This window comes from Carassius auratus, unplaced genomic scaffold (assembly GCF_003368295.1).
Source record: "Carassius auratus strain Wakin unplaced genomic scaffold, ASM336829v1 scaf_tig00012847, whole genome shotgun sequence".
Lineage (NCBI taxonomy): Eukaryota > Metazoa > Chordata > Actinopteri > Cypriniformes > Cyprinidae > Carassius > Carassius auratus.
The window spans coordinates 144,387-208,293 of NW_020524335.1; the positions used below are offsets into that span (position 1 = coordinate 144,387).

The window sequence follows — 63,907 nt, forward strand, 5'->3', positions numbered from 1 at the left end:
AACTTCCTGTTGGGCGGAGCCTATGATATGCAATACAAAAGTTGTTTGGATTGATGAGATTTATATGTGTACCGAGTTTCATACGTCTACGAGCAAGAATGTATGATATATGGCCCTCCATATTCCAGGGGGCGCTGTAGAGCCCCTGTGCCACGCCCGTGTATCAGTCTCTGCCCGGCCCTAATGGCCGCAGGTTCCAATCTGTGTGCCAATTTTCAAGACTTTTTAAGCACGTTAAGGGCCCCAAAAGCCCCCGAGACGTTGGAAAAAAATAATAATAATAATAATAATAATAATAATAATAATAATAAAAAATAATCCTAAGGAAAACAATAGGCCTCTCGCCCTTTGGGCTTGAGCCCTAACAAGGTATAGGCTACAGTTGTAAGGTGTTAGGAACTTATTTATACTGATTGGTCTTTGATGATTGTGTCATTGCAATTAATAAATTAAATTTAAATTGAATACATTATTTTTGTTTGATTTTGACAGCTCTTTGGAGTATTATTTTATTGGGGTAATATATAAATATATAGCCTTAACCAACATTTAATCTATAGTCTATAGTAACTGTTAAATCCAAAATATAAATGTATTAATCTATATTTTTGGATCAAAGGAATGCCAATTCTCCCTAAATTCTAAATTCCTTTTATTCTAAAAGTTCTGAAAAACACATAATGAAGGTTTAATCCAGATCAAAGCCAAGAAGTGATCCGATTTCAGAATCCTTCCCCCACTTCTTTGGAACAAATTATGTTCTTCTTTTAAAGCCAAATTTTGAAGGCGCTTAGTATTTCTGCCAACATCGATTTAAAACTAGAAAAATATGACATCATTAAAAAAAAAATGTAATTGTAATTCTCACAAACTCACAAAAAATAAATATTTAAATGTTCCATTTAGAAAGTTAAGTTATATTAATGTGAGTGTACATAATAAAAAGGAAAAGCAAAGGCCCATGTCAAATTACTATGTAGGAAAGAATATTTCAAATTTAGCCTGGGTTTCAGATTATGACTCAATTTCCAAAGAATGCAACTGAGCATTTACTTTCGAATCAGAAAATAATCTGTATAATCATATCTTTTTATATTCTATGATGTGGAATAAAAAGCATAGAACATGTTAATTATTAAACAACCTGCAGAGGGCATACTTCCCACATTTATGCGCTTAGAACAATGTTAACAGTGTAAAACAGCATGCAACTTGCCATTGGTACCTCAGCAATATTCCGCTATTTCATAAAAAAAAAATTAGATGGTCTGTCCATTTCCAGTTTTGCCCTCTGGTTTCCTACATTCAGTGTTGCCTATTTGAGATAAATTTTAAATTCGTATTGGCTATCTATCTAACTTCACATAGATGCAGTGTAATATTCTTAAAAATGTTCTTATCCTCTTGTCAAAATGTTGTCATACGATATGAGATTAAGTATCATGGGAGATGGATATGGAATCTATGGTGAGACTATCTGACCTGCACATGTATTGGTCATATAACATAATACTGATAAGGACATGCCTTTCTTCAAGGCACAGGGTGAATGACCCTGTCACTATAAGACATATGGCTGACCCATACAGCTAATAGAAGGTCGAGAACAGGCATGTGCCTGTAATACATGTATGCTCTTATATAGTGACATATTGGATTAGTGGACCTGTTAGACAGGAGTTATGAGGGGCTTTTTTCTGCATGAACAACCAGAAGTTCCCTCTGGACTGGTTAGTTGGCCTTCAATTCTGTCCTGTCTCTTAAATATAGGGTCAGCATAAATAGGGTCAGCTTTCAGAATGGTAAAAAAAAAAAAGCATTAAATTGTATATGGTGTGTATATGGTGTATGTTGTGGTATAAACGTGTTGCAAGGACATTATAGAGACCCTTCTCACGTATATTAAGGATAATGCATTTAGGTGTGAGCCAGGCATGCATTAAAATTTTTGGGCCCATTTTTTTACTTGCAGACAATTTCTGGAGATCACCTAACAAAAACCTGACATTTGAGGCAAATCTGTGCTCATTTATGTCTGAGAGAAGGGCCGATGAGAGAGCAATGAGAGAGCGAGAGACAAGGCAAGGGCAATTTCAGGGGCAGGAGTCTTACATCACTTCTCATGAATGTTTTAGGAAATTGTTCTCTTATTAAAAACAAATTCATAATACTCAAAACAGTTGTGCAGTGTGAAAGGAACAGCGATCCAACAACTTTGAAAATCGTATAGTGTAGACCAGGCATAAATTGCGTTGTTTTTCTAATGATGTAAATTATACCTAGTAACCTATTAACTTAACATTACAAAATATTACACTAATTTTATTTATATATAAATATATATGAATATACAGTCAAGTGCACACATAGACCCACCGGTCTCGAAGTCCCATGGAGGAGATGGAGGGATATAAAACCGGAGCGACGACAGTGACGGACGAGAGAGGACCAGGCCTGGGCTTTATTTTGTGTTTGGTTTTTAATTGTGCGCGTCAGTCGTCCGTGAGGGGCTGGCGCGCTGTTTTGTCTTTATTTTGTCGTTATTAAATCTGATTTGATTGTCTGCCGGTTCCTGCCTCCTTCTTCCCGATGATTATGAAGGTTTAATTGTTACAGTGGTGCCGAAACCCGGGAGAAGGAGGGACGCGCTGCTGAAGATCCCTCACAGCTGTGGTGAATCCGCGTTGCCATCGAGCAGGCGAGGGACTGTGCCGCCATGAACGCTTGAGGCGGTGGGCTGGAGTGAGATGCCGGGGATGGAGCGAGCTCGCTGCCGGTCGACCGAGATGTGGAGTAGCGGCTGCCGTCCGTGTGGGAGCGGAGGAGTCGGCGCCGTTCACCAGGGGGCCGGAGCCTGCTGCTTCATGAAGGAATCACGAGGAGCAGGGAACGGGGGACTCCTGTCGGCTGCCCAAAACCGGAGGAGTGTCGTGCCGTCCGCCGAGGGCCGTCCAGTGCCACAGCTAGGCACCGTGGAGGAGATCACCCAGCTGGTGGAGGGCCGAGCAGCAGTGCGTCTGGGAACCGGAATTTATTTATTTTTGCTCCTCTCTCGCCTCTCTTGTCTCTGTCGCTCCTCCTTCCATCTCCTTTTCTCTCGACTCCTCTGTCCTACCCCCAGGTTCCCGCAGGTCACCCTGAGCGGTCCCCCCGGGGGGAGGGGGGTAGAGCGTGGTCTCGTGGACAAGAGACTATAAGGAAAAAACCATAATAACTATAAGAAAACATTGCTCTTTGTTTTTTTTGAGCAAAATTGGCTCAACCAATTGTATAAGTTTGGGGCACGACTATCTGTTTGTCCAACCAATGTCTCCACCTACCCTCAAAAATATTATAAATATCAAGTTTTATGCATACCATATTTTCCAGGGCAACAAAAAAAATGCCAAGTTAACTTTATATTCAGTATTCCCTTGTGTCCATGTTTTTTTGCTTATCTCATAACTTCGATGATAGCTGGAACAGGCTTTTATTTTATTAGCTTTGTTCTCATGTTTTTGTTTCATAGATAATATTTGCAATCCAATGAAATATTCATGATATCTCGTTCCTTTAAATGGTGCTCCAGCATAGCTAATGTCAAAAACATAATTTGCCTCCTTTGATAAATATTAGATCTAGTCTTGTGCTGATTATATCATGCAAATTTGCATAGCCCCCTCACCGCAGGCTACATTGTCCAAACGGTCAGATAAGGTGCGTTGCATCAAGCCACAGTGTTTGGATAGTTTATCTCGCACTGGTCTCTGGCTGAGAGCACGGTGAGCCAAAAATCAGACAGATAGTCCACAGGTGTGGCTGTGCATATGGAGTCAAAACTCATCCCACCTTGCAGACAGCCATCTGGTTGGCACAGAAAGATCTGCTTCAAATTTAATGGTCATTAAGCTTATCCAGTTGTCTATCCCTCTATCCTTCCAATCCTTGTGAAAACCACTGTCCTTGTTAAAGTGAGAGTTTCAACTCTTTTACAGTTGGCTGTTAATAATTAATTTGCAATTAATTCAGCTGTGGTTTAATGGAGTTGTCAAACCATGTTAAGTGTCTATTTTTGGAAACTAGACCACCAGGTAGTGTGTGTGTACCTACAGAGTGCAGAACAGTCATGATTATGAAAAATGTATGAGGATAAAAGATACTTTCATGCTTTTTGCCCCCCTGTGTGTTTACTTATCCCACGGGAGATCTCTGTTTCTTTTCTTTGCAGACCACTTAAAGTTGTCGATTTTCCTTTTATCTCCCATGTGAATACCACTCTTTCTTCTCCCGTTTGTCATGTAAGAGCAGCAATACAGTGTGTGCAGATTCATTCAGACAGGACAACCCTGAAATATGTGCTATTGTCTCTATAAGCTAAAGGCTGACTATAAATTGAAATAACATACATTGCGAATTTAAATGAAGGGACATGAGCTTGCTCTCTCGCTCTCAGACAGAAGAGCACTTGTGTTGTCGACATGTAGACCTTCTCTCTCAAACTTACGAGTGCAAGGAAGTAAGTAAGTTTGTAGACATGTAAAAATAGTTTCCATGCAAATTTGGAGTGTTCTTCAAAAAATGCAGGGAATAAAATGAAGACGTGTCTGTAATAATTGTGCATTTATAAGTAAGTCATCCATTGTCATTTTTTCCTTTATGATTATAGAAGGGTTTGACTCCTTAAAAAGAGCATGAGTTGATGTGGCTTAAAAAAAATAAAAAATAAATAAATAAATATGCATAATGCATAATGTTAAGAACTTTAGCGTTTTGATTTATAATGACATAATGACTGGTAAGGATGAGGATTTCAAGTTAAATAACTTGCAGATGCTATAGCTATTCCAAATGCCCTTTTCGGCAAACATGAAGTGAGATCACATGATCACAAGGGTGCTGACAGCTGAGTTAAATTACAGATTTTTGAGGTGGCTGAAATGTAAATGGGAGATTAAAGAAACCACTAAGTATGGTCTGACAACACCTATGCTTGATACCATTACTTTAAAAATGAATGAAATATAATGGCAGAATATGCTTTAGTGCTGTTCTTTATTCAAAAACAAAATTGGATATTTTGAGGACTGTTGGGAACCAAACAACATTGGAGCCCATTAACTTCTATTGTGTACAGTACAATAAAACAAAAAAGCTGACAGGTTTCTTAAAATATCTCCTTTTATGTGCCAAACAGAAGCATGAAAGTCCAGTTTTGGACATTCTACAGTTTTGGAAGGTGAGTAAATGATGATAGAATTTGATTTATTTGCACGGAGTATCCCTTTAACTTTGAGCACATTCAAACTTTGTATACCATCATATAAAATACCTTTTCTGATTTGATACCTGGGCAAATATAGTTTAGCATTTCTATTTATGTCCCATGTGTATCATTTTTGTCAAATCACACTTTTGAGTAATTGCAAATGTACATACTATAAATAACTTTTCTGTATTTCTGGTTGTCACTGAAATAGTATGCTGTCATGTGGAACATTTAAGAGGAGCTTTAGGAGATTTTCTCCAGATGTACTGTGTGTAATATCAAAACTTGTCTAGTCTGTTAACAGTGTTCATAAGATGTTGCCATGTGCTGAAGTCTTGAAGCAAAATCACGGTCAGAATCGAGACTCTTTTGATTTCTTCCAGTTGCTTCTCGGAGGAGTTTTGCATCAAAGTTAACCCTGCCACATGTTTCCTTCTCATTTTCTGGCTTCTCTTAGTAAAGTCTATCTAAAAATAGCCAGCGGCACAGCTAAAAAAAAAATCAGAAATGTCACATTTCATAGATGAAAGACAAAAGATTGTATTTATTTATATGCATGGCAATACTTGTTTATTTCCACAATGTTGCTATTTTCCACTTTCAGTCCATCTGATGCAGTGGAGATCTGGCAGTTTTCTGCCTTTTGGCATGTTAGCTGCTGATGCTAAGACACCTGATGGACAAGCAGCCTCCACCTGAGCCCTTAGGGGACACTTGACCACATTACATTTCCACCCCAGGATCTGGCACGGCTACCAGCTGAGCTTGGGAAAACTAATGCATCTGCATTTCCGTTTACACCTCCAACCAACATTTTGACAAGTGAATGAACAAGAGATTATGTGTTGTTACACACACGATCCATACTTCACAAAGCAACTCAATATCCCATTTTACTACAATTACAGTTCAAGGCTATTATTCTACAAGTGTAAGCACTATGATAAAGGAATTTACTTCATTTAACTTATATAGCGGACTGAATTGCTGAAGACCCTTATTATAAGTAAAAGTACAGCACAACACTAACTTCAGCTGAGTTTATTTTCTCAGATGCTGTAAGGGTTGAAAAATCAACAGTACTGACATTTAAGCAAAACTTGAGAACAGATTCATTTAATAAAAGTCAGTCAGACATTCCAGGTATATCTCAGTACTACAGACTCACACAGTCCATAGATTTCTTTACTCTTTTTTGAAGTTTTCACCATTGATTATGCTACTTTCCCGTTTAATTCTGTGAAGCTGCTTCAAAGCACTCTTAAAAGAAAGTTTGAAGATTTATTTAAATGCTAATGACACAGTTTTCTCTAGTATTTTTATTATAGTGGAATTGTGATATAATGTCTTTTAAATCGCATGCCATGTAGCTTTGTCACAATGTAACTTTATTTCTTAAACTTTTTCTAATTATTACTTTTGTTTTTGCTCCTACACAGTAAAATCAGCAGTGTCAATTTAACACTTAAAGTGTTAATTTTAACACTACTAAAGATCATATATGGTCCCAATCTCTCCAGAGTTAAAAGTACACTGTTTGTAGTGTTGAATTTACAGTGTTAAAATGGCACCTTATAGTGCTGAAAAATAACACTGAGAGTGTAGATTGTTACACTTACTATTGTTATTAAAGTTTTACACTGGGGTCATTTAACACCTTACAATTTTACACTGGGGTCATTTTACACCTTAAAATTTTACACTATGGGTCATTTAACACCTTTTAATGTTGTTGTTATTCATATGGATTAGTCAAAGTGTTATCAAGAAAGTATTCCTTTTAGTGCAAAATTTATTTTTACTTTGTTCTATCGTGTCAATGTACATTATCAAATCTAAAATCAAGAGTCTTCAGACAGATATAACAACTAATTTTTATTTAAAATCTGGGCAAAGTGGCTACTTTAAAACAACATTCAACAGTTCAGTCAAATTCATGAGGGGTTGCACAGAAATACAAAATGGATAAAACAAACTCATTAACTTCACAGAGACATGAACAAGTGACAGCTAAATTTGAATAAGATTACAGTAGGGTACAACAAAACAAAAGAAATTATCAGACCCATAGGACATCTGCACATCAAAAGGTTTGTAATAAGTGAGTTCACTGACAGTAAACACTTTCAGAGATGCGCTGGGTCTGTGATCAATTCTGTAGGCAAAAAGATGTTCATCAAAACAAACAGTTTTGAGCTGCGATGTAACCAGTAACACGCATTCATTTCTGACAATAATATCCCTGATTTTATAAAACACTGGCAAATCAAGGTCTACCTGACCACAAATAACTAAGGTAGAACGATATTCAGTTCCATTATACTTCACCCATTTCACTGAGAGAACATTTGTTTCTGTAGGAATGTTCAACTTAGATGCAATCTGAACACTTTCATTCAAGTCACTGACACACACATTCTTTCCTGGTCCAAGTACAATTCTGTCATGGTTAAAGGCTTCCCAGTTATATGCCATGAAATTCTGATGTTTTTTGGCAAGCGTCTTAGTTATATTCTTGAAACATTTTGGTTGAGTCTTGAAGAAATTGTGTTTGGACTCGTATCGCATTGACCACATGTGAACAATAGGCCCAATATTCCGTATACACCGAGGGTAGTGACACATTAAATGATGTTTAGGCAGCAGATTCTTTCCTGGGAATAAGCACTTGAACAGCCTGTGATGCTCAGTAATTAAGTGTTTCAAATAAACAGTAAGTCCTTCAGTTAAAATGGGAGAAAATACAATGTTCACTATTTGTAGTAAAAGTAGTAGTAATTGCCAGTATTTATCGTCTTGGGGCACAATGTCACCAAATATCAGCGGCACATTTCGAAGTAGACACCAACACTGTATTGCATTTATGCCCAAATCATTGCTCTCGTCATCCAGTTTTAAAGAAGGAGGCCGATTTCTCCTCTCCATGTACCCATAATTAAATGAATTTAATCTGCCATCCAACTCTTTCGCTGTCAAAAAATTAGCTTGAACATACTTTAAAACAAGTTTTAATTCAAACTGAGCAACTCCCTCTAAAATATCATGCATTATGTCTACAGAAAAGTTGTCTGATATATTAAAGTACTGCAGAGTGTTTAACAGACATGTACGTTTCACACCACAAACATGTTGTAGTGTTGGGTCTGATTGTAGAGCTTCACAGTGTCGTACGTGTGTTTCTTTGGTGCGGAAAGTTAAATTTGGCTCATCTTCACAGAACACAGTTTGATAATCTTCCCTTTCAGTGAGACAAAACCTACAATTATTCCGAGCTCTAAAAGATTCAACAAATCCAAAAAGGCCATGTAAACCAAGATTATCTCCCGTTACTTGGACAATGCTTCCACGCACAAAACCAGCAGGTCCTTGTATACCCTTGTTTTCAAGGACTTTTATGTCATTGACAATAGGTTCCAATATTGCATCAAATCCATATGTTTTGATGTCTTGGGCATGGAAAAGTGCACATAAATGTATGTTTGTTAGAGATGAATTAAATTGTGGTGGGAAATTTCTCAAAGTAAAATATATACCGCCTAATTTGTGAATTCCCTTTTTTGAGCCCAAAGGATTGGCAGTTTCGAATTCATCATAATACAATTGAATCTGAAGTGCATTTTTTTCAGTCGAAAACAGGGGATGACTTTTTATGTACAGTCCATCTTCAATATCAGAGTAAATACCGTTTTTATTAGGTAAACCTGACTTGAACCTGCATGTGGTGTTTGGGTGCTTTAAAATGTTCTGTAATGTTTGGAGTATTGGAACATAGGCAAACTTGTCAGTCACTGCAACTTGCTCATAAGTTCCAGTAGTCCTGTTTTTTCTGTTGTCAAATCTGACCCCAATTACTTTCTCCACAGGCTGGACAATTCCCCATTTTTTAGTAAAATATGATTTTCGTTTAGATATGGAATTAAGCATGGTGAAAGGGTTTTCAATTTCATGAAATGACTGCTCAATTGAACTTTTAATGTCCGTGTTTTCTGAAAATAAGCATTTTATAGCGGTCTCTTTTACTTGATCCTGGATGTCTTGAACTACTTCCTCCATAGACATAACAAAAGTATCAACAGTAGTCTGACTAACACCTGCAGCTTGCAATTGTGCTATTGCTGATGCACACAAATCGGTAGTGTTTTTGCTGGGAACTGGCAAAGAACTGTCCTTTGAACATGTAGCCACATCAGTATTACTTGGTAGCCCAACTTCATTATGAACAACAGCATCATCCTCTACACATAACAAAACTTCACCTGCTTCATGAACTCTTTTTAAGTGTTTGCGAAAACCTGAAAAAGTTGCAAATTCTAAACAGCAACCTGCTTCACCACATTTCAGTCTAAGTGATTTGCCAGGCAAGAGCCCATGAATTAACTTTAGATGTCGAACAAGAACATTTGTGTTTTTCAGACAACAAAAACAAACAAAACAAATCATTTTTCCCAGCAATCAAATCTAACGCAGGAATCTAGCTCTGAGTTCAGCAACTCTTGGGCACTCTTTGACTTTGCCAATGTCAATCTGAAAAACTGTTGTTTGTACAAAGGTGTACATGTTGTGCAGGACTTTGCTGTAAGATGCACCAAACACAAAGTGCGCTTTGAAAAGTTCATCAAAGGCACTGAGACCACTCACTGATTTGCACGGTATGGCTTTCTTGTCGAGAATGATGTAGTATACATGAATGCTGTTCTTCTTTGGACCCATGGCAAGCAGGTATGGCTGTGTGCTTTCTTCAATTGAGTCCAGGTGCTCTTGTATGTTAGTACCGGCCTAAAGATAAAAAAAATAAATAAAAAAATAATAATAATTAAATCAGCTCTCCAATTGACTCTCTCTACATTAATTTTTCACAATACAATTAGCCCAACAGACACTGATTTTCGGCAGACTACAGGAAATGACAGTAAAGACCAAATTTACCTTTTTGAAGATGACGAGGTGTTTTTCTGCTTGAGATGCGGACATCTTTCCAGGTCTCTTTCTGCCTTGTGGTGAAGGTGGGATCAAATGAAGTAAAAGAAGAATAGAAGCAATGTCACTGTTCCATCCTGAAAAAATAAAATAAATGACATCAGAAAAAAAATACATGGAGAAGTCTAAACAATCTTATACTGAACTCTGACAGTCTAACCTGCATCCCCTATTTCATTCTCCTTCACAGTCATTTCGGCACAGTCAATCAAGTCCTGAAGAGCTTGGGAGGAGTTAAGACTTTTGCTTTGCTGAATAACTTTGTGCATGAATGTAGTTGGCCACCTTTCTAAAAGCTTAGAAGTCGTCTTTTCACCAAAGAGCAAAACAAAATCCTGTTCAATCTGCAAAAACATCATAAACATTCATTAATACAAACACAATAAAAATGTTTCAAACAACTTTACAGCTCAAATAACGTGTTTTAACAGAAGAATTCATAAAGCTCAAAAATGTGTGACTATGCACATACATTGTAGTTTTATATTTCTTTGTAAATGGTAATGAACTAAATTCCACAAATGTTGTCAATTGAGCTGAACTTGCATTATACCTATAATATTTGTTTTACCCCAACCCAATGACCGGGTTAAAGAAATTCTCTTATCACCACATAGACATGTTCTCTCACCAGGCCTTGAACATCCAAGAAGCGTGGAAATTCCGTCAACACATCAGTGCTTCTGTTTGGGTCTTGAATCATCTTGCGACGGTACTGAAATGTCTCCTTCATTTTGATCTTGATGGTGTCCACTTCTGAGGTGTGTTTCATTAGAGAAACTGCTTCTCTACACTGTTCTTCAGTGAGAATAACATCTGTGCTGGATGCAGCCTCTCTTTCCGAAGTTGGGCCACCACTGAAAGACTGTGAGGAACGTCTACAGTTCTCTGATGATGCACTGTTCCTCTGAATGTTCTTTATTTTCCAAGTCAGGTAACCTTGTCCACTTTGAGGGTCATAATAATGTTCCTTTAAAAACAAACACATCTGAATAAATACAAAGGTGACCAACTACCCCATAACAATATTTTAACAAAAATTATTTGCACTTACATATCCATTCTTTGTGTAGGGATCACGAAGATATGGAAACAGGGCAACGATTCCTTGGGCATACATTTCCCTAATATTTCTGGGTGGAGATGTGCTGTCAAAATAAAACAATAAAATTTAAGTATGTCTGCAAGTATGTCTGTTAATTAGTTACCCTAGTATTCTGCTGTGGTATTGAGAATTGAGAAATCTTTAAATAAATCAGTCATATAAAGTTTTGGTCAACTGGCCCACTCATAATCGTGTTAAATAATATTGAGATTACAATATTGGCCAAAATAATTGTGATGATTTTTGCCATAATCAAGCCGCCCTAGTTAATGTTCAGTTTCTTACACAGACTGATTTTTTAACTTCATAAGACCTCAGTGTATCATCATGAGCCATGGGTATTAATTTAGTGTAACCTGATATGATTTTTTTGACTCTCAAAGGAATGCTAAGCATTGACTTGCATTATCTAAACCTCCAAGGACCACAGTATCTGCTAAAAATATTCTTTATTGTTTTTCTATAAAAAAAAAAAACCACCTACATCTTGGCATGAATATAAGGATGTAGGGCTGTTTTTTTTTTGTTTGTTTTTTTTTACTTATCGAATTTAAAAAATCTGCATTTGAATTTTAGGTGTGCGTCAGGCAGCCTTATCAGTGGTGCACGCGATGCGACGATGAAGTGTCATTGCATTTTAATGCTTTTGTTAGCCTATCCAGTTGAACCCACTAGATGCGGTGCTGCTACGTTGTTCATTCAAAATATTGCGGAAAAAGAGAACAATCGATGCTGGGAAGATGTTGTGTATGTCAAAACTGAAGCCGTTCACACAAAACATTTATCGCATTTTCTAGAGGGACATATATCAATGTTGCACTCGCCTCTCACACAAGATAGCCGCATGTAAAGCTATGTCAAATATATGCAAGTTCAACTTTTAAAAAACATGTCTCAAGACTATATAGCAGTTTTCCCCACCCCACTGCATATCAAGTTTTTACACGAAGAAAGTATTCTTTTTGATTGGTTTTTGGTCCTTTGTATTAAACTATACATACATGCATGATGCTGTTTTGTTTCTAATTGTTTAAGCAAGTTTAATAATTATATATGGTATTATATATGGTTTATAAACATTATTTTAAACATTATGCAATTTTTTCAAAGATAGTCCTTTTATTTTATTATGCTTTGAAGAAATGATATGCATAATATTTTGCTCGATGCGCCTTCTTATGGCCTCAGGAGAGAAGCCAAAAGCTTTTTCTCCCATAACTGAAATTATGCCTTTTAAATTCTAACATAATCAGAATATTGATAATATTTAAGTAAAAAATTTTAATTTAGTTTTTCAGCCATTTTGACAGCTCAATAAGGATGAGTAAATTCACTTTCATTTGGTGTAAACTTTCACTTCAATTGATCAAATGTAGTAATTTGAATTATTGTTTTATTGCTCTAAATGTGACTTGGATTACTCAAGGGTTAGCTCACCCAAAAATTAAAATTCTATCATTAATTACTCACCTTCATGCCATTCCAAACCCGTAAGACCATTGTTTATCTTCGAAACAAAAAGTAAGATATTTTTTATGAATTCCAAGAGCTTTCTGACCCTGCATAGACAGCAAGGGTCCTACCACAGTCAAGGCCCAGAAATGTAGTAAAGATATTGTTAAAATGGTCCATGTAACATCAGTGGTTTAACCGTAATTTTATGAAGCTATGAAATATTTTTGTTCACAAAGAAAACAAAAATAATGACTTTATTTATGCTTTAATGAAAACAAGGATATAATCAAAGAAAAAAATGGATTGGGATAACCTCCAAAACCAAAGGCGATACCTTTTTAAAAGCTCATTATCGTCAAATGTTTCTAAAATGTTTACGTTCTGAGGCAGACTGCTGCCAAAAGCCATATTAGGATAGTTTGTGGCTTGGTCTTAGTGACTTAGGAGTCCTCTTCACTGCTCCTAAGATTTCACAGATTTAGGAGCTAGTTTTAATGATAAAATGCTTTGTGAAATACTCTTAGAGCAAAAATTTAGGAGTCCTAAATTTAGGACTGACACACACATTCTTTTTAAGATTTTCTTCTAAATTGGTGAGTTATGAGCTACATTAAGCCTTAAGATGTTTTGTGAATATGGGCCCAGATCTTCTAAAATTGTCATTTGTGTTCTGTGGGAGAATCTTTTGGGACGGCATCAGATTACCTGTGTTTTTCAGTCATATCTGCAGTAAGAATCTTGATCATCTTTCTCCTGGTGCTGTCAGTCAAGCTTTTGGTTTTGTTGTATTCCCTGATGATTGCGTCTCCACCAGGTTTAGTCTGCAGGATTTTTTGGACCAACTGCAAAGTGTTACGTAATACAATTATTGACAAACCATATCCCTCTCAAGAACCATTCTGAAATAATCCATGTGACTCCAGTGGTTCAACCTTAATTTTTATGAGGTGACAGGAATGTATTTTGTGTGCAAAAACAAACAAATGACTTTATTAAATTTCTTCACTCCTAAATCAATCCGTAAACAGTGTGCATCCAGGATGGGGTTCTTCTGTCCTTCAGGTTCTGTCCTGCTTTAGGCTCTTTTAAATAGATGTTAGTTTACCATTTCAACGTGGACTTTTTACAGATTGATGAAGAAATTGTTGAATGAAGTCATTATTTTTGTTTTTTTAGCTCAAAAAAATAAAAATAAAAATCCCATAACCATAAATTTAAGGTTGAACCACTGGAGACACATTAATTATTTCAAGGATGTTTTTACTATATTTCTAGGCCTTGAACATTGCAGCTGCATCAGTTGTCAATAGAGGGAAAGATTTCCTTACTAATATATTAATTTGTGTTCCAAAACTGAATGAGAGTCTTACGTGTTAGGAACAACACGAGGGTGAGTAATTTATAACAGAATTTTCATTTTTGGATGAACTAACCCTTTAATACCCTGCAGGTGATGTGTTCTTTAAAGCAGCAAAACATTCACCATGAAATCAAAAGCAGTCACAAAAGACATATATAATTGACAAGATTTAAACAGCAATGTGTCTTGGCTTACTAGTTGTGACTATCATCCAAGTCATGTTGATGCCAGGTGTGAAAAGGGCCAGAGATTGTGTAGTCAGTAGTCACATAGTTACATTTCTTGTTTTTCATAGTCAGGTTTAAAATTTGTACTGTAGAATAATATACAATGCAAAAATCACAGACTCACAATTCTGGCTTCGTCTTCAACCCTCTGTTGCTTTCTTGAAGGACTTCCATCACTTAGAAGACTGGTGTCATCAGATTCATAGTTTGCATTCTGCAATGAGCTTTCTTCACTTGTCACAGAAGGGACCTGGGCCAAATCTATTGAAAAATAATTTTCATCAAATGACTGTTAAAATAAAGCTCTTTCTGATTCTGAAAACAACCACAAAACCTTGTGCAAAATTTAGGTGATAGCCCTGCTGTCTTGCCGCCGTTATGACAAAATTACATACACAATATTAAGTGCGAAGGACATGCAGAGCACAAAGGGCATTATACAATTCACACGTTAGTATTGGAAGACTGAAAAGTGTTTTTATATACGCTCTATTTTAAGTTTTTATTTAATTTATTTGGTGACATAAGGCAACCCGCCTGCATGGTTATGACAAATTTTTATTCCGTTTAACAAGTCCTCACCTCAATACATCGGCTGCATTTTTTTTATGGTGGAATTAGGAGCCGTTTCTCAATATGCATTCTTGTCTGTACTTGCATTCTTGTGGACTTGTGAAATGTCATCAGTTGTTGCCCAAGTACTGTTATAATTCAAAGTTCACATCTAGCCAAGTACAGTTCAAATCCCCGGATGTGTTATTGTTCTTGGGATGTTTCCCCTTTTATCAAGGATGCATCAAAATGTGACTTGTGTGAACTTGAGGGAGCAGGTAACCCACAATGCATTTTGCAATAACCAGCGAGCGTTAATGGCAGAGGACAAAACCCGCATAATTTTCAAAATATTACTATTATTGTTTCATGAAATGTACATTTAAGGGTTTTTCAGGCGGGAACGTAGGCTAGTTGTTTTAAAACTCAAATCTGCAGTTTATTTATAAAGATGGTGCATATTTGAAAATTTGCTTCGCCTATTTCCAGGTGATCACCGGGCACTCAGTGCTCATATATACCGCCGAGTGCAGTCTCACCTCAGCTTGTCCTTCTGACATTTGCCACTAGCTTGGATGTGTCTGTAGTAGTTAAACATGAAATATCATTTGTTTTAGCTGTATCTAACAGACAATCTTCATAAATCTATTATTTGTTCCTGGTCATATCGTTTGGGCGGAACACAAATTTTAGTTTATATTAACTTTTATATTACAGCGCTGATGTAGCATACATTTGCCTGAATTGTTTGCTTTTGTTTTTATTTCCTATTATATAAGCCTCTTATATTTCATACTTATACTTTTATACATATTTAATGGCTATTATTTTTTCATTAAAACTGACATAACCAAAAGAGGCAGCGTAGTCATACATTAATACATACAGTAAAGATAATCAGAGTGTATATATATATATATATATATATATATATATATGCAAATATTGCCTGAACCCCATATTAACGTTTTTTGTATTTGTGTGTGTATTTTATATTTTATATGTGGTTGTGTTTTATATTTCATTTTGTTATAAGTATACATACAGTGAGTGAAGATAATCAAAATATATCTGCCTTACCTGAACTACATTTTTGTGGCTATTATTGTTTAAATGAAAACGAAGAAGCAGTGGTGTTTGATATCATATTTCATCTTATTGTAAATACAGTAAGGATAACCGGAGTAGCTAAGGCGAGCTGAGTGACGTTATCAAGTAGGCCTACGCAGCTGTTCCTTTTACAGACCTTGCGTCCTCCCGTTCTTAGGAGTTTGCACTCCCGAGTCGATCTTGCCAAGTCCGAACTTTGCGTTCTTGGTATTGAGAAACGGCCAGGGTGTGACTCGATAAATGAATAAACCGTCGCATTAACGCGTTTTCAGTAATGTACATTCATTAGCAAAAGGAGTTTCACACTTATTGGTTTAGCAATAAAAACGGGTTTAAACGTAACTTGTCGTTTGATATTCGCCAATTTAGGGACGTTTCTAAAATTACACACAACGTTTCTAACTTAAATAGCCTTTGAAGATAACGACTTAAACTCATAAAAACAACTTTAAAACTGTTCATATAGGTGTCCAATTTGATGCGCATCTTTTAGATTTTTAATATTTAGAAAAAAATATGGTCAAATCGTGTGTAAAGGGCCATTTGTTTTAATACTGAAAGGGCTCAAACAACATTATTTAAAGCTCAATAGCATTTACAGTCACACACACACACACACACACACACACAAAGATAAATTACCGTGTGACGAGTTTTCGAATCGAAGAATAAAAACGCCTAAATTTGGCTGCTTTATAACCTCCTCGAAAACATCCTCATCAACTTCTGTGTAAGACGAATCGTAGAGCCTGGTATCTGCGCGTTTGGAGGCGGGAATTCCGAATTTCACAAAGGCTGTGAACAAACCAAAACGAGTTTCAGTTTAAAATTAAAAATTCTTAAAGTCAATGGCAGCTACAAACACAACTAAAAATAAATTTTACAAGTAAATTAACAAGTTAACGTTACCTTCATCCAGAAAATCAGAGAGTTTCAGGTCGGCGCCAGAAACTTTAAACAAACTTTTGTTCATGGTTGAACTTCACTTTAATGAGCATCCTTAATCCTAAAAGAAACATCAGCAGAACAGTTATTTCTAAACGTATTCGAGATAATGTGTATTTTTTATTTAAATAATGTTAACACAAGAAAAGCGCAGAAACAGACTTACCTTCTCCGTCGCGTGCAGACAAAATGGCGTAATTGCCCCACAAGGCAGTCGTTGAGGGTGGAGTCAAGACAATTTGGCGCGTCTTTTTGCACTTTTAGTGTAAAAATAAAATCACATAATGTTGCACCCTACAACTACAAAGACAGGGTGTACTCATCAACACTGTAGATTGTTAATTCAACTTTTTGGGAGTTATTAACATTTAACACTGCATTTTTTACACTGGTAATTTTACTGTGTAGGCAGGAAAGGGCTTCCAAATGGAGTACCGCTGTCATACACTGTCAGAAAACATTATGCATCAGGTACTATTTAAAACTAAAATGTTCTCTCTTTATTTGTCAAGAATGTTTAAACCCATTTGCTTCCCTTAAAGACAGGTGATCATGCATTGTAAGTGGCTTCCAGTGTGTCAAAATGGACAAAAAGTTTGTGCAGTTCGGCTGGAACATGTTTGAAGAGTCACACTGTTTTTTCCTTCTGTCAGTATGCCTCATCACCTGGCCTGCTCTAAAATAGCACTATGGTATTTTTTAGTTTCTGAAAAGCTGCCATGTGCACAAAGTGATTTAGACAATTTAGAGAGTTCCTTTTGAGCAGACAGAAAATGAGAGGAGGCAGCAGATCTTTAAAGCTGCATGAGACAAAAAAAAGACTGATTTTTATTTTATTTTTTCAAATATTGTAGTATATATTTAGTTTTGCACATGCTGTATATGTGCAAAAGACATGTTTAAAATATGTCTGCAATCAAAGAACTAGAAGCTGTGTGTAGTTTATAGCATTGATTTAACACGCATATTATTATTAGTCTACTTCAGCTGAAACACCAGGGTTCTGCTATTTAATTCTCTCATGAATGGGAAATCCAGTATGTTTTTAGCCTGGATTATGGGTTACAGTAGGGGTAAGACATGTGGAATTGTCTCCTTACAAGTGGAAAGTGTAATTTGCACTGTCAGGTGAACAAAACTCAACTAGATTCTTTTTTTACTAATTAAATTCAAATCAAGTCTTAAAATGAACTTTCCACTTTCATCTTTTAACTGATTTAAAGTGTCAAATGAAACATTTTCTGTTCTTTGCTACTCAAGGTATATCCTCTGTGACCACTTGATTGAATCTTTTTAATATATTAAGAAAATATATTAAATATTATTTGACTCTCACTTTCATCTCTGTTCTAGTCTTTTCTCTTCAGGGTGTATCGCTTATGCTTTATTTTTAATCTTTAAGGCTTTTGTAAATCACTTTGGATAACAGCGTATAATAGAAGGAAATAAATGTAAATATGCACATACTTACATTTTCAACAGCCATCAATTTAATGCATCCTTGCTGAAGAAAAGTATTAACATAACAACAACAACAAATGTTCTGACTCCAACCTTGAAATACAGTGTGTGTTCATATATGAATATACAAAATTATTATAAAACCCACATTGTCCCCAATGAGAAAAAAAAAGCTTATAAACAAATAAATAATCTAGAAAGGTCTGTGTAAAGGTAGGTTTAGGATTAGGGGATAGAAAATGTCATTTGCTTTGTATTAAATCAAATTAAATGAAAAACAAACATCGTATAGAGGACATGGATGGATTTGGTAATAGACGGCTGACAAAAAAGGAAAAATCTGTATTCGTAATAACATCATACCTGAAGGACAAGCAAGGCTGAAGTGTCTAGAAGGACAAGCAAACTTGTCTGTCGGACCTACTCATCTCAGAATGACTGGAATGCAGGAGGGCTTGTAAAGAAAGAGCATTTAAATCGCAGCAGGACAATAATGACAAAGACGGTGGGAAAGACAGACAGAAGCAGGAGTAATAGAAGTAGAGAGAACAAACAGGACAGGACAGGACAGTGAAGTGAAAATCCGACATGGTGAGAAAGGACTCTGGATGGAGAGAGAGAGGGAGAATAAAAACATGAGAGAATGAGGAGGAGGAGGCAGGGTAAATCTGTACAGCATTAGGTATCAGAATCTTGTTCTGTGGTCTGAGAGCAGAAGGCAGATGACATCAAACAGATGAGACGCTCAGCACATCTGCTCTACAAACTGGACAAACATCATTTGTGAATTTGCATTTATGTATGTACTTATTCAGGATTGCTTTTTCGTGCTCTTCTCAGCCAACACTACAAAAACTCCAAACTTTCTGCAACCCGGATTAAATCCAAAAGCAACGCCTGTTGATATAAAAGATTCTGAAGAAGCATCTTCATGGACTTCCTGCTCAAAATCAGCAGACTACATCTCCAGAGACGGAAAAGGTCAGATACACAGCTCCAGTCATTTGAATCTATTTTAATCAGCAGTGCTCAGTTCCCAGCATCCGTCTCATTTCATCATGATTATTCCCCAAGGTTGGGGAACTAGGTTGGTCGTGATGGAGCGGGTGGAGGCTATGGACGGGTGGTTTGATTGAAGATGAAGGGTTAGTCAATTGCCAAAAACTCAATTTTTTTTGACTGATACACACTTTCAATACTTTATCAGCTTCTGTTTCACATGTTACAACTTTAGGCATAGGTAAACAAGACCCACTTGAGATTTATTCAAGATTTATAGCGTAAGACACCACCTCACGCATTCGCACGCCAATCCATGAGCGCAGGGAGTCGCCACCACTCAGCTCCCCACCTGCTCTCGCACCTTTCCTCAGTCAAGAGATCACATTTGCAACTCTCCAGCTGTCTCTCGTCGGCGTCACAAGCCGACAAAGCTACTAACAGCTGTTTCTCCTCTTTTTTGGATACTTGTCTCTCTATTTCTCTCTAATTCCTTCCATCTTTTTCCTCACCGTGTCACTGACACCGTATTCAGTTTGACCCTCTTTGCCAGCAAAAGTGAGAGAGAGCGAGAGGGAGAGAAATGCCATCACCACAGCAGGGTCTTCAGCTGCCACACAAGTAGACTCACACAAGTGTTGAGAGAACGAGAGAGAGAGCTAGAAAAGGCCAAAAGGAGGTGAGAGGAAGCAAATGCGAGAAGAGGAAACAAGAGGAGGCGGAGACGCACAGCTGAAGAATGTACAGCTTGGGGTCGGGCTCGGATGCATCTAGCCGGCACAGGTAAGGAAACTCTTTTTCATTCAATCTGCTGTTGACAGCAAACATACAGCTTCGCTCGACCTTTGTGCATGTGGCCATGGAGAGTGGCTTTCCGTCTCTGGGTCTTGCATGTGTGATGGGGGAAAATGCCTGCGGGGCTAAAGCTGCTGTAGTTAACAGGTGGAGCGCCGCTTTCTCTCGTGGCTGCTTGCTCACGGAGTGCATAAACAGTCCTCGAAAGCGTAACCGGCAGAGTGAATGGGATTCTGGAGACCTGGATGCTTTCTGATACACATACCAGCACTGGGACTTTCTTGGCAATGGGAATGTCAGATGTACATATATCAGCTCACAGTCTGTGCGAGTGACGCTGGACTAATTGACACACATTTGCAACAAGAGAAAGACAAATTGGGTTAAAAAAAACACTTGTTTTTAATCCTAACATCTTTTATTTTGTAGTAAAAAGCTAGCAAGGGTGGTTAGAAGGCTTTTTAAACTCAGTAATCAATCTTGAATATTACAGACATATATACAAATTGGAGACAGGAATTTGCCAAGGTCAAAGAAGGGAAATTGATTTTCTTATGCTCTTGATGTTTTCCTTATGATTTATTTCCCTCACAAATGGAATGTGACACATGTGAATGTGTCCTGTTTGAGTTTGACAGACAAAATTAGGTTTGCCTGTGACGTATGTGCAGTATGTGCATATTTATTTATTCATACATTTTGTCATAAATAGATTAGAAGTGATAGAAAGTGAGAGATAGTGTCAAAGTACAGTATGTCCATTCATAAACATCTTGAGTCATGTATCACTCAAGTGTCATCTCCGATAATCCTGTTATAGGTATGCTGTTGTTGATGTGTGGTTTTGTCTAGAGAAAATGAGAGCCTACTTAAAGGGTCTAACATGTTATTTGGATTTATTTATTACAGACACTCCGGCCCTTCTTAGCATTCATAAGACAGAGCCATTGATTGTTGCTGAAATGCTCATCTGTTAATGTCCAATCGCAACTGTTTGGAGTGTGACTAATACATCACTATTAACATCCGATTCTGTATGCGCCGCATCACAGGATACAAATGCTGGCAATGGTGAAACTACCATCTGTATTTCAATGTCATAATCTGTTTTTGTTTTATAGCAGACTCACTGAAACCTGTATGATTATGGCTGAACTGGCGAGATCACAGAGGGTTTTGAAAAGCCAGCTGATATGCAGTACATGCAGATTTGGGGAACACTAATGTGTGCTTTGACCATGACATGCTGAGCTCTTTCACTTTGGAGCACTATTAAAAAAAAAGTATACAGCACGCTGTGGGTTTGTGTGGAATACTAGAGAAGGATGTGATCTGTTTTTAAAAGAGTTGCTCTATGGCCACACTGACCATGAGTCATCACTGTAAACGAATAATATATGGAGTTTCAGTATACCTGTGTAGTTTAGAGAGTGCTTTGTGTGTGTGTGTGCGTGCGTGTGTGTCTAGGGTCCATTGAGTTTGTTTGATTAGCCATTGCTCAGTGGTTAAAGCAGCTGGTAACATCTGGACGTTTGGGATTCTGTCGTAATCTTTGCGGCCGGATCTTAAAAGGGAAACTTACCATGGTCCTGCTCTTCTCCTGTATGATTGATGGCTCGTGTCCCACATTACAGAAAGGAGACAGATCGCTCATCGAAAGCCACTAGGAATTAGCTTTGTTAACATCATTCATGTAAGAATGTGTTTGCGATTGTTGCTATAAATAACAGCGAAAGTGTAACTCCAAATGTAATTCAGCTTTAAACTTGGTAACACTCTCGCTTGTGGCGGGGTTTTAACTCAAAGACACATACGTCGACGGAGCGTGCAAGATGTTAATTCAGTGCTAATATAACACACCATCTGGATGCTGTGTATGACAATCTGTGTATGTTTTACAGCTCTTTGTTTGTCATTTTTGATGGTCGCAGATGTCAGTCTAACCACAAATGCAACCAATTCAGCAAATGTCTAGTTTGTTGGAGCGAAGCCCAATCTACAAGCATTTCAAGCTGTGCAGAACGGGACGTAACCCTATATACACTGCTTTACCAGATGAGACCAGTTTTTTTTTTCTTTCAGTTATTTTAATAATTTCAGATGATTGTTTTGTGGTGAGAAAAAGTTACTGTAACTATTATTATTTCTGTCCAACCAAAAAAGTTTTGATGCATTAGAAATGGTTTTCTCTTTCAAATATACCCATTCTTCTTATGGATGTCTGTTTATTTGACTGCTAGTTAAATTACAGTTTATTTTATGATCTAAACTCAATTGCGGATGTGAAGGTTGTAGTTGGATATGTAAAATGTATTAAAAGCCATTGTGCTTAAATCAGCTTCACCTATCAGATGCCGTGTGGACAGCTGGCACCCACAGCTGGTGTTTTAGTTTGAAAATATTTCTATCTGCGATTATCTACATGGAAGGTGCAGATTAAATTTTGCAACAAGTCGTTTTTATGTGTAATGCTGTGAATCCAGGCAAGTGCCTGTTTTTTCCTGATATTGATAAACTCTTTTATTTACATTCTTTTGTTTGGTTTGAAATAAGAACCCATGCTCTAGGTGTGTGATGTGATTGTCCATAGGATCTATGGTCAAACACATATCAAAGTGTCCATTTTTAAAGAGATCTGAGGACTTGAAAAGGACATGAGAAGAACACATCTACAGCAGATCTAACAGCCTGAAAGCTGGAGTGTGAATATATTATCGTGCAGCAACCTGACTGTGTGTTTGTGTGTGTGTGTGTGTGTAAATGGAGTGTTCCATTTGCTGACATCAAAGCAAGGCTGCAGGTGTCTCACTGCTGTTCACAGCATCACGTGCAGTACACCAATGAACACACACTCTGTAGACATCAAATATAAGGGTGTTTCTTCATCTATCGGCACTTGTGTCCCAGGGGCACATTGCTATTAAAAGTAATATTTGTATTTATAATTTTGTAATTTATAATCTAAAATTTATAATGTATTTATTTATTTATATATTGTCGTCTCAATATTTCTCTATGTTTACACCACAGAATGATAACTAATGAAAGTATGCAAAGTCTGTCTTAAGACACTCCACAAGACCAGAAGTACCTACTTGAAGAAACACCCCTATATATATATATATATATATATATATATATATATATATATATATATATATATATATATATATATATATATATATATATATATTATGAAAGGTGCTCTTTTTTCACTCCTCTGTGTCACATTCCCTAGAAACGGGCACAGCTGTTGCTATGTTAACTCCACTGCTCGGCTAGGTGTGAGGATTGTGTTGAGTTACAAGCATACAAATATGCTCATTGATGCTTTACCAGTATTGAGTGGAGTTTGAACAGTCTCTTTTTAATGAGGATTTAAAAAAAATACAGACAGAGAGAGAGAGCGAGAGAGAGGGGAAAAAAGAGAAAGGACCGAGACCATGACAGCTCTCTCTGAGCGTCTGGGTTCCTCATTGCAAGTCTTTTGTTTGGTTTTGTTGCTTTACCAACTGTAATGCATATCTCATGTCTTACTTTACCATCTGTCTTCCACTTGTGCAGAAAGTACTTCCACATTGGGTAAGGAGTGTTACTTATAAAGTCTATAGGAAAACAATGCAGTACAAACCATCAGACTGAACAAACAAATTCACATGCATTCTTACAGTATTATATCCTTAATGTAGTAATTAGGTTTATTAGAAGCCAGGTGTATTTTAAGGAACATGATAGCCATCACAATGTGAGTGTTGTATTTATCATGCACAGTAATTACAGTTCATGGCCCAACAGCTAGCTCTGATAGTTTAATAGGCTGCGGTAGTCGTAAGATGCAGGCATGGATGGATGAGCCTAACCTTTAAGATTCCAATTCAAGTGCATCTCATCAGATTCTGATTTAGTCTGCTGTTGAAAAGAAAGTCCTCTCTCTGTTTGACGAGCCAGTTTTATATGTCTCTACTGTTATACACTTGGTAGCCTTATGGTTAAAGTTTAGCTCTGGCTGTAGCTGGGACCCAGAAACCAGAGAGTTATTGAGATCTCTATCATGCTCTATTACTATGGATACCAGTAATGCACTTGACCTGAGGTGCTCCAAGGGGCCTGTGTTTGAAATTACTAGACTTTAAGGTCTATATGGACACTTGTAAGATCTAGACAAGCAACATATGCAGTAGACTTGTGCACTATGTGGTTCACAAAATGTCAGTGGTGTGAATTGGAATTATTAAACAAGCATACATCAGTTGTTGATTTTTTCTCACTGAAGGTGAGCTTTCGATGACCCACACCATCTGCAAGTTGAGAGATCAGGGACCAGCCCATGTGAAGTGTTTAGAGCTGAGTTTAGACATGGTTTCCTGCTGGATTCATTGTAAACCTCCCACTCAGCCTGCTAATGGCCTGTTGTGTCACAAAGGCACATGCATACTGTGACCAGAACACACGCAATCTGAGATTATGAGTGACAGAAATAGACATTTAGAGCATGTGTATGGTTTTTAAACACAGGATTACTATGCATTAAACACATTTGTACATCTGATTATGTACAATTTCATATTTACATTGTGTATACATGAATTTTCTTCAGTAAGATAAATTAAAATGGAATAAATTAATTTTTTATTTTTAAAATCAGGGCTGAAAATCCTCAAAAATCTCAGTTTATTTGTAATTAATGTGTTTATTTATTTATTTTTTTACGAACTAAAATATAGTTTTATTTGTGTAACTTTTGTGTTTGGAATTTTTGTGTGGATGAGACTTGAGGCATATTAAATATGTATATGAATAACACTAGACTGAGGTAGATTTCTGTAGCAGATCTTTTTATTTGTCACTCAGGCTTCTCTCTTGCTCACAGCAATGCAATACTGTGTCCTATTTTCATCTCCTCACATCTGAACACACAGAATCAATATTGCTAAATAATCACTGCTGCTTGACACTCATTTGCAAGTCTCCCCTGATAAAAATGTAAAAAATTATGTAAATGTACACTACGGTTTAAAAGTTTGGGCCTGATGAGTTTATTTAATGTTTTTGAAAGCAGTCTCTAAAGCTCAAGGCAGCATTTATTTGATCAAAAATAAAATAAAAACAGTAATACTGTGAAATATTTTTACAGTTTTCCGCTTGAATATATTTTAACATATAATTTATAGCTATCTGTGATGGCAAAGTAATTACAAGATTTTCTGCAGCCATTACTCAATTCTGATTTCCCTCACTGATTTAGTGATCAAAACACCTTTCTTATTATCATCAATTTTGCTGCTTTATAGTTTTTTGAGGAAACAGTTTTGAAATTTTTTCAGATTCTTTTAATTGTTGAAAGCTATGCAAATTCTGTATATACTAAACTGTATAAAATGTATTGAATCTCAATCACATATCAGCGTTAATCTGACGGTAATTAAAAAATAAAAGATACATCGAAATAACATTCCTAACACTTTATCGACTTGTTTGTAAGCTACTTTATGGTTTTTACTGACCAATGGCAGTGAACTTTTTTGGAAAACCTGTAAATTATACACACTTAACAGAGAAGACAAATCTGACATTCTCCAAACTGGCAAACATGTAACAATTCTGAAATGTTCTTTCTCTCTCTCTCTCTCAGGCTCTAGGAGGCTGAAATGGCCACTCCTCGAGGGTTTTGTGGTCCCTCTCTTCAGCCCATACTCTTCTTTCATCTATTACTCAATGTAGTGCCTCCCTGCCAGGGACGTCCATTCTTCGGCCCTCCTTCAGTCAACGTGGCTGTGGTTTTCAGTGGTTTGGCCCACCACAGTGAGATCAAGGGCCGTCTGAGTCCAGAAAACTTCCTAGACATGCCCCTGGAAGTGAACCCCATCACGGTGCTGGTGAATGACACTAACCCCAGGGCTTTACTCACACGTCTCTGTCAGACTATGGCAGCAGAGAACCTCCACGGAGTGGTGTTCGAAGATGATGTGGACTCAGAAGCTGTGGCACAAATCCTAGACTTTATCTCTTCTCAGACGTCCATCCCCATCATAGGCATCAGTGGAGGTTCTGCAGTAGTCATCACACATAAAGTAAGTGTTTGAAAGGAGGTAGTGGTAGATATTGGGGATCTATCAGCTGAAAGGAAGCTGGTTTAACAAGCAGTGGGAATTTTCTGAGATCACAATTCACTGCACACTTATGTTTCTACAAAATAATTTTCCTTGCATCTAGGTAGAACCTTTGGATCAATTAAAAACATATTTTAATTACATTTATTCAATATTTTTTATATTTAACTATTTTCAGAAAATATTATTTACTGGGTCACATTCATGAAACACAAACAGATCAAATGATTCAAAAAGCCTTCATAAAGATGATGCATTTATAAAATGACCATTGATCATTAAATGCATCTGAAAATTATGTGATTGTGAATTGCAAAACGTTGTTCAAGGTTGATTTTCTTTGGAACAAACAATCTATGTAAATCATTCATAAAAGCTTTTGTTTATAAGTTTTGGAAATTTTGTGCAGAAACAAAATTGATGATATACACCGAAATGTGCAGAAAAATATATTTGAAATAATATATATTCACACAATCCACACTCCAAAATCGAAGGATTTACAAAATGTTTTTGTTACACAGAAAATAATTTGTCAAAACCTTTTGTCCATAAATGACACATATAGTCAAATGCAGTAATTGTGCATACAAAACATTTTACAAATGATTTAAAGAGAAATTGGCTTGTTTCATGCATGAGGTTTAATGTGTGTGCCAGAATAACAAATTAAGGTTCACATATACAACAAATATTTTAGAGTTATTATAATACAGCATCAAAATCCCCTGAGCTTTACTCAGATATACAATTAAAAAGACAAACCATATATACATCAAAGCATGAAAGAAAAAATATTATATGTATTTCAGATATCAAATCGAGATTTATTCTTGGAGAACGCTGTTGTCACAGCTCTTATTAGACACAGCAAGTCAAAAATAACTGCTGTGAGGACAAGAACCAAAGCATGTTCATGTGGTTTGTGTGTGTATTTTGCAGCCAGCCCCCTGCGATGATTTACTATTGAAGAGCTGCATGGAAAATTGATTTTGTAGGGTGTGAAAATCAATAGTTGTTATGATGTGTATAACCAGAAACCAAAAGTTGTGTCCGATTTTCCTCTGATTACTCAGGTGTGGAAACTTCTGAATAACATCAAGAAATAATATAAAATTACAGCTGATAAATACCCATTTTTCAGTTAAGCGCGTATAAGAAATTTTCCATGACAGTAATTTTACATTCAGGGTGTAGTGAAGGCATTTTGTGTACTTTTATGTCTGGTGGTAGCTTAAACTGTGAATGAAATAAAAACAGTCTTATCTGTTATTGGGAAGGAACAAACACAAAGCAGTCGAACAATCAAACAAATGTCATGGTTTTCACTTTTGAGAAACTTTCATTATTTAATCTCTAGTAGAAAATAGCCATAAAAGTTTGCAACAGCATGAGGTTGAGAAAATGATGACAGAATGTTCATTTTTGGCTTAATTTATCCTTTAATTTGAACAATTATTACTAAAGGCATGTGCAGTTATGTTGAGTTTTTACTATTAGAGCACGCTGTGTGGATTTTGCAGCATCTGATATGGGAAATCTACAATGTTCAAAATATACGCTTTTTAGACAGTAAAACAATCATTACTCATGCAGACTTGCTAAAGATGGATATCTTTAAATGAGAAACACAAGAGCCCTTGTTTTAATGGGACAGATGAGTATCTTCAATACCAGCTGTAGAGTGGAGGACTCCTTCCTGTCCAGCTGTCATTTTTCGAATGCCTTTCAGACTTGCACGACGTGCAGAAAAATGTTGATAAGGTGGTGGTGGTGGGGGGGGGGGTGGAACAGAAAGCCAAAAATATGCATTTGTCTCCAATGCCAGATCATTGTTTAGGAACTGGATTAAAATGCAGCATTCTGGCAGGGATTAATTTTTCGAGACTTTAACCATAGAGCGTGAAATATAAAGATCCTGAATAATTTGCCAAATCTTGTGACCGTGTTCTTATATTTAATAGATCTCTTGCTTCATTCATATTTATTGTTTCAAATTCTCATTTATCTAATAGAGTTATGATATTTTCGACAAAAAAAAAAGAATAGAAAATGTATCAATACTGACTTTAATGTCAGTTATATCAAATCAATTAAGCTGCCACAAGCTGTGAACCATATTTCATGGCTCTCTGAACAACCACACTTTCAGATTATAAAACAGGCATTTAATCTCCTTTGAGATATCATATCATATAAATTTGATGCTATTATACAATTCCTTTGTATAGGCATGTGGTGGGTGGAGTCAGAGACATGTGACAGCCTGTTCTACTTTATTCGAATCTGGACATTTTACAGCAAGATAAACCAATGTATAATGCACATGTAAATCCCATGCAATTGAATAAGCCGTTCCTGATTATTTTTTCTAGCATGAGGAATTGGACTGGAGGTCACAAACATCTGGTATGGGATTTCTCATGAAATCCCAGTAGCATGAAAGACATGTCAATGGCCAAATGCCTTGCAAATAAATAAAGTCCTTTCAGGACAGAGCTTCCCTTTTTGATGAGTGCTCAGCTTCAGACATTAGCCTGAACATAGCCTGGAATTTAATTTAATAGCATTAAATATTATTTTTATTTATTTTAATATTATTGAATGATATCTCTCTCAGGATTTCACCGAAAAATGAACACAAGAGTAGATATTCTGAAGTAAATTTTGAAGAATGTTGCTAGCCAAAAGGTTTTAGTTTGGTTTGGTTGGACTTTCGTTGTATGGATAAAAAATACCGTCACCCTGTATGTGACAGTAAGTGTACAAAAAAGTGTATATGTAAAACCTATTACCAAAATCCTGAAGGTAATGGTCTTGTCAATTGGTTTGTGAGTCCTAATCACAAGAGACCTTGTTCTGGGTTAAAGAAAGAAATCTGTCGGAAAAGGAGGACCCGGTGAGTCCCAGAGCACCTGACTTTCACAAGCCCTCTCTCTCTCCAAGAGGTAGCCTACTTCAACCACAGAAGTTATTTAAAGGACACCGGATCAGTCTGTCAGGAAAGAGGAAAGCTCTAGTCAGAGAGGAGTCTTGGGAGAATGTCTCTTGGCTCCTGACACCCCCAAGCCTCCACACCTATTTTTCTCTATTTGAACTTAATTGGATACCTCCTCCTCCGGTACCTTTGAGTCGTCTCATGCTGTGCGGTGGAAGTAAATGCGGTTGGCAGTGTAGGGCATTAGGACACTTGCTAATTTAAAGTTTAATAAGTGCAAGTGAAATTACAAGAGCACTTAATAGTACTCACTGTTTTTTTCATGCACAATTGTGACTTGATATTGACACTAAGTTTAATGATTCACACATTTTATATATAAATATATATAAAGAGAGAGAGCTTTTTTTTTCAAAGAGTGCATCATACCTGCATGGATAAACTAGTATTTGGTGTCAAGTGTAAAGTGGGATTACAGAAAGAGGAATAATGGTTGAAAGTCATGCAATAAATCAAGTCTACTCCGCGTGGCTGTGGTACAGATAAGATCAATAATCTAGTGAATTGTCTTTGTGTTGTAAATCCAATTCTCGTATCTCATACTTTGGAACACATTCAAGGTTAATGTTGCTCAGTAATGCATGTTATTTCAATGGTATGAGAAAGTCATGTACCATGATTAAGTTACTATGGATCTCCTGTATATGTTCAGCAACCTGTAAAACTGAAATGCTGAAAATTGTAAGGCTGTGTGAGATATGGTTGATATTAAAACATACATAGACTACCTTTAAATATTTTGGGGTCGGTAGGATTTTTTAAAAATGGTTTTGAAAGAAGATTTATGGTCACCAAGGCTGTATTTATTCAAAAACAACAAAAACAGTAAAATATGATAAATATTATTACAATAATAAAATAAATACTTTGATCAATGGAAAGTTTAAAATAAACACATAATTTTTTTTTACGGAAATCTTTTGTAACATTAATTGTCTTTACTGTCACTTTTGATTATTTCATTTTTTTTTATTATTATTTCTATGGAAATAAAAAAATTACTGACCCCAAACTTTTCACCAGTGGAGTACATAAATAAGTATGTATTAAAATTTGTCCAACTCTATAATATACACACTGTAATTTCCTACATTTCAAGGTCACTGCTTAGTCCTATATAACGTTTTCCTAACAGGAGTAGAAGGGCAGTTTTTTTAAGCATATTTCAGAATTTAATTGTATTCTGAAGCACAGTATAACTTAAATGAGATATTTGGGGGAAAAAAAGAGAACACTTAGAGATACCTCCAAATTACTGGTGTTAATCTGGCACCTGGTGCTAATTTCACCAATTATATGATGAACCCTGTTTAACTAAAAACTTTCCTCTAATTCTCACTGAGATTGCAAAAGGATGACTCTTTCGGAAATTGCAAGAGAAGCTGGTTACTCCACATCTATGATTTCTAGAATATTGTGGCTTTATAATGACACTAGTTCATTCAAGTCCTCCACAAGGACTGGTCGTATGGATCTCTCTCGGTGCGTTCAAGAAAGTCAGACTGAAAGTGCACCGAACATTGAAATGAAATAATGACATGGCCGGCTCTGATTTAAACCCAACCGAAAATCTCTGGAAAATCCTTTGCAACAATGTAATGGCTAAAACCCCCACTACAGTTACCGTACTATGGTAGCGATTGGAAGAAGAGTGGACCCAGATCACACCAGCGTAGTCTGGGAACTAGCAATGTTCTGCGGCTGCAGATGTGCTGAAGTCATTCAAAGCAAAGGGGCTCTACAATTTCGAATAATTTCTGACTGCTGTAACCCTCGAAATGTTTAGTTGCAATCTTCTATCATGCTACAGTGGTTACTGTACTTTTATTTTAATTTCTAATTAAACCAGAGTAGATGAAATCTACCGTATCTTCTCTCTTGATTCTACAGGCTGAAGGCTCTACCTTTCTCCAGATGGGAGCTTCTATAGAGCAGCAGATAAATGCAATGTTCAAAGTGATGGAGGAGTACAACTGGGGTAGTTTTGTAGTGATCACCAGCTTGTATCCTGGCTACGAGAACTTTGTGGACTACATCCGCTCCTTCACGGACACCAGTTACTTCCTGTGGGAGCTTCAGGACGTGCTGAGCTTCGAGATGTCCGTGGGGGCCAATGACATCCGCACACGTAGACTACTACAGCAGGTGAACTCGCAAGTGTATCTAGTGTACTCTTCCCATGAGGAGGCACAGTACTTGTTCAGAATGGCCTCTGATGTAGGGCTTCTAGGCCCCGGATACATCTGGATCATCCCCAGCCTGGCTGTGGGGAACCCTGAAGTGTCCCCTCCTGACAGTTTCCCAGTGGGCGTCATTAGTATTATCACAGACCGCTGGAGGAAAACACTACGCCAGAGGGTTCGAGAAGGAGTCTCAGTCATAGTAAAAGGGGTGCACAGTTTCCACAAGTACAGAGGATTCATTCCCGAGGGTCACAGTGACTGCAATAGTCCGGTCAAATCGTACACCAACAATTCTCTCTTCAGGTAAGACTTTTACAGATTGCTAAGTAAAGGTACACTCCAAAAAATGCTGGGTTGTTTCAACCCAACTTTGGGTCAAATATGGACTATCCCAGCTGTTGGGTTACATTTTTTAATTATATTTTTAACCCAAAAGTTATTAACCCATATTTTATTTCCAAGGTTGAGTTGAAACATAGTTGTATTTTTGAAAAACATCTTTAGATTTGTCTTCCCTTGTGAAAGTACAGTAAAAAAATTTGTATACTTTTTAAAAACTTATTATGGAAAGAACATCTTTATAAATAATTTCAGAATTACTTTGAAATCGCCCATGGTTAAGTGTACTGCTGAGTAAAGGTATGGACAAGCATTTATGGTAAACGAAAATACACTTTAATGTCTTTTTTTTTTTCCTATTGAAAATGTATTCAATGTTGTTTTCTGGTCATTTTTACCCAGAATGGATTTTCTTTTCCATGAAAATGCAAATGTTACCACATTGGTCTAAAACTTACTGCTCACAGAGGATAACCCCCCCCCCCCCAAAAAAAAAAAGTTTATCTTTTTTATTTATTTCTGACATAATAAATGAATCAAAGATTTGGTGAAATGTGGCATAATGAGAGATAATTTTTGACTGGGAACACCAAATGAGGTAAAGGATAAGGTTTCAGAACCGCACAAGGGCTATAAATATATTTATAACAATCAAGTTGAAGTTTAGTCCACACGACTAAAGAAATGTATATCTTTAAAGCATTTCAAAAGATTATTAAAACATAATGATATAAAATGTACTTTAAAGTTAAACTTTTAATTTGACATAACTACTGTTCAGTTAAAAAAAAATTTTTTTACTTAGATGCAGTGCTATAAGTGGGCCGGTAGGCACCGGTACTCAGTACCGTCACTTCCAAATATAGCTCTTGAGCATACCGCCACCTCTCCGTGTGCCCAGAACGTGCTTTTAGCGTACCGGTACTCTCATTTGGACATCTGTTTTAATAGAGGCTTTAATCCTTTGCCTGCGCTGCCGCTTTTCAGAGCACCCTTCACAATGCACGCTTCCTAAATCGTCCCACTGAGAGCAGAGACTACATTACCCATATACCCTTGAGTTTTACAAGTGAAAAGCGCATGTGTAGCTTTTGCCGCTGTCAGTGTCAACAACTCAACGTGGCCGTGAAAGCACACACTCGGCTAGGTAAAAATACAAATACAGTGAACAACACTTATATGCTCTCCTGGCTTCAGACTCTGAGTACTAAAAGAACATGGCCAGAATCAGATGACTCGCTGGCTGACACCCCACCAAGCCTGAATGATATCGCTGCAGGTCAGACGCAAGCTAATGAAGTAATGCAATAGCTCTTTTTAAGGGTATTTTTTCAAAATCCTTTTGCACATTTTATTTATGTTCAGTAGCTCTTTCTATCTCAAGCAAACCCACAAACTAATAAAAGGATTTATTATGTTTTATAAGTTTTTTTTGTTTTTTTTTTGTCAAATGTGAACACATTTAATTCAACAGAAAAGTGGAACAAATCTTCAAAATCCTAAAAAATAATTATTCACGCAGCATACTGTAGTTTGCCTATAGAGATTCATAAACATCTTTCCAGACAAAACAATGCGTTCTTGCACTTTTTCTTGTGGTCTTCTTCTGTTGTAATGAGACTGGGAGATTCTCCAGATTTCCTTGTTAAATCTGCCGTTCACCCGGGAGTCACCTTTCTCATTAAATAGTGTTCCAATTGCCTCTCCAAGCTTTCTGTGATCAAGCGTATCAGAGACACATGAGTGACTGGGTCTTCCATCCAGAATGTTCCCAGGCTTCAGTGCTGTTCAGGTGTCTGCACATCTCTCTAGCATAAAAAGAAACGTCTGTCAGAAGACCGTTTAGAAATCTTTAAAGAACTGGCTTTGAGACAGGACACGGACCTTCTTTTCAAACATGGTGACTGGTTGGGCAGTATCAAAGGATTCATCAGTTGGCAAGAAAAAAATATTGTCTTAGAAAAGGGTTTTATCAGTAGAATGGTCTGAAGTGAAATGGTACAATGGGTAGAGGAATAAATTAAAATTACATCTACTCACCTTCATGTTATTTCATGTATCTTCACATGGTTCTTGTCAATAATGTGAAAACCAACAATGAAAAAAGGGACGTAAAAGTAAGATGTTAACTTAAGTCAGTGAGAACTAAATCATTGAATGAATCCTTTTCAATGAATTTTGTGTATAAATCGCACTGATTTGTTCTCAAATCAAAATTCAGCTAACTGACTTGATAAAATCTCATGTGTCAAATTAAAAGTTCAGAAGAAGGGCAGATTATCAGTAAATAATTTAAAATTTCTGTCTGTTTATCATGCTGTGTCAGATCATACGGCTTCAGAAATATTGGAATACTTAATACAAATAGTTGGACTACTTTTGTGTTTTTTTCATTTTTTATTATTATTTATCATTGTCATATTTTCAAACATAGTTTATACATTTTTATATTGCAAATTTTAATACAGCGGAGCGTTTACTAAAGTGCTGTACAAAATCAACACAGTTTAAAACACATCTACACCATAACAGACAAACACGAATAAAAAAACAATACTTCAACACTGCTGGGATGCTAAGGAAAGAAGATGAGATTTTAGGTGATTCTTAAAAACATTTAGGGTTGGAACATGTCTAATATGAGGCGGAAGCCTATTACAATGCTTTGGAGAAACAACTTCAAAGGCCTGATCGCCCCTTTTGCTTATACCTAGTCTTCTGTACAATTAACGTAGATTGATCAGAAGATCTTTAAAAAACTTAAACTTAAAATCAATCCTAAATTTGACTGGCAACCAGCCCATTGAAGACAGAATAGGAGATATATGCTCTCGCTTACGAGTCCCTGAAAAGAGCCTCACAGCCACATTCTGAACTAATTGCAATCTGTTTAAAGCAAATTAGCAGAAACCCACATACAAGAATTGCAATAATCAAGTCTCACCGTGATAAACGCATGAATTGCCTCATCAAGATGACTAAAAGAGAGAAACGACTTATCCTTTAACAACAGTTGTAAGGGAAAGAAACTTGATTTAACAACTTAGCTAATCTGTTTATCAAAATTCACATCATTATCAAACAAAAGTTTTTGACAACAGGTATGACAGTGTCATACCTAAATTTAATAGATCGGGAAGTGCAGGGTCCCCAAAACAGACAAGCTCTGTTTTACTCTCATAAAAAAAAAAAAAAAAATTAAACAATTCATAATAGAATTAAGGGCATTTCTGTCATTTTTCTTATAGGGATATAAATTTGGGTGTCATCAGCATAAAAATGGAAAGCAATTCAATATTTATGAAACATTGACCCTATAGGTAAAATATATAATGAAATTAAAATAGGGCAGAGAATAGACCTTTGAGGAACACCACCTGTCAGTGGAACAGAGGATAAAAAAAGTCTGACCAATGTTGACTAAAAAAAAAAAAAAACAATCAGGGGCAGAACCCTGAATGCCAACCACCTCCTCAAGGTGAGAGATAAGAATCCCATGATTTATTGTGTTGAATGCTGCACTAAGGTCTGAAAGCATAAGAACCACAGACTGTCCTGAGTCCCTTGATAATAAAATATTGTTTAGTACGCTTAAAAGCACAGACTCGATACTATGGTAAGCCTTAAAACATGATTGAAAAAACCTCATAAACAGCATTCTGATCCAAAGAGCTCTGCAATTGAGTTAGAACAATCTTCTCTAAGATCTTAGACAAAAAAAGGAAGTTTTGAAATAAGTCTATAATTGGACAACACGGCTTTATCCAAATTTGGCTTTTTTTTTAAAAAAGAGGCTGCACAACAGCACACCAGAAACAAGGCTATCATTAATAATATACAAAATACTATTACCAATAATATCAAATACTGTCTTAAAGTGCCTCAATGGAAAAATATCCAACAGACAGTTAGTAGGTTTCATCTAAACTCTAAAATCTCATGGTGAACTTTGCACTGTCATTAAATGAAAATGATCTGTGTGAAGTGATTTTTTTTCTCCAGAAATTGTTACTCAAATTTTTAATTATATGAGGGTGAATAAACGGTGACAATGTTTTCATTATGGTAGGAATATTGCTGTTAAAGTAATTAACATTCATATTTAGAGCATATTTGTCCAGTATAAAACACTGAGATTGAATGTTTATGAGCTTTGTTGTTTACAAAGTAGCTAAATCTCATTGATGATGGATAATATGGATATAGAGCTGTCTATATGAACTTCTGTCAAGATTTATTTGTTGATAGTTGTTAGTCATGTCAGGATTTCTGTATAATGCCAGCTGCTGCTGCATTTGCATCAGTAAAATTGAATGACAATGTTAAATCCTGTTCTATTCCACCCGTAGTTAGTCCTATAAGTGAACAATTTGTTTAGGAAAAATGTTCAGGTCTATGAGACAAAGAGGATTAAAGGGAGAGAATAAATACTGTAAATGTATTAGTATCTGTACACTCTGGTTTATTTTCATTTGACTTAGTGAAAGAAAAAAAATAGAGGATGTTTTTGGAATGTCCTCCTTGCTGTGCCTGATAGCCTTCTGTTTCATTTCGGAGATGGATAAAATCCAGGCAATTGTACAATCACTTATAATCAAATCTACTTTTTTTGGTCTACTAATTTAAAGCTGCTACATTTGTTCTACAGACATATGCTAAATGTGTCATGGGAGCATAAGGACCTCTCCTTCAATGCTGATGGCTATCTCACTAAACCTTCCATGGTGATCATTGCTTTGGATCGAGAGAGACATTGGGACAAGGTAAGTCTTGCAAGATATAACGCTAAAAGTAGTTATGTTGAAACATTTCAGAGGTCACCACACAAAGCTAGTAGAGGGAAAACAGCTGGAGATATAGTCTTCGTTATTGCAGCCCCTAAAGTGTTTTATCTTTTATCTTCCTTATGTGGTTGAAAGTCATATCTATCTATTTCTGGAACATATATTAAAATAACACTACAATATAACGATTCTGTAATTACAATTAACTACATTGTACTGAAGTGGCACTTGGTGATAGAGCATAGCACTAGTGATGCCAAGATTATGGATTTGTTTGCTAGGAAATACACAACTTTTTGGGAATGCACAACTGTTTTCAACATTTTTAGTATGCTAGCATTTTTTTATTTATTTTTTTTGCTGCTTATGGTGTTTGTGAAATCGAAGATAATTTTTTTTTTTCAGGATTCTTGGATGAATAGACATTTCAAAAGCACAGCATTTATTTGAAATATAAATATTTTGGAACATTATACAGTAGATGACCTTACTGTCACTTTTGATAAATTTAATGAAAAAAAAATGAAAAAAAGAATCTTGTTGTATAAATGTGAAAATCTCTTATCAATAAAAGCTAAACGTTAACATATGTTGGACCGTTTCAATAACTTTTAGCTTTTATTGATCACAGATTTTCACATTAATACAACAAGAATCGTAAAAGCCAACTTCACAGGCTCTTTCAATGCTAGAGATTTATTACCATACACACCAGGTCATGATGCAATTACACTTGGCTCTCTGAAATAGTCCTTTCTTACTCACATGGCCAGCACTCCAGCACTTTGGCCTCTGTGATAGGGACATGTGTAGGCCGTCTGGCAATGTGTGAACACCACCTGACTACAAAAAGAGATTAGGGGAATAAATAGAGATCAAACTGACATCCAAATTTACATCCGGTCATCACATCCTCCTCTAGGTGGATTAGAGGATATGGATATTAGAGGATGTGTGTTGTCGTCTAAAATGCGCACATATTCTCGCACATATGACTTGTTAATGACAAGAAGATGGAGACACATTTTAAGCAAAGAAAAATTGTAACCTCGTTTTGAAAATAGGTTTTAAAAAGTTATGAACCTGTAAAACCTGTTTCTGTAAATTTCTGTGGCTTTTCCTTTTGCACCAATATTATAAGTAACATTTCCACAATCCGGTTGTAATATTGTATTTAAATGAATTAATTAAAATAGATAAATGTCACTGTTTTCAGCACAAACAAACCCTTTTTTTCTATTTAAATTAGACTCATTGTGCCTTGTTCACAAAAAATCATTGTTTTTTGCACAAGCTGAGTTAACATTGCACTATTAGCCGACATACTATATGTGGAAATTTAATTTAAAAGAGTACATTTTCTATTGAACATGACATGACTGTATGCAATTCATCAAATGACAAGCAAATGATGGAGAAAACTGTTATAACTGGGCAATATCCAGCCACGTTTTGTCGACAAGTGAATTTTGAATCAGTCTTCTGGATCGCAGTGGTGGAGCGATACTGTGCAGTTCCAGCATAGTGTGCCAGAGTCTGCTCTATTCAGTGTGAAATACAAATAGCATTCAGTATAGATTTTGCAGGTGTGTTTGCTAATTTGCATAATTAATTTAGTAAATTAAGCACTAAAACATTGCAGACAGCATGTGCACATAAACTATGCAATTAGTGAGAGTAATTTGTTCTGCTGTTAAGAAGTGTGCAACAAGTATAGTTTCTTCTAAGATTTTTTACATTATTTTTTTTAAAGTATTGATAGATTTATTTTATTTTAAAGTGTTTAGTTTTAACTCCCTCCTCTGGCCTTCGCGGCTCACCTGACCCCCCTCTGTGTGACATAACAGTTTATCTATATCTGGTCACATTGCTCTGTGGCCCCTCTCACGCTCCCATTGACACTCTCTGCACCACCTCACTTTCTCATGCTGTGCACACTCTGTTCATGTTTTGTGCTGAAGTCATTAGTGAGATGAATCATTGCTTCCCTCTTTTAAAGTACTGGCATACTGACAGCACCGAGACTGTGTTTCTCTGCTGGTACCATGTTAGTATCTCAAAGAAAGACAAAGCCCATGACGCAGAAGGAAATGTGAGAACATTGGTATCACTTAACTATCACATGCTTTGCAGACGCAGGCTGAAACAATATGAAGCTTATTTGTTGTCCAAATGTCAACAAAAACAATGTCATCTTCTGAGAATTCTGCCTAATTTGCCTTGCTTCTGACAAACATGTAGCACTTAATGAGATGCTCTGCCTTTGACAACAACAACCAAGCATACAGGAAGTGTTATTATCCTATTTTCTACTTGTATTAAAAGGTAATACGGTAATTTTGCTGTTTAATTTCACACAATTAAATGGGTAGTTGCACTTTATATTTGCACTAAATGATTTTTACTTCCTATTTTGCAAGTTACTGAGCAGTAAAAGCTAGTAGTCCATATATCTGAAAAGTAAATAAATAAAGTAAATAAAGTTCTCCAACTTATATAAGACAAGTAAATAATCAGAACAAAGACACAAAGGACAAGGAATAGAACAAATAAATACAACTGAATACAGCAAACCTAACAGTCTGTCTAACAGCATTCATGTAAGAAATATTACAGAAATTAAAGGAATCAAATTTAAAATACACTGCATGAATAAAATATACATTAATTTTTTTATTCAAGCTTAATGTACTTTGTGTGTTCGCGTTCCAGGATTCAATTCACTTTCATGGTTTATTGGGCTTTTGATAACTCATTTTAATATCATCCACATCACACTCTTTGCTTTCTGATTCATCCATGTTTCTTTATTGCTGTGATGTGTTAAGAACTTTACAAAGTCCTGTCGGTTGAGTATATTTACATATGGTTATAAATAGCGCACATTTGGCTACAGTCTCTATGATTGGTTTGAAAAGTAGATATAGTGGATTTCTTGATGATTCAAAATTGCCCATCCCTACTCTCTATAACCCTTTCTGAAGAGACCTGAAATCTATTTTTGGTTGCAATTCACTAGTTAAGAATCACTGCAATAGACAAAATGCTGCTGTAGTTTAAATACATGACGACTTCGTTTAATATTTGGACAGACATTGGCTTTTGAAAAACTCTTCTGAAGCATGCTAGGCAGCTGTAAAACGCAATAGGCTATTCCAAATAACAGATATCTGACCAAAATCTGGTTTGCACTTCATAACAAGAATAGAAAACCCTGCTTTTACAGCCATTATATTCTGCTGCATCACTATACTTTTCACTTTCCCCACACAGCCTATTTCAGTCGCTGGTCTGAAATTTAGTGGTCGCTGCTCACTAAACAGCCAGAAATAACTGCTGGGCTTTGTCTCGATTCAACAATTTCAGAACACCTTCATTTAATGTGCAAATCAGATGTTCTTTAGTGCTCTTGTCATCATTGCTAATGTTCAGATGTGATGTGCCACCAGGCTGTCACACCTGGAGTCCTGAGATTGAATCTATTTGTTCTGCTGAAGTTTATGAATGATTCTTCAATAAATCCCTGTTACCGAGGCTTATCACGCTCACTTCCCCTCACAGCTAATACCATAACCAAACATGGATTACAATTCCCAATCCGAAAAGCATCCACTGCATTTGGGAAAGGCTGTCAAACAGCTGCTGCACAATTATTGGCAACACTTTCCCGAGCTTTCCTGTCTTTTGTGGTAAATGCAATGTGGATATGCAACAGTGGACTCTTTTTAGAGTACAAATAGAGGAGCTGCGGTCACACATTCAAGAAGTAGTCAGGTAATAACAACACCAGTTAATTGACTGCAGCTTTTAAATTTTAGGTGTGTATGTTCTTCTCTCATGTACCTTTAAAACAGGGTCCCATGGATGGACAGTATTTGTACTTCTCCCCCTTGGTATTTGGGTGTGACGCATGGATTCTTGGGAAATTTTAGCAGAAGCAGCTCTGAAGCTAACTCTCCATAGTCTTTTTTATGCTGAGCTAGACCAATGGGTTGAGTTCTCTCTGGATAATAGGGCTTTTCCACAGTCTACAAACAGCTATGTTAAGATTCCCCGTGAGCCTCTGAGCCCTGGTAGATTTACGGCTTTGTGCAATACCTTCATTACTGGAGTAGTATAAATTCTAACCATTATTACGAATTCATTCCAAGTTCAGAGGAAAAATCTAAAATAACAGCAATAAAAGAGAATAACATAAGAAAGCTTTGGGATATTTGGTTATACATCATGCTGATGGTGTGATATGTGAATAATCGTTTTAAACAGCAGATGAAAAATACAACAGACCCGTGAGGAAGACACCATTAATTGGACTTTGGAACGTATTCCTTTATCACTCCTGTCATTTGCTTGAATATTTGTGTGTGGTTTTGCGTATCAAAGGGTCCTTACGTTGAATAACGTAACCTGTGACTTGTGTTTTTCTTCCCATGTTCTCTCCATGACCTAGTTTCTCTCTCATGTCTAATTATGTACATTAGTTCCTTGTTAATTCATTGATAAGTCCCATAATTTTAGCCCTGTTTGTTTCCATGTCCAGCATCCGGAATTGTTTGTCGATTCCTTTGCTACAGGTACTTGTGTGTTCCTTGGTGTGACTAAAGCCTATATTTAAAGTCTAAAGTATAAAAAGTATAAAGTCTCCTCGCTCCTTCGTCTCCTCATCTCCTACACACAGGCACACCGTGACAGAATACCGGGCCGAAATAATACAGTAAAGCGGTACCCCTTCTCCCTGTTTTGTTTCCATTTTTTGAAAGTGTTTTTTTGTTTACTGACAATATAACAATACAGGGTTAGCTTTGGGTCAATGAAAGTCAATGAAAAGCACCTTTGCTTTGTTTGCATTTGCATTTAATTCACATTTATCCCTGTTCTAAACCCCTCCACAGGTAGGAAATTTTGAGGGAGGGATTCTGCAGATGCGATACCCTGTATGGCCCCGTTATGGAAGCTTCCTGGAGCCCGTGTCTGACAACCGCCACCTGACTGTTGCCACGTTGGAGGAGAGGCCTTTTGTCATCGTGGAGAGTGTTGATCCTGCCACGGGCACTTGTGTGCGCAATACCGTGCCGTGTCGTCGGCAGTCCAACAGGACTGAAAGGTACATCTGTGAATGTGACTTCAAAAGGTCAACATCTGTAGCTCTTGTTTATGAAGAGATTCCTTCAATGGGCTTGTTTATGAGACCAATATCTAGAAAATGTAATAAAGAGCACAGGCTCCACATTTGATCATCCTCTCTCTGCTGCAAATGCAAAAGGACTCATTTGATTGCATTTATCCTAAAAATGAATGGTCTCTTAAGGAGAGCAATAAAGATTGTCCTCTGGATATATTGTCCCCACTACAATGATAATAGGTACCCATTAATAATTTTAAAATAAGAGACAGCAACCTTTTCACTTTCTAGAATGAGTCACAGTACAAACACAAAGAAGAACATCTGAAACAAGGGACAAGAGTTTCACTAAACTTTATGTAAAAACATCCAACATTATATGATATTTGCCAGCTTTTGATATTATAAAACAAGGAAAAACAGGACTGCTAATTAAAAAGAAAAATCTAATAAAGCCTACACAAATTTGGCAAACATTCCCTTTTAGCAATATGCTGTGAGAGTCACTTAGCTATGCAACTTGTTACAGTCCAGCAAGCTTATTACACATTATTGTGTTGTTGCATCTGCAAGATTGTAGAGAGTTCAAGATGCAGCTAATTACCTTACTGGAGTATTATTTAAAGATGTAGTCACCCCCCAAAAATGTATTTGCATGACTTATCTTAATGCAGACACAATTATTATGCTCCAAAATATTGACAAAGCTTGAGAAACAGTATGATCAGATCATTAAGTATATATATGTGTATATATATATATATATATATATATATATATATATATATATATATATATATATATATATATATATATCTACACACACACACACACACACATATATACATATATACTGTATATATATATATATATATATATATATATATGACACCTGTTTAACAGCCTTGTGCCATACTTATACTTAGTTATATTGAAACATCACCTTAGAGCAAAAGCCTGTTAAGAATTCTTACTATGATTTTTTTTGTGGGTCCTAAAAATGGAAATGAGACCCAAGTTAAGCACCTTGGAGGCTCCCAAACTTGGCTACTAAATTTTTGTGTGCTTGTGAATGCCACCAAGTCTTACCAGAGGGCTTAATGATTTAAACAGAAGCTCACTTTATTGAAGACCCAAAAACCTATTATTAGGAATAGTTTTGCTCATTCCATGAATTAATCCCTCAACTCTCATTGCCCTAGGCATAAACTTGGAATAAAATAGTGCAATTCCAAAAGTTTTGTCTTTGGTTCCCCCAGGTAAATGAAAGTAGGTTCAGTGAATTGTGCAGCTCTGGAGGTAAAACCTGGTGAGTGAGGAGTGTGCCGTGCCCTGAGAGAGAGATGACAGGCTCGTTATGGCTCCATGCTGAGGGGAGAGAGTGTAAATAAATCATAAAGCAGAGTAATCACCCCTTAGGTAGCATGTGATGGCTGAGGAGGAAACAATGATCTATAACCATAATGGTGTCATTCTGCTGTGGGCCCATCACACACCTTCATGCTAATTGGCACTGGTGTTCAGGAAGTTCTGGAAAGCGTGACAACTCCTTTTAATTGGACTTCAGATAACAATAGGCATTTCATGTGTGAATGTGAATTTATGAGCTTATTATACAATGAGTCCCATTTCTTGTCTACAAATGTGTTTTATATATGTTAATCATATGTAAAGTAATTCATAGAAATATGGTCGGGTAGAGCAGGGCTTGTTGCCACAAACAGTTTATCATGGTAACTTGAATTTCTTCATCATAATTTCTGGTGCCAGTTTAATGTTACCTTTTTCAAGTTTGGGGTCGGTAAGATTTTTTTCTTTAACTTTTATTTAGCAAGGAGTGAACTTCTTATGCATAAAAGAATCCTATAGTCAAGTATCATGGTTTCTCCAAAAATAATAAACAGCACAACGTTGATAATTAATAATGTTGATCATTTTGAGCAACAAATTAGCATCTTTGATTTCTGAAGGGTCATGTGAAACAACTGACTGAAATAATAGCTGCTGTGCCATCATGGGAACTAATTACATTTCAAAATATATTAAAATAGAAACGTTTTTTTATTGTAATACAATTTCACAATATAACTAATAGATTTTTACTGTATTTTTGTAATAAACACAGCCTTGGTAAGCAAAATACATATTTCTTACTGACCCCAAACTACTAAATGATAGTGTGAACTAGGTCTCCTGTATATTGTATATTGTATGCTCGTATTTTTCTAATGTCAGCACCACCAGAGCATCCAGTGCAGTTGATGACACTTATGATACCACATATATCAAGGTCAGCAGACTATGGCAATAACGTTGCACTGTGTTTGGATATAAAATGCATTAGTCCACTACAACCAGATCGATGTGCTACACCCATTTCTGCAATAGATAGGTCAAGCCACTGTCTCATCCAGTTGTAATGGTTTCACAATAACTGACTGTAAAAAAATGATAAAAAAGAACCATTTTACTCAATGTACTATAATTAACTTTGTTTAAAGGAGAACTCATTGATTGGCACTCACTAGGCAGCCAGTTTGTTTGAGGGCCTGTGTCCATTATGCCAGGAAATAGACCAATGCTCTTTGACGCCAACTTTCTCAGTCACTCGTGCTTCGTGTCTGTGTATGTGTTTGACTGATTAAACAACTCATCCTCAATTCACAGCCCACTTAACCCAAAGCGCCAGCACCGTTGACAGGTGGTGAGATACAGGTTTTTAAGTTGCCTTTTGAGACAGTATATATCTACTTTTATTTATGGAAGCTTATTTCCATCACTGAATAAAAATTAAAGAGGGTAATTGTGACTTTTTTCCCCCTCACTATTCAGATTTTTTTCTTGCCATTCTGAGTAATATCTCACAATTCATACTTTTTTTGTCTCATAATTGTGAGTTTACAGAGATATAAATGCAAAATTGCAAGATATATAAACATAATTTATGTAGTTATTTCTCGCAATGCTTTTTTCCTGAAATTCAGATTTTATGTCTCACAATTCAAACTTTTTCTCGCAATTCTAACATGTAAACATATATGGAAAAATAATGGTGAGATTTAATCTAGAATTTTGAGACATAAACTCTGAGAAAACATGAGATAAATAAAATGTGACCACTTCGATAGATATGTGCTTAAGGACACGAGTAAACATAATTCTGTAGACTATTTATTGTTCTTCTCAGGTCAGTAAGAGAAAATACCTCAGACATACAGTACTGTATATGGCATTTTACGTCTGTACTGTATATGAAGTCTTCTGATGTTCTTCATATCCTTTTATGGCAGCACAGATCTTTTCCTCTTTCCTTATTTCAGTTATAATTAATTAGTCTTTCTGTCAGTAGTCTTTCTTTCAGATGTGTGTCACACCATATGTTTTGCCCTAGAACCATACACTTTGATCTTCTTCACCAAATGTTCAATAGACACACATGAGACCTAACCTTTTTAACTTTGGTTCCTGATTGGGTTAAAGGAATAGTCACCCAAAACAAAGAACAAAGTTACAAGGAACATGGTCTGAAGTCTTCAAGCTTTAAAAAGGACACTCAGGACTCAAATTTGAGCATTTTTTGATTGTTACATATTTCTTTATGTGCAGTGTAACGGGACACACTGAGCCTTACACCAAACTCTGCTGCAAAGGTTTCTGCATAGACATCTTAAAGAAGCTCTCACGCACCATCAAGTTTTCATACGACCTTTATCTGGTCACCAATGGGAAACATGGCAAGATGGTCCGTGGCGTCTGGAATGGGATGATTGGAGAGGTATGAAATGGCACATTCTCTCTCTCTCTCTTTTTCTCACATAAACACACTCACACTTCGAACATGTCAACAGTTCAGAGCTCATGGGAAATGAGCTAAATTAACATCTGAGAATACAAAAATAAAGCCATTTACAGCGTGATAGGAAAAAATAAATCCGCTTCCTATGACAGTGTCAAAACGCTTTTCCTAACATTACTCGCACCCTGTTTTCTTTCTGTATTTAACAGATCTCCTGAACCCTCCAATTATTGCCGCTAATGCTGTTAAGGGCATTCATAGAGCATAACTGACTTTAAAATGCAATCTTGACACATTTCATCCTGTGACCTCCTTCTGTGTGTATAATCCGGTGGTTAAGTGTCTTCCACAGCTGCTGATCACTTCATCGGTTCTCATCACCTGCATCTGCTCACATGCTGATGAGTTTAAAGATAGCAAACCCTCGCCCCACATACAAGGCTTAAAAGCGTGAGAAATAAATCATTAAATGAGATTAATAATGATTATATAATAGCTAGATAGCAATTCCGGACTGACATGAGTGTTAAATAAGGAATTTTCATTTATTAGGTTAATTGTGGGTGATGACAAAACCAATCTGTTAAGAATGATTTGCGATGTTACAAGTTGTGTGATGACAGGGCTGGTGGTACATGTCCATTTCTATTCCTTGAAGAAATTGGTATATATATATATACACACACACATGCTTGTTTGTTTTTGAAAGAAGTATTTTATTCTCATCAAAGCTGAATCTGTTTGATCAAATGCACAGTAAAATCATATTGTGGCAATTTATTCAAATATTTTCTATTTGATTATACTGTAAGATTTCATTCATTCTTGTGATGGCAGCAGCCATTACTTCAGTCTTCAGTGTCATATGGTCATTCTAATAAAATCATTAAAATGTGTTGATCTGGTGCTCGAGTAACATTTCTTATTAATATCAATGTAAAAAGGTGCGCTGCTTAATATTTGTATTTATAGAAAGTTCAAAAGAACAGCATTCATTTTAAATATATATGTTTCATTTGAAACAATATATATACTTTTCCTTCAATAAACTGCTAATTACTGTGTATTAATAGTTTGCAAGGTAGTAGATAAGTTTAGGTATTTAGTAGGATTAAAAATGATGTAGAAAATGGTCAATGAGAATAAGGCATTAGTATGTGCTTTATGAGTTCTAATGAACATATAATCTCCTAGTTATATGCATGCTGATAAGCAACTAGTGAGAATTGCTCCCCAAACTAAATGTTGCCAATGTTTGTAATAATGTAAATTTCTTTACTGTCACTTTTCATCAGTTTAATGGATGCTTGTTGAATAAATAAATACTTAACTTTCCCAAAACATTTTAAATTTGTACTTACTTCAAATTGGCTAATGTATAGGTCATTGCTTATACTTGGCTTTAATGCTGCATGGAGGCATTCTTTATACTCAAATATGCCTATAATATGGCATGTGAAATGCATCATGTCAAATTAGTATTATGTATGAATATGCAGTATGCACAACATACCCATGTATCCTACTCTTTCCACTGAAATTCTGAAGTGCTCATTCATGGAACACTATACACTGTACACTATTCCATATGGCCACGGCAGAGTCATTGTAATTGTAAATGGCAGATAGTATGTCTGGATGTATTCATACTACTAGAAAGTACTTTACTAATGGTCTAAAGTAAGTAAAGTAAGTTCTCTGTTGAACATAGACCTTACTTTTGATCGTGTCACTCCCAAATTCATGATATCACCATTTGTAGGAGGGTCCTGTCTCACAATTCAGGGGGACCTTCATTATTTCATTATGCCACTGATGGCTGTCTAAAGTTTTCACTCACTTTCTCCTTGTTCAAGGTCTTCTACAAGCGTGCAGATATGGCAATTGGCTCTCTTACCATCAATGAGGAGCGATCGGAGATTGTTGACTTTTCAGTGCCGTTCGTGGAGACTGGGATTAGTGTTATGGTGGCCAGAAGCAATGGAACAGTCTCACCCTCTGCCTTCCTGGGTGAGAAGTCATCATTAGCTGTCTTTTTCCTAGGCCTCCCTCATATACTTCTGTGAGCCGAAACGTGTCTTTCTCTCTGTCTTGCAGAGCCTTACAGTCCAGCCGTGTGGGTTATGATGTTTGTAATGTGCCTGACTGTTGTGGCAATCACCGTGTTCGTGTTTGAGTACTTCAGCCCTGTTGGGTACAACCGGAGCCTTGTCAGTGCCAAAGGTGAGCCTTGTTTTTTCAAACAGTATTCTTTCTATCAGGCACAAAGCTCTGGGAGAGGAAGAATAGTTGTGGAAGCAGCCTAATCAATCCATATAAACTGAGCTGACAGGGTGTGTACTTGTCTCCTAGTGTAAAAGGTCATTTTTCTGAGGTTTAATTAACGTTTGTCGCTTTGCTAATTTGACTTTGATTGATTGCTTGGCTTTTCTATGGCTGTGTGTGAGACACAAGAACCACATTAAGAACTGCTGTCAAGGTAGAACTAAAAAAATAAAGTTTACCCATGTGGACTGATCTGTGACTAACTCAAACGAAAGAGACAGAACTTCTGTTATATTGGATACATAGATGTGTATTATATAAATCATTCTTATTAGATGATTTGATGCTCAAGAAATATTTATTGTAATCAATGCTGAAAAAAGTTGCGTTGCTTTTTTTGTGGAATATTTTTTTCAATTACCTTTGTTTTATTGTATAAAGGCATTCATTTTTTTTCAAAAAAAAAAAAAAAAAAAAAAAAGCTATTGATTATATATAATTTAATCATATTTATATAATTGATTATAATTACATTTTATTTTATATTTACTATGAATGTATCTCTCTTATAGCCCCGGGGGGTCCAACCTTCACCATTGGGAAGTCTGTCTGGCTCCTGTGGGGAATCGTCTTCAATAACTCTGTTCCTATTGAAAACCCCAAAGGCACGACCAGCAAAATTATGGTCCTTGTCTGGGCTTTTTTTGCTGTCATCTTCCTCGCCAGCTACACAGCCAATTTAGCTGCCTTCATGATCCAAGAGCAGTACATTGACACTGTGTCTGGACTTAGTGACAAAAAGGTAAACTTTATATGTACATTGTAAATGAGTCGTAACAACAGATTAAACGTTCACAGATTAAACAAAATAAATACAAATAAAGTACATGGAGCTATTCTATTAGATGCTAAAAGAAACATAATATATAGTGTTATGTAAGGTGTATTTATGTGTTCTTGAACATACTGACTTTAAAATGTACTCCTAAACCTCATGCATTGTGACCAAGAACTCACACCATATTATTGTATCCCTTATCGTTTGCATTAATATGGATTAATATAGATAAGCTGTTGCCAAATGTCCAAATGCATGAATCAGTGAGTAGAAGAAAAACAAACAAACAGCACTTTTTATAACCTTTTCCAAGGTCACCACCACCCGGGTAGTTGGTAATTCTGTGTGAAGTCCATGTAATCTGTGTTGATCTATACTATTAAGGTTAAGCCGCAACCTGCCTCAGCTAAACAATTGAATTGCCATCTATTCCTTGTTGTTTCAGTTTCAAAAACCCCAGGAACATTATCCTCCTTTTCGCTTCGGGACGGTCCCAAATGGCAGCACAGAGAGAAATATTCGGAGCAATTACCCTGACATGCACACCCACATGATAAAATACAACCAAAAGGGAGTAGAGGAAGCTCTCAACAGCCTTAAGACAGGGTGGGCTTCAGCAATAACACTTTGTGTGTGTGTGGTTGTGTGATAGAGCTCTGATTGCTAAAAAACAACAACAAAAACAACAACAAAAAAACTATGTACTATGGTGGTACCATTTAGGTGCTTCAAAGAAAATTTGATTTATTCCATTTGGTAATTACAGGCATCATTTATGAGCCATTTTGTTAGATATTTTCAAGTTGCAGAGATCTAGGGGTCAGTGAAACAACCCGTGGGAAACACCCAAGCAAAAATAATGTAACATTTACCATTTGTCAAGGAAAAGAAGGAGTATAAATTAACAAGTGCTAATTATTTACTTGACAAAATTACGTGTAATTATTAGGCCATTTGCCTTGGGATAATTTCTGTCCTCTGTGTAGGAAGTTGGACGCCTTCATATATGATGCAGCAGTTCTTAATTATATGGCTGGCAAGGACGAGGGCTGCAAGCTGGTCACCATTGGTAGTGGGAAGGTGTTTGCTACCACAGGCTACGGCATTGCTCTGCAGAAGGACTCCCGCTGGAAGCGCCCCATAGACCTAGCCCTCCTCCAGTTCCTGGGAGATGGTAAATTGCACTTGGGGGACCGGAACTGGTCCACACTTAATATCCTCTGCCCCAGCATGGAAGCTATCACATTCCCCTTTTACTGTAAGAAACGGAATGTGCTGAGAATTGAGAGGTTACGTATGAAATATAAGAGGTTATTTATGAAATGCAAGCTACAGGCATATTAAAGACTCCATTAAACAGTAGAAACTAAATCCTAGTGCATTTATTTTTTATTCTATTTATAACAAAATTTATTCTGAAATGGACCTACACCTTGCTCAAACTAGGTAGCAGCTTTCACACTGGGAGCACACATATGATGTCTTAACATTATATCTAGGCAGACAGGTAGCCTTAAGGTCTTGGAGCAGAGCACATACAGTACATTGTTCTTATAGTATCCAGTTGTTTCTATCATAGTTGAGGAGTCTTTGACTGCCGCTGTTTCTGGCATTGTTCCTGACCCAGTTTTCTTTCTTGCAGGGGACACACAGAGACTGGAGACAGTATGGCTGTCTGGAATATGCCAGAATGAGAAAAATGAGGTCATGAGCTCCAAACTAGACATAGACAACATGGCAGGTGTTTTCTACATGTTGCTCGTGGCTATGGGTCTCAGTCTGCTGGTCTTCGCTTGGGAACATTTACTTTACTGGAAACTGAGGCACTCTGTCCACAAGTCTGATCATTTAGACTTCCTTCTGGCCATTAGCAGGGTAAGACTGCATTGCTAATTTGAATTTCAATATTAGGGATGGGTATCGATACAGATTCCAACTCTGTTCTATTCCAATTTTGATTTGGTTTCATTCCAATTAATTTGAGTACATTTCAATATGTCAGTTTTGCTTACATACACTACCATTCAAAAGTGTTTTTTTTTTTTCAATAAAGAGACATTTTTTAACAGTATTTTTAAAGATTTTTAATCTGCAAGGATACATTAAATTGATCAAAAGGCAATACATTGGCAATAAAGACATTTATAATGCTATTAAAGATTTCCATTTAACATAAATTCTGCTCTTTTGAACTTTCATTTAATAAAAATAGATAATAATAAAAAAATGAATTCTTGAATTTGAATGTTTTCTGATTAGGAACTTATCTGTGCAAATGTCTGCACACTGTTAATGGCAGTGTTTCAGATTGATTAAAAAACTCATCTTTTTGAACAACTTATTAAAAGAACGGACTCATTAGTCATTTGTTTTAAGAATTGGGCTACACTGGCATTTTAAACTGGTAAAATATTTTTACCCACCCCTAATAAAAACCTGTTATTATTATTTTTGTAAAAATCATCAATTAATTCACCATAAGGAAGCATATTAAACTTTGACATGAAACACTGAACTGATCTTTGTCTCTCACAAGAACATCATCTAGTTTATTATTCATTATAATGGAGAAAAAACTGCTGTGACATGAATGAATTCCAATGAAATGCCCCAAAAAATAAAAATTTCTCTGTAGGAATTCACAATCTTCACAATTCACAAATATGATGCTTTCCATTTCAGGGCGTATACAGCTGCTTTAATGGTGTTGAAGATATTGGCAGATCTACCAGCATACAAAATCCAGATATCACGGCCAATTACGCCCAGGCCAACATGCTGAAAATGCTGCAGACAGCTAAGGACATTGTCTCCTCAGCCAAAGTGGAAAACTCATTGGATAATGCTACCAAGACCATTGAGAACTGGAGCAGACACAGCGGCAGCCTGCCAGCACGTATCCCACTGGTGACCACAACTGAAAAAGTTCCTGGTCACTTCTCTTATATCACTAACCTCACAGAGAACCACATACCTCACATGCAGCGTTCCATAACTCCACCTTTCACGCAACACATCAAAACCACTAGCCCACCACCAATGGTGAACCACAGAGTCTTAACACGGCCCACTCCTCTTCGCTACACCCTTCCCCCCAGGACTAGGGGTCTCTATGACGGTATGCTTCCAGTATCCAGTCTGAGCACACCTCATCTAGCCATGCATGAACCTCCATCCGACCCTGCATCTTCCTTTGTTCCATATAGGGACTTCTACTCTGAACACCATAAGCCTTGTCACAGCGATTTTTCAGATGCCATCAAGCGAAAAAAGAGACCCCAGAATCTCATGGTGGAGTCCATGGATCTGAGAGGGCTTCACGATTATAAAGACCAATCAACGTGTCATAACGATGCAAACAGTTTTGCTGAAAACCACATATCCTCATCCTACAGCGAAAATCCTTTCGTAGTAGCAGACACAGCTTGTAATCCCTGTTTCAAAACGTACTTTGACTCCGCATTCGATGATATACCTTTGATAGGGAAAAGGAAGCTTCATCGCAGACCTTCATTCCTGAAAGCCACTTGGGGCCCCGACAGAGTCCGGTTACCAGGTGACGGACCCACCGCGACAGCCTCCCCACAAGTAACTATACCTGACCTGTTCCCTTGTGTGGATGTACATGGACGGGTGAGGAACACCCTGTGTTACAGCCAACCGATGGATCACAACTACCTTCATGCCGTCCGGCGAAACTCCAGGAAAAGTCCGAAGTTCAGACACAGTCAGTCCACAAGGCTTCCCTCCTACAAGGAGGCAATTTTCCACAACATGGCAGCTGTCAGAAGGGCATCCACTTTGGTACACAGACCCTACTCCTACCCAGAGCTGCCAGTCTACCAAAGCCCACTGTCATATGGACCTGCCGAATTATGCAACATCTTTCCCTGCATGGGACATCCCAGTGACAGTGTATATGGAGGGTATAGGGCGCCCACACACCTACACGATGACCATCTAGTGCCTGTTCCAGGCAGCAGGTTGGTTCATAGCAGTCCTGTTGTGCCCATGACATGGGGCAGAATTTCCAGTTTGGAATCAGAGGTGTGAACTTATCGTTCCATGTGCCAATTATGAACTATTTGCCCTATGAGTTTCTATTGACCAATAAAATGACTTTGCCTTTAAATAAAGCAGAACGACACAAATCATGTTAATATTTTTCCTTGGTTTTTTAATTATTCATTTAAAATTAATTTTATATTTTTTACTTTTTGTAAGTGCAATAATGTAATAATTAAGGGAAGTATTTAAAGAAATAGTCAAATCCATTCAGAATTTTGTATGAAGGAACGAATGAATGGACATGTAGAATTGTAAATTATTATCCGTTCTTATCTCTTTAGTCCACAAAATGCAATATATTGCTTATATGTATTGGACTGGATGAAAGTTTTTTTCTTCTTCAAAGACTGTCATAGAGAACTCAAACTGTGACACTAAACTATATGAAGTGTTCATTTTGAAATATATTTGGTATTATATTATATTATATATGTAATTCTCTATGATGCTGAATTTTGTAAACACTTTAGACATATTGACCAATATTTATTATTTTAACAGCAGGGCTATATAAGTGGATTTTCAGGCTCTTTCATTCCCTTTCTGTCTCTTGTTCAATATCCAATCTCCTCTTGCTCTCTCTCTCTCTCTCTCTCTCTCTCTCTGCTGTAAGCGGGTTTTTGAAGAAGAGCAAATTAAATGGTACTCTAATATTAGCATCATCAAGGATCTTCACACTTTAATAGATCACAAAGGATCATCAGTTAGTCTTTTGTAACTCCTGTCTTCTTTGGATGGCTGATGGATATAACTCTTTGAACACTGGCTTTTATATGCAGAGCCATGTCGTATTTCTAACAGGGATTGGTTGTTTGCAGTTGTGACACTACAGAAAGATGCATTACTTTAATAATATACAAAAAAAAAAGTCTGCTGCCTGCCACCCATAAGTTTAGGTTTAGGGCAGTTTCGCTGTTGGACAACTGCTACAAGTCTGTTTGACCTGCATACTGAACCTCACATACCCACGAGGAAATCTGTCTGTGCCTCAAAATAAACTTGCCATTCGCCAGAGTGTAAAAGAGCGAGAGAAGGATGGCGCAATGGATAGAAAAGAAGAGAAACAACAAGGAAATGAGAAACCACACTTCCTTCAGTTGGGATTTAAGCTACAATATCTGAATGTTTATGAGCTCATGAGGCTCATTTGAGATTGTCATAAGAGTCTCATTAAAGCAACTCTGTGGAGTTATTATACAGGAGGACGTGTTACCAAAAAGTGTCCTTTACTCTAGGATTTCATTATGTTGGCTGTCTCCACTGCACGGCATTCTCGTGATGCCCAAGGTGACCTAGGCTGGGGCAATTATGCTGTAAGGCTTTTGTTATCTCCTGATAAGGAGCCTTCTTTTCAAGTGGCGAGTGAGGAGCATTTGAGAATCGAAACATTGAGAAACTTAATTTTTCATCACAATCTTTTCTTTGTTATTGCCACATTACAGTTCATAGTGTGACAGCAGTGATTTAATCTACAATACTTCCAGCATGCACAGATATATATTTATGTGCAACAGGATTATTTTACTTCTTTAATAATGTTTATGCCAGTTCCGTAAAATCTAAAAGAGGCCTGCTGCAGAACGAAATACATTTCATTTTCATAAAAAAAACAGGCACAAGGAAAAGCAGGCTAAAGTCATAATCAACATCATCATCATCATCATCCCAGCAAAGTCTTATTTCTCAGTGTTCCTGAAAAGCATATTATTGAATTATCCTGAGTTGATAAATGATTCAATACATGCATATAAAATATCAAGGGAGGCTAGGGATCGCCCTGTTGGTAGAAATAAGCAGCAATATATCAAGGCCACAGGTAGCTGTGTTGAAAAATTCAATGCATTTAAAAGTCAAGAGGGCTTGGTCTCATTCAGCCATGAAAAAGATGCAATGGAATGACTAGGCAGACATGTGTTTTTGGAACATTAATATTTCATGTTCATTTGAATAGGTTTCATAATTTCAAGAATTTGCTTGCCATACAGCCCCCTTGGAATCCCCCAGGGCATCCATTTCCACTGAAGTGATGATACGAGTTATATTTTAAGGATTTTGTCAAAGACACTACACAAAAAAAAAATAATAATAATAGTGAAACATTTTCACTCAGAATTAGCAAATAAGTTTTGCTAATTCAAATTCAAATTATTAGGGATATAACTATTAACCGCGAGTTGGTTAAAAATCGATTCAAATATGTGACGATTCAAATCGGTCGACCAATCGTGATTCAATTAGATGTAGGAGTTTATATGAATATATGCCTGAGGGGAGCTTTCTGTCTTTAGAAAACTTAAGATGATTTTTTTTCATCTTGCCCCTGTATAATGCATATTAAAGTTCATAAGTGCTGCACTGCTTTGTTTACAGCAGAAACCAAGGAAACGCTTTAAGCGCCACCTGCTGTCTCAGTCAGCTCATCTGCTGTTTCATGCAGATATTTTATTTATAGTTTCACAAAACTGAAGACAAATCATTCTGTTTTTGCTTTAAATTTTGAAATTATATAATTTTTTTAAAAAAATCTTTATTTCCATTAAAATGCAGTTTTTGCCTCTAATTTTAAATGGAAAGACCACAGACAAAGCCTTATTTTGTTTATATGAAGAGGCTTTCTTTTGTGTTAATATTTATTAGATTTTTTTAAATTTCAATGTAGTCTTGTTATTTACATTTACATTATATTTCAATTTTGTTATTTAGCAGATGCTTTTATTGAACGCAACTTACAAATGAGGACAATAGAAGCAATCAAAACCAACAAAAGAGCAATAATATCCAAGTGCTATATTAGTATAATATTATAGTGTTATATTTCAATTTCACAAAGAAACATGCAGCATTTTGTATAAGCAATGATAAAAGGACACATTTAATTTAGAATTTGTCTTAAATCTCATTTTGTAAAAAAAAAAAAGTGATTTAAAAGGGTCATATGATGTTTTTTAAAAAGATCATTATTTTGTGTATTTGGTGTAACAGAATGTAATAATGTTTTAATGTTCAAAAAACACATTATTTTTCAAATACTGCACATTATTGTAGGCCCTCTATGCCCCACCTCTCTCAAATACATAGTTTTCAACAAAGTCCTTCCTTCCGATAAGCATAGTCTGCTCTGATTGGCCAACTAACCCAGTGCATTGTTATTGGCCGAAGAGCGCAAGCACTCGTCAGAAATGCAACACCCCTTTCCATAGTTTGCGAGCTTCATCTTTCAAAATAAATGTAAAGTGTGTTAATAATGTCCATAGTTTTACCATAGGTTCAAGCCTGAAAGGGGAACAGAGTCGCGTGTCACAGTGATGAAGCTTGTATGTGTTTGCAGTACATAAGCAACTGATGGTTAAGACAGCTGTCACTGTGTGGCCCTGTCTCTTTCTCTCTCACACACACACACACAGAACACACACACTCACACGCAGTAATCACAGTAGCTGATTCAGAAGCACCAGATTGTTGTAGCAATCTCAGAATGACCTCCTCTCCTAGGTTCATGAAACAGTCGTCCATAAAATATGTTGCTTTTCTGTTGTAAGTAATCTTAAAGATTCCTAAATCCATCTACTTTCTGAAGGCCAAATAAAGATCTTTTGTTTCTGCCTAGATACACACAGGATCTCCCTGACATGGCTGCTTCAACACTAACTGTGTGCATTTACTAAAATCATGCCTTCTTTCTTTGAGTGAACATTTGGGCGCCATTACCCAAATATTTCCAAATAGTGACGTAGACGTGGGGTGTGTTTAAATTAGCCATTTTTGGAGGGCGTGGCAGAGTCTTAACTTTGATAAAGAATATCTCTTTGGATTTTAGACTTTAGTCTGCATCAAGAGCTTGTAACACTCTAAAGCGAAAGAAAATTTGGAAATCGCATCATATGACCCCTTTAACTGAATCATTACATCCCTACAATTAATTACAAGGAAACATCAAGTAACACATTGGATTAAAGAAATAGTTTACCCAAAAATGATAATCAGGTCTTCAAAGATGTTTGATACTTGATGTTTCTTCATTGGAACAGATAACTTTATATTTTATATTTATATTCATTTGCTCTGATTTAAACATCACAACAATCCTCTAATAATCAAAACATTTTCAGTGAAGTGATAATATAATTAATATGTTTTGACTTTAAACATTTGCTTCTGACTAAAATATGTCTTCTATCCATAATATTGCATTCTCTTGTGAAAAAAGCACATCCCCTTTTGTCCTCTCACAACAAATTCCTCTGACATATTTGTTTGTTTTGGACAGTTTTTGCTTGTAAATGTTGCTTGATCTTTGCATATTTCTCTCCTGATTCAGACGAGATGTCTTGAGCGAGAAATAGTTTGGGTAGAGGACTCATATTTTGGTCTGAAGGAACAGTAAGTTAAAAATGTCTTAATTGTTGATTTGTTTATTGCAAACATAAAGATTTTTGCTTCACAAGACTGGAAAATAATAATTACTTGTGGATTATTACGATGTTTTTATCTGCTGTTTGGACTCTTAATCTGACGGCACCTATTCACTGCAGTGGATCTTTAGGTGAGCAAGTGATCTAAGGTTCACCGTGATGTAGTTGGATCATCAATTAAATTTTTCTCCTTGGGTAAACAATTTCTTTAAATGTGATATTTGAAGTAGGGAGACTGAAATAGTATTTCAGTATTTTTTTTACATTAAAACTGTGCCATTATTGCAATAAAGAGAATCAAAGGAAAGGACTGGAGAGAAGGAAGGAAATGCAGACATTTACAGAGACACAATAAAACAATTACTCAAACCTGCGCTGTCATGCCTTCATATCATTGTATTTCTGTGAAGCATCATTTCGGGGCTGCAAATTATCCCAGATGCTGCTGGTCACGTTGAGCCAAGGGCTTCACACCCTGGCAGGAGAGGGGAAAGGCGATGGAGAAAGACACCACAGAGACGCTGGCAGTCTGAAATTCCATCAATTAACAACTGGACAGGCTAATAAACATGTTAACTCGCTAACTGCAAACAACAATAAACAACTGAATATATATATATGTTTTTATATTCTGTATTCTCTTGCAAGGCTATTGGTGCGGTACTCAGTGTGGTTACAACATGAACGAATGTAGGTTAATGTAGGTTAACACGCAATCACAAGTACATTGTCTGCACTGAGCATATCTAAATCAAATGAGGTGATTTTATCAAGTTGCTAGTGCAATTGTTAATTAACCTATAAGCATTATGTGTACTATACTGTTCTGTCTATTTTATCTTATCGAAGAGTAGGAATCCAGGGTCTGTTCTAATCTATCAAATCTATAATTGAAGCGCTGTAACTAAATGTTGCACATTACAGATGATTCATCAAAATATATATATTGTTATTAATGTGAATCACTACTTGGAAATGGGTTCCGATGGTATATAATCAGGATTTGTTTTTTGGCATTCAATGTATAGATGAACTGGTTGTGTTGTTTTAAAAGTTTACATGTGTCAATTTTAATTGGGTCTAGCTTTACAAATGTTTTGTCTTCTGACTGTCATTTCATAGTTATTGAGAGACCTAGTGCTCACTGTTTTAATTAAAGGAACCCTGTGCTGTGTGAAGTAACAGTTCCCAGCCTTTGTACTTATCATCTTTTACAGCATTCATCTCTGCTCAAAGGGATCTCATGATACGACAGCGGGTCACAAGCACTCATTTCTTACCGACCTGATTCGCTGTCCTCCTGAGCCTTCAGCCCAAGCTCATGGGAGAGGTTGTTGGGGTTATTTAGCTTTGGTTAAACGTCTCTTTTGAGATCGCTCCACTGAATCAAAGGTACGCGACACTGGCTAATTATTTGAAAGCGTTGTTTGAATGACAGCTCTGTGATAATAAAGCAATGTTCTTGTCATAAGAGTTTGGTTATCTTTGTCCCTTCCTAATTAAACAGGCTGTGGCTTATCTTAAAAGACAGAAATTCTGAGATTAATCTAACATCTTTGCAGAGAAATATTACGGTGTACGTGTAGACTGATCCATTTATCTGAAGACATCTTGTGTCAGGAATGGGCTGACTAGGGCCATATAAACAATAGATCATCGGTTGTATGGCCAGTGGAGAATGAAGCAATATAGTACGTGTTTTTGCCTCCGGACACGAAATTTGAACATATGGATGAATGGCAAAGTTAAAAAAAAAATCATTTTCCCTCCTAACTTCATACATTTTACAGAAGACAGCAGCACTGTACACTCAAAAGAAATCATTTTTGCTGTTTGTCAAATTTTATTTAAAATTAGCTACTGAATTTTTGTCACAGTTCAGTTTAAAGTACTGTTGAATATAATTTACACAACTCAGTTGTACATTTTTCTTATTTAAATATGTTAATAATAAGTATACTTGTGTTTTTGCCTCTGGATGAACAGCAAAGTCTGAAACCTTTTAATTCTTTCCCCACTATACATTTTACTCATAATAGCTGCAACGTACACTTAACTTGCTAGTTGCCCAATTTATTTATTATGTATTAAAATGCTAATGTAGCACAATACTTTTTTGTCATAACTTTTATAATAAAAAACTATACATTTATCCACAAAACCATACATTCTACTCATGAAAGCTGTAATGCACACAAAAAACGTACTTAAACTACTTGCTCAATTTATTTAAAATAGGCTAATGCAACGCAATTATTGAATTTCTGCTACAATTTTCTTTAGAAAACTACTGTTTAAAATACCTTATCTAAATATACATATTTCTATTTAAATGTTAATTTCAATGTTTAGTTCACTTCACACTGATGTACTTGTCAAAAAAGTTTTTTTGTTTTTTGTTTTTTATGTGTTACATTAGAATGCAGCAATTTCCAATGACAGACAAACAAATGGCAGACAAATGTCAGTGTGTATTCCTGTCAAAAGGTTAAAGTAAAAGCGGACGGAATGAATCCTGCATTGTTTATCATTGTTCATTTTGTCCTTCCAAGGTGACAGTCCCAGCAGTAAGCTTGGCTCATAACATGGCAGCAAATTAACATCCCCTAGGCTGCCATGCCATAAGCCCCGGTATGAGTGAGACTACACTTTATCAGCTTGCCAGTGAGCACTTGGATACATATTCGTTCATTTAGAAAGGTTTGAGTCTGAACCACCGACCGAGTTTACAATAAAAGCTTTTCTTTAAGCAGCAAGTGCATTTACTCACCCTCATGCCATTTCGAACCTCATGTGACTTAATGTCCTCTGTGAAACAAATAATGAGAAATATTGAAAAATATCCTGGCACTATGTATTTTTAAAGAAATAGTTGTATGTACTTTAACCCTTTGCTCCTTCATCCATAATATTGCTTTTTCCAGTGAAACATCAATCTTACCTGAATCAGGAGAGAAATACGCAAAGATCAAGTACTGTTTACAATTAAATGGTCCAAAACAGTTAAAAAAGGGAAAATAATTACAGTCAGTCCTGTCTAATATTAGGATGTATTTCTTTCACACGTAATTTAAACCTTGTGGCTGGAAGAAGGAATGAGTGACTGAAATACTAAATAATATGCGAGACACTCGGAGTGGAAACAAGAAACCACAGAGATGACTCAGCTGTCCTAAGGAAATCAGTTTTGGAGGCTGGATTCATTAGAACTGGCCAGCACTGCCTATTATAGAAATTATCTATGAAATCAAGTTAGGTCACCCATGCCCTTGACAGAACAAAGGCAGTATAACCTTTGGTCAATATATATCCATCTCTCAGAGAACAGAAAGCTCTAATGGATTTTGATATGGCTTTGTATATTAGGATCATACAATGCCCTACTGTACTTGTATGTGGCCTGAACTGGTCATATTAGTATATGTATGGTAATTTCCACACCACATCAATTGCATTCAGTCTTGACTTACGTATCACATTCACATAAAAAAAATATAGTGCTATTACCAAGCCAGACCAATCACCATGATTTGTGATTGTGATACTAAGTATAGTATGTGTTTCTGATTATAGATTCAGAGCAATAAAAGTCAATCTTGAGTTTTGAAAGCAATATATTAAAAAGGATATGTTTGCATGCCTTTGCATATGCCTACATCAAGCTCTACACCAAAAATACTCTAAGTTATGAGATAATTATCATCATATAGTCTGATGAAAGAGTTGCTATTGCTAATTGTTACATGCAATTTGTTGCCGCTGTCCCATCTTATCAGTTGGTCAGGATGATGTTTCTAATGAACTAGGTCTTGAATGAGAACTTAATTGACTCTATGGTGCAAAAAATCGGCCAAAGATGTAACGCTTCAGAAATATTTCACTATTCTGCTTAATAAATTAGAAGAAGACAGTGGGGGCTGGATCTATATGACACTTGGGGGGACGTTGGCCCCAATAGCTTATATTCATGATCTGGTCCATGAAATTTATGTTAGAAATTGTGTGTAATTCGATCTGTTTTATTAGAGAAGAATGCATGCTGGGTAGTTCGTACACTGAGGGTGGAAATTCTCAAACCACAAGGGAAAATGCTACAAATTCTATATTGATTTTTTTTTTTTTAAACTGTAAATTATATTATCAGCATAAAAATAGAGTAACACATTAAATAAGAAAAAAATGTAATGCATTTCAGAATTTGTCACAGAATGTCCAGAATGTTTTAATCCTAAATTTGGAAATAATTCTGCAAAGAAATTCAGTGAAAATACAATTTAAATTTCCAGATTTTCAATATGGTCTCAGAATTCGGATCCCACTGTGTTGTAGTTTATGTAAGGTTAATGAAAAGATTTGTCCAGTACCACCGGCCTGTGTGTTTCAAGATGGCAAGATCTCTCTTTCTGTTTTAATTAATACCCATTCACATGCTCTTTGTGTTGACGTGGACTTCAGAGGCTTCCATTCATCTTGGCCTGCTATTGATAGACTTCCTTTGATTACTGTTCAGCTGAGAGATGGAAAAGGGAGGTGGAGGCGAACAAAAAATACACACAGAGTTGCCGTTCTTCAACCCCAACATCTCTCTTTCTCCCTTTAATTCACTGTTTCACTGTTTGTTTTTCATATCTCCTCAATTAATCACTTTCTCTCACTTTTGCTGTCCCATTTCTCTTCTTCAGTTTTGTCAAATCTGTCTGCGCAACCAGACAATTCAACTCTATGAATGCAGTCATCTATTGGTTTAAGAACTGGTACATTACTCTTGCTGTAGTGCCATTGTTTGCGTTTCTGTATGAGTCAGTCTTTTTACAATAGTTACATTAATGATGATGTTATCAATGAATTTGATTCATTTTGTGATTCTACAATTTCTCTTTTTTTTTTAAAGAGCAATTACAGAGATGAAATGAATGCTGTGTAATTCTCTCTGAACAGTCTGTCTGATATGAGAAAGGCCCTTTCAGAATGCTTTTTTCCTCAGACTGTACAAGTGAAGTACAAGTGAGCCAGAAAGGGCACAGAAGTCTGACTAAAGGCATCTATCATATACATTTGCCCTCTCAGTGCCTAAATAACACACAAGTACAATGTTTCCCCGAATGGACTAAATAATTACTATATGACCACAGAGACAGCCCCAACTGCACTATTTGCCTGCAGCATAGTCATAAAAGATAGAGTCCAGGAACAATTTTGATCCAGTCATGCTCCACAAATCTGACCCATTTTCCGGCGTTGTAAAACCCTGTGGAACTACATGTAGACGAACAATCCTGGGTCATGAGAGTGAAAAATTCCACCTGGTCACTGACAGAAATGCAGGGATAGGTGGATTAATGTGACAATACAAATATATGTCAGCAATTGTTTACAGTTGCCAGAGCAAAGTTCTGGAATGGCTGGGTGATTATATTTAGATATTATATGATATATAAATATTATATAGCATATTATAAAATATAATGATATTAGCAGTAATATTATGAATAACAAAGTCAAAATTATAATATTAATAACAATAACAATTATTATTATTATTATTATTATTATTTAAGAGATGCAATGATAATAATAATAATAATAATAATTATTATTATTATTATTATTATTATTATTATTATTAGCAGTATTATACTGTTGTTATTATTACTGCTTATTTATAAGATTTTAGTTTTTACTGCATACTCATGCCACTTGCCTCACACAGCCTACCCAGGAGAGACCCTGTGCTGTCCCATTTAGGGAAATTCAGGAGATGTGCAAAAAGCAAGGTGCGGTCCAAAGCCTCTCAGCAGATTTTTCATTATCGTGATAAAGTGCACAAGGCTCTGATGGCCTGAGCGCTTGCCAGGTCTAATACACTATATAATAATAGACTGTGCAGCTTAAGATCCATTCGCTCCTGCCATACGGCTATATATCCCAGGGAAAATTGCACCACCCCCAACACAATATTAGATTGCATTTGTGGCAAGGAGGCATTCCCAAAAAGGTAATGTATATCTGTGGGCCCAATCAGCAATACTGTCCCAAAACAGAGCACTGTGTTCAGGTGAGACTGGACTAGAGATACAAAGATAGAAGGCAGGCCAAATGAAGAGGAGTGAAGATGGCGAGAGAAATTACACTTGCTGATACTGTTGTTTATTTGCACACGCTATCTAAAATAATCACTCGCAATTCACTAAAGGAATTATGCAAATCAGGAAACAGTGCAGACACACCCACATCATGAAACATTTAGCATTGAATGCAACAATCACAGGGCACAATCCATAATATATCTGATTTACTGAAGGCAGAAAATAATAACAATAACTTCTTTTAAGTATGTCAGAGCATTTAGCATTTATTTTAACTGGATTGCTGGTGGCCAGTGGTTAGCATTTTGCCCTGAAAGACTACATGTGAAAGGAAAGGAATCTTAAAGGGATAGTTTACCCAAATTATTTTCTTGTGAAGGAAAAAATTGTGTCCATCATCAAGACATATTTAACTTTAAACTATTTCTTCCAGCTAAAATATGAATAGCAATTCCAACAATTCATTATATTGCTTTTTCCAGTGAAAAAGTCATCTGAATCAGGAGAGAAATATTCAAAGACCAAGTACTGTTTACAAGCATAAACAGTCAAAACTGGATTTTGATGGAAGCATTTTTATGGATTGTGGACTGTTTTAATTACAGTTTAAAGTTAAAAAATCATAAAGACAGATTGTTTTCTTACAAACAAACCTTTTCACTTCGCAAGACATTA

The 63,907-nt window shown here is 36.4% G+C and overlaps 2 protein-coding genes across 2 annotated transcripts; one reads left to right on the plus strand and one right to left on the minus strand.

The window, feature by feature from the left end:
• Positions 1–9,677: 9,677 nt before the first annotated feature.
• LOC113073762 (uncharacterized) lies at positions 9,678–17,004 on the minus strand. Its single transcript, XM_026246514.1, has 9 exons — positions 16,941–17,004; positions 16,674–16,826; positions 14,494–14,630; positions 13,488–13,624; positions 11,277–11,370; positions 10,854–11,192; positions 10,383–10,566; positions 10,172–10,299; positions 9,678–10,021 (listed from the first exon to the last, which is right to left on the minus strand). The coding sequence occupies exons 1-9, from the start codon at positions 17,002–17,004 to the stop codon at positions 9,704–9,706; spliced, it is 1,554 nt and encodes a 517-aa protein (XP_026102299.1). The 3' UTR covers positions 9,678–9,703.
• A 2,076-nt stretch (positions 17,005–19,080) lies between these two features.
• On the plus strand, positions 19,081–52,806 carry LOC113073770 (glutamate receptor ionotropic, NMDA 2C-like). Its single transcript, XM_026246526.1, has 13 exons — positions 19,081–20,219; positions 25,864–26,302; positions 31,230–31,825; positions 36,510–36,624; positions 41,538–41,749; positions 45,374–45,542; positions 47,420–47,573; positions 47,661–47,786; positions 48,401–48,630; positions 49,112–49,272; positions 49,653–49,840; positions 50,309–50,541; positions 51,349–52,806. The coding sequence occupies exons 2-13, from the start codon at positions 25,880–25,882 to the stop codon at positions 52,717–52,719; spliced, it is 3,978 nt and encodes a 1,325-aa protein (XP_026102311.1). The 5' UTR covers positions 19,081–20,219; positions 25,864–25,879; the 3' UTR covers positions 52,720–52,806.
• Positions 52,807–63,907: the final 11,101 nt, after the last annotated feature.

What these genes read in the sequence shown, in the direction of transcription:
- LOC113073762 (XM_026246514.1), bottom strand. Translation starts at nt 17,004, where the DNA reads ATGAACAAAAGTTTGTTTAAAGTTTCTGGCGCCGACCTGAAACTCTCT. An exon ending in ATTCGAAAACTCGTCACACG is followed by an intron (nt 14,631 to 16,673) that starts GTAATTTATCTT and finishes ATTTTTCAATAG; the next exon opens with ATTTGGCCCAGGTCCCTTCT. An exon ending in TTGAAGACGAAGCCAGAATT is followed by an intron (nt 13,625 to 14,493) that starts GTGAGTCTGTGA and finishes AACACTTTGCAG; the next exon opens with TTGGTCCAAAAAATCCTGCA.
- LOC113073770 (XM_026246526.1), top strand. Translation starts at nt 25,880, where the DNA reads ATGGCCACTCCTCGAGGGTTTTGTGGTCCCTCTCTTCAGCCCATACTC. An exon ending in GAGAGAGACATTGGGACAAG is followed by an intron (nt 36,625 to 41,537) that starts GTAAGTCTTGCA and finishes ACCCCTCCACAG; the next exon opens with GTAGGAAATTTTGAGGGAGG. An exon ending in TCCTTCTGGCCATTAGCAGG is followed by an intron (nt 50,542 to 51,348) that starts GTAAGACTGCAT and finishes TTTCCATTTCAG; the next exon opens with GGCGTATACAGCTGCTTTAA.